Raw genomic sequence first — 70385 nt, 5'->3', positions numbered from 1 at the left:
CCAGCTCCTGGACCCTAGATTCTGGATCCCAACTCCTGGACCCCAGCTCCTGGGCCCTAGATCCTTAACCATAGATCCTGGATCCCAACTCCTGGACCCCAGCTCCTGGGCCATAGATCCTGGATCCCAGCTCCTGGACCCCAGATCCTGGATCCCAACTCCTGGATCCTAGCTCCTGAACTGTAGCTCCTGTCCCAGATTTTGATCCCAACTCCTGAATCCCAGCTCCTGGACCCTAGAACCTGGATCCCAGCTCCTGGACCCCAGTTCTAGGAACCCAGCTCCAGAATCCCAGCTCCTGTCCCAGATTCTGAATCCCAACTCCTAAATCCCAGCTCCTGGACTCCAGCTCCTGGACCCTAGACCCTAGATACTGGATCCCAGCTCCTGGATCCCAGCTCCTGGACCCCATCTTCTGGATCCAACTCCTGGATCCCAGCTCCTGGACCCCAGCTCTAGGAACCCAGCTCCAGAACCCCAGCTCCTGGATCCCAGCTCCTGGACCCTAGATGCTAGATCTCAGCTCCTGGACCCCATCTTCTGGATCCAACTCCTGTATCCCAGCTCCTGGACCCTAGATCCTGTATCCCAGCTCCTGGACCCTAGATGCTGGACCCCATCTTCTGGATCCAACTCCTGGATCCCAGCTCCTGAACCCCAGCTCCTGTCCCAGATCCTGAATCCCAACTCCTCAATCCCAGATCCTGGATCCCAGCTCCTGGACCCTAGATCCTGGATCTCAACTCCTGGATCCCAACTCCTGCATCCCAGCTCCTAAACCACAGCTCCTGTCCCAGATTCTAAATCCCAACTCCTAAATCCCAGATCCTGGACCCTAGATCCTGGAGCCCAGATCCTGGATCCCAGATCCCAGCCCCTAGGCCCTTGTCCCCAGCCCCCAGCCAGCTCCCAACCAGCCAGGCTTGACAGAGAGAGAGAGGGGGCAGGACACACAGCCACTCAGGGCTTCAGAGGACACCAGGCTCCAGTCCCAGAGTTCCCCACTCCAGAAACTTCCATCTTCATCTGGGAACCGGGCAGCGCTGGGTGAGTTCCAGGCCAGGAGATCTGGGCTGCCACCCAGGGCCTGGGAGCTTATGCTGCCCCACACTGACTTCTGCCCCTGGCCGTCTTTCATGCCCTCCCCTGGGCATCCACACTGTGGGAGTGAGGTCCAGCTGGATGGCTCAGCGCTGACGTTCAGGACATGCACAGCTGAGGCCAGGGCTCCATCCCCAGCACTGAGCAGTGTCTGGTCTCTCTCATCAAAAATAAAAATCCTGGGACTGGGCTGTGGTGCACCCAGTTAAGCGTACATGTCACCATGCACAAGGACCCAGGTTCAAGCCCCTGCTCCCCACCTGCAGGGGGGATACTTCATAGAGGGATAAAGTAGAGCTACAGGTATCTCTCTGTCTCTCTCCCTCTCTGTCTCTCCTCCTCCTCACAATAGCTCTCTGTCCTGTCAAAGAAAACAGAAAGGAAAAAAATGTGGTGGGTTTGTAGTGCCGACACCCAGCCCCAGCAATAACACTGGTGACACAAAAAAAAAAAAAGTAAAAATAAAAATCATGATAAGGGGGCTGGGTGGTAGCACAGTAGATTAAGCACATGGCGCAAAGCGCAAGGACCGGCATAAAGTTCCCAGTTCGAGCCCTGGCTTCCCACCTGCAGGGGAGTTGCTTCACAGGCAGTGGAGCAGGACTGCAAGTGTCTGTCTTTCCCTCCTCTCTCCATTTCTCTCTGTCCTATCCAACAACAACAGCTATAACAACTACAAGGGCAACAAAATGGGAATAAATGGCCTCCAGGAGCAGTGGATACATAGTGCAGGCACCGAGCCCCAGTGATAACCCTGGAGGCAAAAATAAATAATAAATAATAATAATAAAACTAGTGAAGTGCGTGGCTCAGAGCTGGGGGGCCCCTGCAGCCAAGTGAGTGCAGGACTAGCCAGCCTGAGGGAGGCTGTGGGCTTGACTCCCCTCTGGTGTCAGAGTGATGCTCTGGTTCCCTATAATCATCAAGTCAGCAGGCTGGTTTCAAACAAGTGGAGGGGGGTCCTGCAGGGGGAGGGGGCCCTGTGACTGTTCCCCAGCCCCCACCCACTCCCACCCAGCAGCCTGCCAGCCCCCCTCCCAATCCCCAAACAGCCTCCCTCCCAGCAGGCCCCAGGCATCCCCACCCCCACAGCCCCACCCTCACCCCTCAGGGCCACTCTGAGTCCTGGCATCTTCATTCCGTCCTGGGGCCCCACACAAGGAAAGCTCCTCCTATCTGTACCCATGGGCACTGCCTCCCGCCGCGAGCAGCCTGCCCGCTCGGGGCACCCACCCACTGGCCTGCAGAGCCCAGAACTCAGAGGGGCTGCCCGGGGCCAGGGCTCCAGCTGGGCAGTAACTCAGGGGTTCCCACAGGCCCATCTGTCTGTCTCTGCGGGAGGGTCAATGTCCTGGGCCCCAGCCCATGTGACAGGCCCCCAAAGGGAAGCTCTGTCCCCCACCCCGGGTGCCCCCACCCAGGCCTCACACCCTTCCTTCCTGAGCAGGAAAGGCCCTGGGCTGTGCCAGCTGGCCCCTGCAGCCTGACCTGGACACAACCCTGGTGCCCCGCCAGAGAACTATTGTCCTGCTGACTGCCGCAGGCCTGGACTCCTAGCTCCCTGAACCTGCCCCTGCACCCCAGCTGCATCCCAGAGGGGAAACCGAGGCACGGAGGCCCAGACACGGGATCTTACAGCCCAGCTTGTGTTCTCTCAGCCGGAGCAAGCCCTGTGTTCCCCACCCCCACCCCACCCCCAGGTTTCCGTGAGTTGCTCCTGCATGTGGCCAGTCGGGACCCCGGCACCCTGCCAGAGCCACGGGCAGATGTGGAAACCGAGGCAGGAGAAGAGGAGGCCGCCCCCCCAGGTCCCCAGCCCCCGGGAGAGCCGCTAGGCCAGGGCTGGGGCTGTAACCCCTCCCTGCCGCCGCCCCCCTCCCCGCCCAGAACAAAGCTGCCTTTATCCCACTGGCCCTGCATTCCTCAGTGACACTTGAGGACAAAGCGGGGGGCCACCGGCAGCGACAGGAACGCGGCTGCCCCAAACCAGTTTACAGCCTTCCCACGCCCCACCCCCACCCGGGGCCTCAGCCTGGGGGGCGCAGCACAGTGGGGAGGAGGCTCCCGCACCCCGTGCCAGTGGCTGTAGTGTGGAGGCAGGAGTCTGGGGGGACTGGGAACCCCCTCCCCAAAGACGTTTCCCTCTTCCCAGCCATTTCTGAAGACCTGGGCTCCCTTTGCTCAGTCCCCCCCCCCCTCCACCAGCGCTCTCTCCTCCAGGCAGGCCTCCTGGAGACCACCAGCACCCTCAGCACAGTGGAGAGCTGCCTTGGTGCTGGCTTGACCCGGGAGCCCCCATCTCAGCCCCCACACCACACGCTGGGCTGTCCCCACCCACCGGCCGCACACCCCCACCAGCCACCAGGCTCGAGGCCACTTAAGGGCAAACAACAGATGCTCTGCTCCCTGCTGACACCTCAAGCCTGGCAGAGACCAGGTGGGTGGGCAAGAGGAAGGAGGGAGGGAGGGAGGGAGGGACAGACTGATGAATGGATAGTCAGGGATGGGAATGGATGGGTGAATGGACAGGTGGATAGATGGATGAACAGGTTGGTTGGATGGAAAGATGAATGATTGGGGATGGATGGATGGAAGGAAGGATGGATGGATGATGGGTGGATGGAAGGATGGAAGGAAGGATGGATGGATAGATGGATGATGGGTGGATGGACGGAAGCATAGATGGATGGATGGATGGATGGATGGATGGAAGGAAGGATGGATGATGGGTAGATGGATAGATGGAAGGAAGAAGGATGGATGGATGGATGGATGGATGGATGGAAGAATGGATGATGGGTGGATGATGGGATGGATGGATGGATGAATGGATAGATGGAAGGAAGGGAGGAAGGAAGGAAGGATGGATGGATAATGGGTAGATGGATAGATGGAAGGAAGATGGATGGATGGATGGATGGATGATGGGAAGGAAGGATGGGTGGATGGATGATGGGAAGGAAGGATGGATGAATGGAAGAATGGATGATGGGTGGATGATGGGATGGATGGATGGAGATGGGGATAAATGGAAGGAAGGAAGGAAGGAAGGAAGGAAGGATAGATAGATGATGGGTGGATAGATGATGGATGGATGATGGATGGATGGATGGATTGGTTCAAGGCTGGGATTCAAGTCCATACTGTGGAAAGTTTAAAGCTGTGTCTGCTTGAGGGCCCAGGTGGTGGCGCACCTTGTTGAGCGCACACGTTACAGTGCTCAAGGACCCGGGTTCAAGCCCCCAGTCCCCACCTGCAGGGGGAAAGCTTCGCAAACGGTGATGCAGGACTGCAGGTGTCTCTCTTTCTCTCTCCCTCTCTACCTCTCCTACCCTCTCGATATCCGGCTGTCTCTATCCAGTAAATAAAGATAATAATAAAAAATTAAAATTAAAAAAAAGTTGTGTATGCCTGTTTGGGTTTTGCTTATACAACACTGCTCAGCTCTGGTAGTTGGTGATGCTGGGGCTGGAACCTGAGGCCTCTGCCACACAAGCCCTGTGCCCCCACCACTGCACTGTCTTCCGGCCCTAAGGGACAAGAGCAGCACGTGCCCCCTCTCAGGGAGACTGAGCTCCAGCAGCAGCTCAGGGTCGAGCATCAGCAGTCCGGAGGCACCTCCTCCAGGACGCCCAGCCCCTCACCAGCAGCACCCTGACACCCTCCTGCCTGGCCCGGCTTGTCTGTACAGCTGCAGAGAGGGTGGTGGCCTTTCAGCTGGACAGAAAGGCTGTGTCTAAAAACAAACAAACGACTTCCGGGGCAGAGGGCAGGGAAGTGGCTAGGGTTGCGCGTTGAGGCAGCGGGATGGACGGCCATTCAGCCAGAGCAGCCAGGCCTGGAAATCAATCAGGGCCGTGTGTGTTTGCAGAAGGCGTGTGGCTGTGACAGGGCGGGGGGCCCTGGGGAGGCCCCCTGGGGACACGTGGCCTGTGGCGGTGGAAGGGGGGGAGGTTGCTGGAATGCAGATTCCAGGCCCGGGTCTCAGCCCTGCAGCTTGCTGGCCAGAATGGGGGCCCCGGGCTCTGGGGTCTTTTTGTTTGTGTGTGGTGTATGCTTTTGTTTTTTTCTGAAGGCCTCAGACACCTCTGGTGGGCAGCCAAGCTTGGGAACCCCTTCCTGCACCCCAGTCCTGGTTAAGGCCCTGAGGGTGGGGAGGGAGATGGGGGTGAGGTGGGAAACACCCATGGGAAAAGCCTCAAGCATTTACCTACCTGCCAGTGTAGTGGGACTTCTAGAACTTTCTTTTTATTTTTTAATCTTTATTTATTTATTTTCCCTTTTGTTGCTCTTGTTGTAGCTATTATTGTTGTTGTTATTGATGTTGTCGTTGTTGGATAGGACAGAGAGAAATGGAGAGAGGAGGGGAAGACAGAGGGGGAGAGAAAGACAGACACCTGCAGACCTGCTTCACCACCTGTGAAGCGACTCCCCTGAAGGTGGAGAGCCAGGGGGCTCGAACCGGGATCCTTACGCCGGTCTTTGCGCTTGGCGCCACCTGCGTTTAACCTGCTGCACTGCTGCCTGTCTCCCTAGAACTTTCTATTCCAACCCAAATGGTCCTGCCAGGTAGGTTACTAGTTCAGCCATGGGACTACCATCCCCATCCCCTTTTCCTTTCTCTCTCTCTCTCTCTCTCCTACACACACACACCCCTCAGTCTGTCTGTCTGTCTGTCTCTCCCAGGAGAATACCCCCGCCCCCGCGGAATAAACTCTCTCCACTCATGAAGACCTGGGTTCGAGCCACCACATGAATGGCAGGCACCAAGGGGGCTCCCTGGGTGGGGCAGCAGTGCTGTGGAGACTCCTGTCTGCCTGTCTCTCCCTCCCTCCTCTCTCTTTCCTCCTTCTCCTTTCTCCAAGAAGCAGAAGATACAGACTCAGCTCACCTGTGTGAGGCCCTGGGTTCATCCCCTGACAGGGCAGAGGGAAAAAAGCTGAATCCTTAATCACCTGGCCTGGAAGGAGTCTTCTGTGATTCCAGTTCAGCCTGGCTCCGTTTAGTTAAGTCCCACCTGAACCCAGCTGCTCCCCAAGGGGAGGGCGGGCGGTGGGCAGGAGGATGGGGGCTCCCACACTTACCTGCAGGGAGCCTGCGGACTGCCCCAATGCAGTGCCCCAGGCACCACCCCCCTCACCCCACTCTCCCGTCATCTGGAATCAAGGAAAGGCAGCAGCCTGTCCCAGCACGGCAGGAAATTGGCTGACAGCTGCTCCCCAAGGCATTTTCAAGGTCTTGACTCTCTGTGCTTGTCCCTTCACACCCAGGCCTCCTCCCTGTTGCCCCTCTGCCGGGCAGGCTGAGAGGTGCCCGCTGTGGGAGGAGTCTGGGTGAGGGGACCACACCTGTGGTCCTGGCTGGCCAATCAGAGGCTGGCCCAGGTGTGACCTGTGTCAGGTTTGGAAGGAGGGGACTTCACACCAGAGGCCTTCTGGGAACTTCTCCAGGGGCCTGGGAGGGGGGGGGGGGAGTCTGTTCATGAGCTTCCTCTTCTCTCTCTGACTTCACTTCTGCACGAATCCTGCCTCCTAATTTAATAAAGGAAGGTTTGGGAATCACATAACTGTCACGTACGTTCCCCTGTGAGTCTCTCAAGAGAATTCGAGTTAGGGCGGGGTGCGCCCGGTTAAGCGCACATAGTTCTAAGAGCAAGGACTTGAGCAAGGATCCGGGTTTGAGCCCCCGGCTCCCTACCTGCAGAAGGGACACTTCACGAATGGTGAAGCAAGTCTGCAGGTGTCTCTCTTTTTTTTTTTCTCTCCCTCTCTCCAACCCACTCCCTTCTCAATCTCTCTCTGTTTTATCCAATAAAATGGAATATATATTAGGAGCAGTGAATTCATACTGCCAGCACCAAGCCCCAGTGATCACCCTGGAAGCAAAGATAGACAATAGAGAGATAGACAGATTGATAGACAGACAGACAGAATAGAACAGCTAGAAAGAATTCACCAGGCTCACAGGGAAGGAACCTGGGGGAAAGTTCCAGCTTCTGAATCAACCGCCCCTGCACTGCTACACGGAGAGACCCTCTTCCCCACAGGAGACTGGCTTTCCTCTCAATTCTGTTGACCCAGGACGCTCAGTAGTGCGTGAAAATCGTCTCTGGTGAGGCTATCTGTGTTGTGGTTATGCTCAGGGGGTTACTGAGTAGGTGGGATGAACCCCCACAGGGGACTTTCTGGGGTCTAACCCCAGAAAACATGTGTGTTGCCTTGGGGAACCCCCTGTGAGTGCTGCCCTTATATTTTATTAATTAATTAATTTATGTATTTATTGTTGGATAGGACAGAAAGAAACTGAGAGGGGAAGGGGAAGTAAAGGAGAGAGACAGATGCCTGCAGCCCTGCTTCACCACTCACAGAGCTTTCCCCCTGCAGGTGGGGACAAGAGGCTTGGACCCAGGTCCTTGCGCATTGTGACATGTGCCACCACCCAGCCCCTCTTTTTAAAAATTTATTTATTTATTATTTGTAAAATGGAAATATTGACAAGACTATAGGATAAGAGAAGTACATTTCCACACAATGCCCACCCCCAGAGCTCTGTATCCCATCCCCTCCCTTGATAGCTTTTTTTTTTTAAAGATTTTATTTATTGATGAGAAAGATAGGAGGAAAGAGAGAGAGAACCAGACATCACTCTGGCACATGTGCTGCCAGAGGCTGAACTCAGGACCTCATGCTTGAGAGTCTAATGCTTTATCCACTGTGCCACCTCCTGGACCTCTTGATAGCTTTTCTATTATTTATTATTATTATTATTATTATCTTTATTTATTTATTGGATAGAGATAGCCAGAAGTCGAGAGGAAGTGGGAGACAGAGAAGGAGAGAGACAGAGAGACACCTGCAGCCCTGCTTCACCACTTGCAAAGCTTTCCCCCTGCAGGTGGGGACCGGGGACTCAAGCCTGGTTCCTTGAGCGTTGTAACATGTGTGCTCGACCAGGTGCGCCACCACCCGGCCCCCATAGCTTTCCTGTTCTTTATCCCTCTGGGAACATGGACCCAGGATCATTGTGGGGTGCAGAAGGTGGAAGGTTCAGCTTCTGTAATTGCTTCCCTCTCTAAACAGGGGTGTTGGCAGGTGGATCCACACCCCCAGCCTGTCTCTCTCTTTCCCTAGTGGGGTAGGGCTCTGGGGAGGTGGGGTTCCAGGACACATTAGTGGGGTCGTCTGCCTAGGAAAGTCCGATTGGCATCATGGTAGCATCTATAACCTGGTAGCTGAAAAAAGAGTCAACATATAGAGCCAAACAAATTGTTGACTAGTCATGAACTTAAAGAATATCGTAGATGACCATTTGGGGTCTCTTGTTAAAAGCTAGTAGGTCTATTTTAGGTATATTCCAAGGGGCCCAAGACTTTACTAGTTTCTTTCTGCCTGAGCCTGATATCTAATATGCAGGTGAACCCAAGTTATTGTCTGAGGAGATGGTGTTATAGTTGGAAAAAGGACTAGAAAGCTGGATCAGGGAAGACATCAGCTCCCAAATATGGGAAAAGTGTATAAATATTGTTGACTATAAACCCATCGGTTTGATCCAGGGCCCATATTCAGCACAGGAGCCTGTGTGACCTCTGCATCCCTGAAGGTCTGAGCTCACATTTTGTGGTCACGACTGGGAACATTCCAGGCTGCACTCATTTCAGGACCCATCCTCCTTGGGCGGTAGGTAGAGTCCAGCCTCCCTTCAGAGAATGGAACATTCCTTACCACTGTTGGTCCACATTGAGGGCAAGGTCCTATGGGGGCCCACACTGTAATATGTGCGCTCAACCAGGTGCACCCCCACCTATTCCCCCTGCCCCTTTTTTTTAAGACAGACTTGGAGACGATCACAGTCCCATTCGGGGAGGCCTCATGGCTATGATGGACAGAGTCCGGCTGGAGTGACACCAGGGGACAAGAGGATTCCCAGTCGTCCCTGGCAGCTGGGAGTAGTCAGTGGGGAATTTCTGCTTGCCTCTGCAGGATGGGTGGCCCTGGGTACCTCCAGCCTCCAGCCACCAGGACTGGCCCCGCCCCTGCTGTGTGGACCAGGCCAGGCAGCGCTGGTACCCACCCCCTTCCGGTCTGTGGCAGGGAGCAAAGGCCAAGCTCCCGGGTGCCCCATGCACTTGACCCTCCATGCCGCCTGGCCCCAGGGTCACGTGTGGAAGCAGGCTGACTCAGCAGATGTATCCTGGGCCATGCCAGCGTTCACCACGCCGGTTTGCAATGATTTACACCCAGACTTCCTGGGGTGGAGGGGGACCCTGCCAGGAGCCTCCCTCGCATATCAGAGAGGAAATCCTGGAGACATCTCCATAAACGCCGCAGGAGGGGGCCGCTGCCACAGCCAGAGCCCCACGTGGAGTCAGATGGGCCATCTGCTCAGCTCCCCAGCCAGATGGGCCCTGGAGGGGCTCCCCGCCCCCTCACTCCCCAGACTGGGGGGCGCACCCTGGCACCCCTCCCAACCTCTTCCTTGGGGAGGGTGTCCGGCCGGAGAGCACGGCCAGTGTTCTCAAGCCTTGGCCACACCACAGCCCTGCACCCCACGCCTCCTCAGAGCCCCAGCTGCCCAGGCTGCACAGTGAGGGAGCCCCCTGATTCACAGAGCGAGCTTCCTTCCTTCCTTCCTTCCTTCCTTCCTTCCTTCCTTCCTTCCTTCCTTTTTTATATTTTATTTATTTTTATTTTAATGAAAGATATTCACAGAGCAAGAGAGCCTGCACATGGTAACCCCAACCCCCACCTGGTTGCAAGTCCCAGAAGCCCAACCCCTGGGAGCTCAGGACAAAAAAAAAAAAAAAAAAAAAAAAAGCCAAAGCTGCCGTGATTTCTGTGATTTCTCTTCCCATGAGACTGAAAAGCGGCCCTAGCAGCAGCTTCAGGCACAGCTGGTCCAGGGTCTCACCTCGCAACAAGTGTCTTTGACTCAGCTCCTCTCTCTCTTGCCTCTCCCCTTCGGCAGCTCAGCAAACCAGAGAGGCCTGGCCGGCAGGTCCGGAACAGCTGTGATGATAGACGTCCAGGCTCCTGGAGCAGGACTGTCCTGCCAGAAGACAGTCCTCCACCCCCATTTCATCTCCCAGATCCCCTCACAGCCCAGGAACGGCCTCTAGTTAGCCTCCTGCACCGTCTGCCAGAGACTATTCTTTTCTCTTTTTAAAAATTTTTTAGTTATCTTTATTTATTTGGGTAGAGACAGCCAGAAATCGAGAGGGAAGGGGTGATAGATAGATAGAGAGATCTGCTTCACCACTTGTGAAGCTTTCCCCCTGCAGGTGGGGGCCGGAGGTTCAAACCTGGGTCCTTGTGCGTTGTAACATGTGCGCTCAACCAGGTGCGCCACCACAGGCCCCAAGTCTATTCTTTTTTTTTTAATATCTCATTTATTTATTTGATTTTTGTTGATGGGACAGGAATTGAGGATATATATATATATATATATATATATATATATATATATATGGTGGGGATAAATAAATATATATATATATATATAAAGAGAGAGAGAGGAGAGAGAGAGAGAGAGAGAGGTGCTATAGGCAAGGGCTGGGGACTTGAACCCAGGTACTTGAGCACTGTAACTTGTGTACTCAACCAGGTACCCCCAACCCCCCAGGCCCAGCTGCCAGATTCTAAATCGAGAGGCATGGACTTTCAGACTCTAGTGACTTCAGACAGACTCTGGGAACCCCAGAGTCACAGGCCGGACTCTCAAGCCGCCCCTCCTGATGCTGGGCAGGGTCCCTGCCACCTCCTGGAACAGCAGCCGGATGGGGACCAGATCCCATAGTGGAAGTTTCCCACCCCCAACCTCTACCCTCAGAGCTCCCACCCACAGCTGGGGCCCAGCCTGAGCTGACCTGGGTGCCCAGAGTGTCTCCACCAGCCTGGAGACCCCACCGCACACCCCTGCCTGTGGATGGCACCTGCCATTCAAATACCGCTTCCTCCATGATGTCCTTCTAGGTTGCCCCAAGTAAGAGTTTTGCTTTGCTCTCTTGGCAAGTCTCCTCGCATCCCTGAGAGAATCTCTGCTGACAGGCTCCACGGCCCAGGGTGGGGTGGCTGCCCCTTCCCTTCCTGAGAGGTCATTTCAGGCAGGACTCAGAACACACCTGGGACATGGGGGCTTGGCCCCAGGTGGACTGGAACACAGCACCCAGAGGTGCTGAGAGGGGTACTCAGGTCGGGGGTCTCAGAGAGCCTGAGACCGATGGCAGCTGCTTGATTCACCCTTCCTTCCTTCTTTGTATTTTATTTATTTTATTTTAATGAAAGATATACACAGAGGAACCAGAGTCCTGCTCAGCTCTAGCTGATGGTGATGCTTGGGACTGAACCTGGGACCTCAGAGCCTCAGGCAGGAGTTCATCTACCCAGCAGAGTGCACAGTAGAACATGCGTGAGGACCTGGGTTCGAGCCCCTGACACCATGTGGGAGCAGCCTGCACTGCTGCAGGGGAGCCAGGGAGTGGTGAAGTAAGTGTCTCTTTCTGTCTCTCCGTCTCTCTTCATCAGGAGTGAAAAAGGGGGGACAGTCTGCGCTGGCAGTGGAATCACACCGCGTGGGGTTCCAGTCTGCGTCTAGAAAACATCAGATCAAACCCCAGTCCTGTGGCCCAAAGGGGAGGGGGGAGGCAAGCCAGCATCTGGTGTCCGCGGGAGGGGGAGAGACCCCTCCCCAGAGAGAGCTCCCCCCTGCAGAGCAAGGGAATTGCATGTGTTTGCTCCGGCAGACTCTGGGGGGGGGGTAGGGCTGAGGGCCTGGAGCTGAGCCCTGGGGCATCAAGGGACTTTTTTCCACCTGGGGGTGGGGCAGGGAAGCAAATGACTGACATCTCCTTCCACCTCCTGGGTCTGTCAGAGCTGGGAGGGTGAGGGGAGAGCTGACCCAGCCCCAACCCCCAGGGCTGCCAGTCCCTCAGAAGGGACACCTCTCCCGGGCTCCCAGGATGGGCTTGAAGGCAGCAGCTCCATCCCAGCCCAGTCTGGGCAAGATTAGGGGGAACACTCCCCCCACCACTGCTGCAGTCTCCCTGGAGGGGGGGCCTGGCCTAGGGGAATACCCCCATCCGCACCAGCCCCATGGTCACAGATGACAGACTAGAGGGCTTGGTGCTTCCTGTATGTGACCAGCAGAAAAGCTGCCCAGAGGTGCCCCACCCCCTCAGCTTCTCACTGAGCCTGGGGAGACCCAAGCCCCCTCCAAGGCCCTGGGCACACCACGTGCGGCTGCCCTGGCCAGCGGGCCCTCCCAGAGCCCCGATACACCCCACCCAGTATGCCCAGCCTCTCTCCACATTAGCATGACCAGCTGCAGGAGCGTCCCCAGAATGACCACACGCTGGCCGAGGGGGGAGGAGGGCAGGACTTGGGTAAGGAGGGTGGGATTTGGGGCCAGGAGAGAGCTCCCCCCCCATCATGCAGAAGGACCCAGGTTTGAGTTTGTTTTTTTTTTAATTTTCTTTCTTTTTTTTCTTTTTTTTAACATTTATTTTATTTATTCCCTTTTGTTGCCCTTGTTGTTTTATTGTTATAGTTATTATTGTTGTTGTTGTTGTTGGATAGGACAGAGAGAAATGGAGAGAGGAGGGGAAGACAGAGAGGAGGAGAGAAAGATAGACACCTGCAGACCTGCTTCACCGCCTGTGAAGCGACTCCCCTGCAGGTGGGGAGCCGGGGTTCGAACCGGGATCCTTATGCTGGTCCTTGTGCTTTGCGCCACCTGCGCTTAACCCGCTGTGCTACAGCCCGACTCCCCCAGGTTTGAGTTCTAAGCACTTGGGAGTACCGTGAACGGTGGCGTGGTGCTGTGATCTCTTTCTCTCTCTCTCTCTCTCTCTCTCTGTCTTCTCTCCATGTTAAAAGGAAAATGTGTGGAGGCATCACACTCCCAGATCTCAAATTGTATTATAGGGCCATTGTCATCAAAAGTGCTGGTACCGGAACATGAATAGACACACTGACCAGTGGAATAGAATTGAGAGCCCAGAAATGAGGCCCCCACACCTATGGACATCTAATCTTTGACAAAGGTGCCCAGACTATTAAATGGGAAAAGCAGAGTCTCTTCAACAAATGGTGTTGGAAACAATGGGTTGAAACATGCAGAAGAATGAAACTGAACCACTGTATTTCACCAAATACAAAAGTAAATTCCAAGTGGATCAAGGTCTTGGATGTTAGACCAGAAACTATCAGATACTTAGAGGAAAATATTGGCATAACTCTTTTCTGCATAAATTTTAAAGACATTTTCAATGAAACGAATCCCATTACAAAGAAGACTAAGGCAAGCATAAACCTATGGGATTACATAAAATTAAAAAGCTTCTGCACAGCTAAAGAAACCACTACCCAAACCAAGAGACCCCTCACAGAATGGGAGAAGATCTTTACATGCCATACATCAGACAAGAGTTTAATAACCAACATATATAAAGAGCTTGACAAACTCAACAACAAGACAACAAATAACCCCATCCAAAAATGGGGGGAGGACATGGACAGAATATTCACCACAGAAGAGATCCAAAAGGCTGAGAAACACATGAAAAAATGCTCCAAGTCTTTGACTGTCAGAGAAATTCAAATAAAGACAACAATAAGATACCACTTTACTCCTGTGAGAATGTCAGACATCAGAAAAGGTAACAGCAGCAAATGCTGGAAAGGGTGTGGGGTCAAAGGAACCTCCTGCACTGCTGGTGGGAATGTCAATTGGTCCAACCTCTGTGGAGAACAGTCTGGAGAACTCTCAGAAGGCTAGAAATGGACCTACCCTATGACCCTGCAATTCCTCTCCTGGGGATAGATCCTAAGGAACCCATCACACCCATCCAAAAAGATCTGTGTACACATATGTTCTTGGCAGCACAATTTGTAATAGCCAAAAGCTGGAAGCAACCCAGGTGTCCAACAACAGATGAGTGGCTGAGCAAGCTGTGGTCTATATACACGATGGAATACTACTCAGCTGTAAAAAATGGTGACTTCACCGTTTTCAGCCAATCTTGGGTGGACCTGAAAAATACATGTTAAGTGAAATAAGTCAGAAACAGAAGGATGAATATGGGATGATCTCACTCTCAGGCAGAAGTTGAAAAACAAGATCAGGAGGGAAAACACAAGTAGACCCTGAACTGGAGTTGGCGCATTGCACCAAAGTAAAAGACTCTGGGGCGAGTGGGGGGGGGGGTGGGAGAATACAGGTCCAAGAAGGATGACAGAGGACCTCGTGGGGGTTGTATTGTTAAATGGGAAACTGGGGAATGTTATGCATGTACAAACTATTGTATTTACTGTCGAATGTAAAACATTAATTCCCCAATAAAGAAATTTAAAAATAAATACAAGGAAAATGTGTCCACTAGAAGCAGTGTAAATGCTCAGGTGGACACAGGCGTGAGGCCACAGGCAGGTGGAAGAGAGAGAGAACAGCAAAAAGGTTCTTTCCAGACCAAGAAATGCTCCTGGAATGCTCTAAGCCTGTGAGCCCTTCCCTTCTGCCAGCTGGAAGCTGGTGGTGGGAGCAAGCCAGACAGGTCTATAGTGAAAGGAGTGGCCTAGCAGGATGGATGCAGAACATTCTGGACAGGGGACCAGCCATGGTCCACCTGGTTGTGCACTGGAACATGAGTTCGAGCCCCTGGTCCCCACGGGCAGGGGTAAAACTTCACAAGTGGTGAAGCAGGGCTGCAGGTGTCTCTCTGTCTCTCTCCTTCTATCTCCCCCTCCCTCTCCATTTCTCTCTGTCTCTATCCAATAATAAAGAAATAAATAATTAGGGGGTGGCTGGTTGCTCTGGGCCTGGGAAGTCAGTCGAGGAAGTTTGTTCCTAGGGCTGTTTAAGAATCTGGGGTGAGGGAGCCAGGCGGTAGCACAGCAGGTTAAGCGCACATGGAGCAAAGCACAAGGACCAGAGTAAGGATCCTGGTTCAAGCCTCCACCTGCAGAGGGGTCGCTTCACAGGTGGTGAAGCAGGTCTGCAGGTGTCTGTCTTTCTCTCCCCCTCTCTGTCTTCCCCTCCTCTCTCCAGTTCTCTCTGTCCTGTCCAACAACGATGACATCAATAATTACAACAATAAAACAACAAAGGCAACAAAAGAGAATGAATAAATAAATAAATAAATAAATAAATAAATAAGAATCTGGGGTGCAGGGTGTCGGGCAGTAGTGCAGTGGGTTAAGCGCAAGTGGCACAAAGCGCAAGGACCAGCATAAGGATCCCGGTTGGAGCCCCCGGCTCCCCACCTGCAGGGAAGTCGCTTCCCAGGCGGTGAAGCAGGTCTGCAGGTGTCTGTCTTTCTCTCCCCCTCTCTGTCTTCCCCGCCTCTCTCCATTTCTCTCTGTCCTGTCCATCAATAACAACAATAAAAACTACAACAACAATAAAACAACAGGGGCAACAAAAGGGAAAATAAATTTTAAAAATTTAAATAAATAAAATTTTAAAAAGAAAAGAAAAGGACAAAGGTGACCAGAGGCAAAGGTGACCAGAGGCAAAGGTGACCAGAGGCTTTGCCTAAGCATGTCTTTTATTCCGGCTCTGAGGGGTCCAGTTCAGCTCTGTGGAGCAGAATGCTCACCCCCTCATAGCCTTGTAAGCATCCGTGAGCAATTTTCAGGCACCCAAATTTCACGCCAGGCCCAGGATCTGTAAGGCGGGGTGGGGTGGGGGTAGGGGGCCTGTGGTCCCGGGTCCCCAGCACGTGGGCTCCTGCAGGTCTGTGTTCAGCTGTGAGTGGGACCACCAGCCCCAGGACAGCACCCCCACCCCAGCCAGAGAATGGGAGAAGCCCTCGGGTGTGGGGGCCCTCCACCCCCCTGGAAGGAAGGAAGGAAGGAAGGAAGGAAGGAAGGAAGGAAGGAAGACAGGCAGGCAGGCAGGCAGGCAGTGGGGGGCGGGGGTCTGGCTGGCCCTTCTGTCTGCCGAACCAGGAGCAGGTGACAGCCGTGACGGGCAGGTGACAAGACTTTGTTCCTCCTCCTGCTGTCCCAGGAGGCCGGGGGGAGGGGTGGCGAGGCCAAGGGCACCCAGGACACGTGGAAATCAAAAGGAGGAGGGGAGGCTGAGCATATTAACCTCCTTAATCTTTCATTTCTGACACAGATTGTTGTCCTTCATTTCAGAGAATTTCAAGCTAATGTCTGCAGGGTAGAAAAATCTATTTCCCAATACGTGGCTGAAGCTTTTTCCCCGATCGACTGCCCTTCCTGGTACAATCAGCAGAGCATTGATTTTTTTTTCTTTTTTTTTTTCTTTCCATCTCTCTCTAATGCTAGAGCATCACCCAGAAACCTCTCAATACACACAGTGTCTCTGGAGAAGACACTAGAAGCCCCCCCCCCCCACCAAGTAGCTTCATAATTAACCTCCACGTGGCTGACCTGAGGTGAGGGCCCGCTTCTGAGAGCCCCCACCCTGGGACACCCTGGGGTCCCTTACAGACAGGCATTCTCCTGGGCTGCTCAGAGGTTGGCCTTGTCTCTGTCCCCATGCTAGAACCCTCGAGAAAGGGGGTCCCTCCGCAAGGGCTTGTTTCAATGCAGATTAACTTCTGCCTGGAGACATTAAAAATGTTCTCTCAAAACACAAGTAGAACCTGAACTGGAATTGGCGTATTGCACCAAAGTAAAAGACTCTGGGGAGGGTGGGTGGGGGTTAGAATACAGGTCCAAGAAGGATGACAGAGGACCTAGTGGGGGTTGTATTGTCATATGGGAAACTGGGAAATGTTATGCATGTACAAACTACTGTATTTACTGCCGAACGTAAAACATTAATCCCCCAATAAAGAAATTTTAAAAGAAATGTTTTCTCAGCTAAGAAGCCACCTCGCCAGGGCTGGTGAGGAAACTCCTCCATCCACAAAGCGAGCTCTGCTCAGAGCAAGGCCTGGCACACCTGTCCCCTACAGAAGCGGTTGTTTGCATGTGACAGGGACCCTGCCCTCAGCTCCTGCCTCTGTCAACCACCAGCAGCCTTAGACAGTCGGATAGCACACGGGCACAGCTGTGTGTCAATAATACTTACGTGCACAGGCAGGCAGTGGGACAGATGTGACCATGGGGGCCTGGGGCTGGCTGACCGCCACCTGGGGGTGTCTTCTGGGGACTTCTAAGGCCCAGCGGGACAGAGGTACTTAGAGCACTTGTAAAAGGTTACTCACACATATTACCGAGAGCAAGGTCCTGGGTTCGTGGCCCCCCTGCTCCCCAACTGCAGGGAGGACGTTTCATGAGTGGTAAAGCAGGTTTGCATTCTCCCCTCTCTCTCTCTCTCTCTCTCTCTCTCTCTCTCCCCCCTCCTCCTCTCTCAATTTCTTTCTGTCCTATCTAGTTAAAATTTGGGAGGCTGGGAGTCGAGCGGTAGTGCAGCAGGCTAAGCGCATGTGGCACAAAGCGCAAGGACCAGCAGAAGGATCCAGGTTCGAGCCCCCGGCTCCCCACCTGCAGGGGAGTCGCCTCACAGGCAGTGAAGCAGGTCTGCAGGTGTCTGTCTTTCTCTCCCCCTCTCTGTCTTCCCCTCCTCTCTCCATTTCTCTCTGTCCTATCCAGCAACAATAATAACTACAATAAAAACAACAAGGGCAACAAAAGGAAATAAATAAATATGGAAAAAATTAGTAAAAATAAAATTAGGGAGGGAAACAAAGGGAAAAAAACAATAGTGTCAAAAAGGTCACAACTGTGTGTTTCTTTTAGGAGTGTGAGGAGGTGACCTCAGGCAGGACCCAGTACGGAGCCCCTGGAGAGAGGCGTGGGGGGCCTGGGCAGGTGGGTGAGGGTACAGGGGCTGAGCACACTCGATCCCGGCCCCCCACTTTCACTCATCCCCCAAGTCTGGCATGTTGTTAGGCTTTTGTGTAAGGGTGCACTGGAAGGAAAGTTCAGCTCCTCCTCCTCTCTCTCTCTCTCTCTCTCTCTCTCTCAATATTGTGTTTTTTTAAATTTACTAGTGGGGAGTCGGGCGGTAGCGCAGCGGGTTAAGCGCGCAGGTGGCACAAAGCACAAGGACCAGCATAAGGACCCCAGTTCAAGCCCCCGGCTCCCCACCTATGTAGGGGAGTCACTTCACAGGAAGCAGGTCTGCAGGTGTCTGTCTTTCTCTCCCCCTCTCTGTCTTCCCCTCCTCTCTCCATGTCTCTCTGTCCTATCCAACAACGAACAGCATCAACAACAACAATAATATAACCACAACAAGGTTACAACAACAAGGGCAACAAAAGGAAAAAAAAAAATGGCCTCCAGGAGCAGTGGATTCATGGTGCAGGCCCTGAGCCCCAGCAATAACCCTGGAGGCAAAAAAAAAATACATTAGTGTTTTAATATTGATTTACAAACTTATAAGATACCAGGGGAATAATTCCACACCGTCCCCACCACCATAGCTCTGTGTCCCTACTCCCTCCACTGGACACAGCAGTGGTTCTCCCAGGGTCACAGAAGTGGGCTGGCTATCATTTCTACAACTGTCTTTCTCTATGGTCCTGCCTTCTCTTCCTTTCTAAGTTACACCTACCACTTCTGAGTGTTCTGCCTCACCCCCCACCCCCATCCCTCTCTCCAGGTCCTAATGAAATTGGAGTTCAGAACCCTTGGCCACCTTCCCCTAACAATTACCGCCACCACCCCACCCCATCCTGGGAGAATGGAACAAAATTCTTTATGAGGCGCAGAAGAAGTCTATTGTACTTTTTTTTAATGTTTTATTTATTTATTTATTTATTTATTTATTTATTTATTTTCCTTTTTGTTGCCCCTGTTGTTTTTATTGTTGTTGTTGTTGTTGCTGGATAGGACAGAGAGAAATGGAGAGAGGAGGGGAAGACAGAGAGGGGGAGAGAAAGACAGACACCTGCAGACCTGCTTCACCGCCTGTGAAGTGACTCCCCTGCAGATGAGGAGCTGGGGGCTCGAACCGGCATCCTTATGCTGGTCCTCGAGTTTCATGCCACATGTGCTTAACCCGCTGCACTACCACCCGACCCCCTATTGTACTTATTTTTAAAAAAATATTTTATTTTTCTTTTGAGAGAGATTCAGAGAGAGAGACACACACAGAGAGAGAAACACCTGGGCACTGTTCAGCTCAACAACCTGGGACTTAGAAACCTCAGGCATGAGAGTCTGTTTGCATAACCATTATGCTGTCTCCCCCGCCCCTATTATACTTATTTTTAATGAAATAGACATGAGAGAGGGAGAGGGAGAGGGAGAGGGAGAGGGAGAGGGAGAGGGAGAGGGAGAGGGAGAGGGAGTGGCAGAGGGAGACCAGAGCCCTGCTCAGCTCTGCTGATGACGGTGCTGGGGACTGAACCAGGGACCTCGGAACCTCAGGCAGGAAATTCTCTAGCAGAAACCCTGTGCTGTCCTCCCAGCCCCACCTTCTCTTCCAGCCAGACCCCCCCCCCCACCAGCGCTGAGGGGAGGTCTGCAAACAGCCTCTCAGGAGGCCAGTCCCAGCTGCAGCTGTGTGGCTCTGGGGCTAGCTAGCATCAGCCCTCTCTGAGCCTCGCACAGCCCTCCCCCACCCCCAGTAAAAGGAGGTGGGTGACTGGGTGCAGGTGGCAGGTAACTCTGAGAATGAAGTGATTTCATGGTGGAGGGATTCTTGAGGCAGCATCAGAAGCCTCTTCTAGTGACTGTGGGGTCTGTCTCCAGTCGCCCCCTCACCGTTCTGGCCCGGGACGTGACAATCATCCTTCCTCCCTGTCCCTGTCCCACCCACCAGGCCAACTGGCCAGCTCTCTCCTGTGGGCCACCACTGTCCCATGTCTCAAGGAAGAGTCAGGACTGAGAGGACCCTGTCCCAGACCCGAGCCCGGTTGCCTTCAGCCAAGACACCCTCCCCCTGCCCCTCCACCCCATGGAGGACACACACACGGGTGGTCTGAGCCTCTGCTCCCATGGTCACCTGCCCCTCCTCCATCCTGCTGACTCCCTGCCCCTGAGTGACTTCTTGCAGTCACTCACTTGATAGCTATTTACAGCACCTGTGCTGGGCCAGTCTAGGCCCCAGAGGCCACAGACGAGAGAACAGTAGTCCCCTCTCCCAGGAGGTCACCTTGACTCGACCCACCAGCCAAGCCCCTTTCATCTGGAGAACAGCTCAAAGTAAAGAGCAGGGTGGATGGAGAGCCAGTGTAGTCAGGGAAGGCTTCCTAGAGAAGGTGACAATCACACCCATGGGGTAGAGGGAGCCAGGCACACACAGGTTCAGGTGAGGGCTGCTCCAGGCAGACAGAAAGCCACACTCAGCACCCAGCACCCGGCACCGCTTTGCTACCCACCTGGGTGAGCTCTCCCTTTATCCAGAAATGCGGACTTGGGACTCAGGCACAGGGGTCTGGGTTCAAATCCTGCTTCCACCCCCTCCCAGCAGAAAGATGTCAGCCAAGGCGCCCCCAGGCCTCCCTGTCCCTGTGGGAAAGGTTTGAGATGGCATCCCGCCCGGGGCCAGGATTCAGAGGACAGCCAGTGTGAGCCAGGGCAGAAAGCCGCCCCTGACGTAGGCCAGGCTAACTATAGACGCCCAGAGGTCGCTCTGGGACTTGGGACCTGGGACCTGGGACGAGAACCAAGGCCAGTGGCGTTCCCAAGGTCACAGGGCCTCCAGCTGGCCAGGGCACCCTGTCCCACTGCGCCCTCTCAGCCACTGGTGGCAGCACCGGGCAGCAGATGGGGTGAGAGCTGCATGAGCAGTGGCAGGCCTGTGCTTCAGTTTCCCTGTCTGCTATGCTGTGTGTGTGTGTGTGTGTGTGTGTGTGTGTGTGTGTGTGTGTATGGAGGGGGGGGCACAGGTGACTTCAGGCACAGCCCCACACCCAAGGGAGCTCTGTGAGACAGACTTTCCTCGGAGGCTCTCTTTGCTCTGCATATGCATTTGTGAGACAGAGAGACAGAGAGAGAGAGACAGAGACGTTGGGTGGTGGTGCACCTGGTTGAGCACACACATTACAGGGCACAAAGACCTGGGTTCGAGCCCCCGGTCCCCACCTGCAGGGGGAAAGCTTCACGAGTGGTGAGGCAGGGCTGCAGGTGTCTCTCTGTCTCTCTCCCTCTCTGTCTCCCCCTCCCCCTCGATTTCTGGCTGTCTCTATCCAGTAAATAGAGAGAGAATGAACAGAGCATCGGTCCAGCAGAGGCCATATAAGGGCTCGAACCCAGGACCTCACATGTGCAAGTCCTGTCTGACTCGAACCCAGGCCTTAAGCCCAGCAGACGGTGCAGGCCCCTGGGTGTTATCTCTGGACCCAGCTATTTTCTCTCATTCCACAGGCAGGTCTGTGCCGAGCACCTCAGTGTGCGTGGCTGTGTCCGGTGCCCACCAGCGCCCCCGGCAGCCACCCAAGGGAGCAGTTGGGGCAATTGCCCGGCTTGCAGGACACAGCTAGAGGCTCCAACAAAGAAAGGCCAGGTGTTTCACATGCTACCAGTGCATTTACTGAACCTGTCAGGAGCACGGAGCTCTGTCTCCTGGGCGGCTTCCGGCAGGATCAGCCCCTATCCCTTTCAGGTGGATACGAGAGTCCTGGCCAAGTTGAGGCAATCCCTAAGGAGGGCCATTCCCATTTCCACATCCTGGAGTTGTTGCTGGACTCAAGACAGCATGCAGGACTACATTTCCCAGCAGCCCTTGCATTGAGGGGGAGGTCATGTGACTATCTCTGGCCAATAGGCTGTGAGATGAAGTTTATGGCTGCCCTCAGGGCTGATGCGATTGACAGGTCTCCTTGCCCTGCAGAAGGGCTGTTCCGGCTTGAGTATAAGCTGGTGGAGCCACAAGGTGGAGGGAGTCCGGGTGCTGAGACGGCCAGGAAGCAGCTGCAGGCTCCATCTTTGCATTAAACCACTCCAGTGACTATTTTCTCTGTCTACAGAGAATGGAGGAGAGAATGGAGGAAGAGGAGGAGGAGGGAGGGGAAGAAGAGGAAGAGGAGGGAGAGGAGGAGGAGGAGGATCACGCACACTTAAACTTTCCTGTGCCCAGCTGTGTGCACACAAGCTCAGGTTCCTCTGATAATCAGCAGCCTTCATACCAAAAGTGCAAGTTTCCAATATGGTTTGGGCATTTACTCTGTGCAAAGTTCTCTCTCTCTCTTTCTCTCTCCCTCTCTCTCTCTCTCTCTCCCCCCCCCTTCTCCCTCTCTCTCTCTCTCTCTCTCTCTCTCACTGAGCAACCTCCCTGGCCTGGTATGTTTTACACAGAAAGCGGAGAGACACCCCAGCCCCACTCCACCATCCACGGACCTCCCGCGTCTCAGCAGGGAGGGTGTGCACTCCACCCTCTGCATGTAGGTAGCCCGCTGTGGGTGCGGGGTTGTTCTCCCATGACAGCTAGGGAACCTGCCAGGAGCGTCTGCCAGACCTCACACGACGCACAGCACAGCACCCAGGGCGGACGGTGTCGCATGGCACAAACAGGTCCCCCAGGCCCCCATCTCTGCTGCTGCCCTGCAGCTCTTCTCACAACCAACACCCCCCCCCAGCCCCTTAAGTCTCCTGCCTGCCCTCCCGGCAGGGACCACCACCCCTCCTTTCCTGAGCCTCTCTGGATAAATGTGCAGTGGCCCAATGAGTGAGGGGGCTTTTCAGAGAGAGCCGAGCATCTCCGGGAAGGGGCACGGCGCCCCACTGCCAACAGCCTGCTAAGTGGTCCTGGGGGCCTTTGAAGGGAGCCCGGCAGGCTGCTGCACATTTGCATGTGGACAAAGGGGTTGGCTCTCCTAAGTGGATTACCCTGCCCCCTGCTCTGCAAGCCAGGCTTCCTGACCTCAGAGCCTCACACAAAGCCACCCCAAAGGGGGTCCCCCCACTACTGATGGCCCCCCAGGAGGAGGCTGACTCTGCCACCAGCTTCCCCTGTACTCTCTGGGGGGTCTCTCCAGGCACTGGGGGGTCCCTCCCCCCACTCCCATCTTTGTGGAGGCTTTTTGCCTTTTGGAAAAGCAAAAGCTTCTGTTTCCAGACCCCCCCCCCAAGACCACCCACCGGAGCCCCTGCCCAGCTCCTCTGTTCACCCCCCCAGCAACCCCGTCCTGGCCCAGAGTAGGGGCCCAGCACACCACTGTCTCTGTTCTGAGTGTCAACATGGGGACTCCCAGAGGTGCCCCCACACCCCCTGACCTCTCAGCTGGTCCGCAGCTGGACTCTCAGGCTCCTGTGACATCCTGAGAGGTTTCTTAGATGTTTCTGGAAGGAGAGAGAGAAAGAGAGAGAGAGCGCCTAGGGGCTGGTGCCCTGCCCACTCGCAGACCCCCAACCGCGCCTGCCAGCACCAGCGGGGCTTTGGGTTCTGCGTTCGGGCTCAGAAAGTGGAGTCTCGTCCTGTAGTGTGGCTGCACACTGACCTGGGGCAACAGGGTGGGCTGGAGGAACAGACCCACGGACATGGACGTGGCTGAGCTCCCACATGGCATGGCCTGCAGGTGATGGGGGTGCTATCGCCCCTGCCCCAGCCCCCCCACCAACCGCAAAGCTCTCTCCTCCCCAGCACAGCCTCACCCACAGCTCTGGCCGGCAACACGCCTGGTTCTCCTCTAGACTCACCGCCAGGGACACCCCCTTTCCTGGTCCTGCTGGCTGGTGCTGCATCTCCCCTTCTCCTCCTCCTCCTCCTCCTCCTCCTCCTCCTCCTCCAGGCACCCTCATTCCCCACCTTGTAGGCAGTCCAATCCGTCCAGCCTGGAGCTCAGTGGGTCCAAAGAAACAGTTGTCAAAGCCCCAGCCTGCGCCGGGGACAGCACTCACTTCCCGCCAGCACCTCCTCATCAGTGAGTCCCAGCCAGGGACAGCAGGAGGATTCTGGAAAGTTCTGGAATGATCCCATGGATCTTGAGCCACTGTCGAAGTGCCGACTGGGCTCTAGCCTGTGGAGTCGCATGTCCTTCCATGTGCCAACCTCCCCTGCACCCCAACCTCGCCAAGATCCGGGAGCTCCACTGGCCTCCACCCGCCGGGCCAAGCACCTCCTGTCCCCCTTGGTGCACAGTGAAAATGCTCCAGTGGCCCTTCCAGTCCTCTGGGGACCCCTCCCCTGGGTCTCTCAGCACTGGCCTCACAGTCCCCAGCCCCTACTGACAGTACTTGGGAGCCACACACCCCCACCAGCACCTGAGCCTCAGTTTCCCCAGATGGAGAATGGGAGCACGTCACCACTTGGACTGGTATCATGTTGGTGTGAGGATGGAGATGGAGTGGGGGGGACAGAAGGTTCCGGGGCTGGAGAAGTGGCCAGTCCCCACCCAGGGAGAGTGAGGACACCTGTGTGTCCGCCCCCAGGAGAAGGGGGACCGTGGGGCCTCCTCTTCAACCCCCCCTCCCGTCCTCCTCCTGAGTCTGCACGTAAGCCCTGGATGTAAGCCCAGGGCCCAGTAGAGAACACAGCACACACTTGGGACCATGGGCCTGGGTGGGTGGGGGGCTGCCTGGAAGAGGAGGCACCTGAGTCAAGAGCTGAGGGCAGAACAGTTGTCTCTGTGCAGAGGCCCGGGGTGAGAAGTATGTTTGGGATAGAGCCAGAGAAGGCTCTGCCCAGCCCCTGCCATAGGGGGCAGGGGATGGTCAAGGTAACCCCCACTGCGTCCTTTGACCCTCAGGTGTCCTGGTGAGCCTGATGGTCTGAGTGGCAAGTCCCCATCCCCCAGTGTGCCCGAGGCTGGAGGAGAGGAAGCAGAGGCCTAGAGAGAACAATGTCGCTCAAGGTCAGGCAGCCAGGGTTCCCCTCAGGCAGTCCGGGGAGGGGGCTCTGCCCGAGGCCCATATATAAGCCCGCCAGCGCCAGCCCGGCAGGAATAAATGGGACCCGGGGGCTCATAAATCCTGCAGCTGCCAATGTCCCCGTGGCCAGCTCTCTCTCCATCCATGCACTAGTACCTTTTACAACCCATTAATTAGTCCCTCTAATAAAGTTTGACAAAATGATAACTTGCCCATGAAAAGTGTTGTAATAAATACATTTTCCCCGAACTTTCGGTCACTGGAGCATGGCGGGCTCATAAACCCACCATGGTTCACTGCCCACTCAGTCCCTGTCGCCCGGGGACCCAGCGACTCCACACAGGCCTGGGCCTGACTCCCAGAGCACAGCACCCCGGGGTGGGGGTTGGGAGGCTTCCGCAGGGTCCCTCTCCTGCTCATGAACCTGCCAGGGTTCCCACCTCCCCGAGGCAACGGCTCCCAGGCCCAGGCCCTGCCTTCCCCCTGGGAGTCCAGCCGGGACGTGAAGGGACAGTGGCAGCAGGGCTGGGGGTTCCCTCAAGGTGACCCACTCAGACACCTTGGATCTTTCAGGAAAGCTAATATCATCACAGGAAAATGGAAAAGCAGCTTAGCAGCAGGTGCTGAAGAAGAGACGGCCAGAAAAGGAGATGAAAGAAAGCAGGGGGGGCCGGGTGGTGGCGCACCTGACTGAGCACACCTCTTACAGTGCGCAAGGACCCGGGTTCAAGCCCCCAGCCCCCACCTGCAGAGGGAAAGCTTCACAAGTGGTGAAGCAGGGCTGCAGGTGTCTCTCTGTCTCTCTCCCTCTCTGTCTCCCCCTTCCCTCTCAATTTTTGACTGTCTTTATCAAATAAAGATAATTTTTTGTTTTTTTAAGTATTTATTTAATCATTCCCTTTTGTTGCCCTTGTTGTATTTTATTGTTGTTGTAGTTATTATTGTCGTTGTTGTTGGATAGGACTGAGAGAAGTGGAGAGAGGAGGGGAAGACAGAGAGGGGGAGAGAAAGACAGACACCTGCAGACCTGCTTCACCGCCTGTGAAGCGACTCCCCTACATAGGTGGGGAGCCGGGGGCTCAAACTGGGATCCTTACACCGGTCCTTGTGCTTTGTGCCACGTGCGCTTAACCCACTGCGCTACGGCCCGACTCCCAAAATAAAGATAATTAAAAAAAAAAAAAAAAAAGAAAGCAGGATAGGGAGATTGCATGGCAGTGAGGCACCAGACTTGCATGCCTGAGGCTGCAGGTTCAATCCCTGGAACCACCTTATACCACAGCTAAGCAATGCTCTGCTCTCTCTCTCGTGAAAATAAATAAATCTTTCTTTCTTTCTTTCTTTCTTTCTTTCTTTCTTTCTTTCTTTCTTTCTTTCTTTCTTTTTGCCTCCAGGGTTATTGCTGGGGCTCAGTGCCTGCACCATGAATCCACCGCTCCTGGAGGCCATTTCTCCCCCCGTTTGTTGCCCTTGTTGTTGTAGCCTCGTTGTGGTTCCTATTGTTGTTGTTATTGATGTCATTCATTGTTGGATAGGACAGAGAGAGAAATGGAGAGAGGAGGGGAAGACAGAGAGGGTGAGAGAAAGACAGACACCTGCAGACCTGCTTCACCGCCTGTGAAGCGACTCCCCTGCAGGTGGGGAGCCAGGGGCTCGAACTGGGATCCTTCCACCAGTCCCTGCGCTTTGCGCCACATGCGCTTAACCCGCTGAGCTACCGCCCGGCCCCTTATAAATCTTTCTTTTGAGGGGAGTGAAAGGGGCTGGGCAGTGTTGTATCCAGTCAAGTGCACGTGTTTTATATATATAACGCACAAGGATCTGGGTCCCAGCCCCCATCCCCACCTGCAGGGGAGTCGCTCCACAAGCTGTGAAGCAGGTCTGCAGGTGTCTCTCTTCCTCTGTCTCCCCTTCCCTTCTTAGTGTTTCTGTGTCCTATCAAGTTAGATAAATATTTTTAAAAAAAAGTAGAAATGGAAAGTGAAGAAAGTGAACAGGTGCAAAAGTCCGAGGATGTGTGGGGATGGGGTGGGGCCTGGGGTGTGTTTTCAGGGTGGGTGGGTGGGTGGGTGCTAGGGTGGGGGCCTGCTGGGGGGTTGAGTCTCTGCAGGGCCTGGGGGCTGTTTCTTGGCAGAGTGGACCAAGCCTTTTCGAAGGAGCAGGAACCTTGGGGACCTCAAGCTGTGGACAGGACCCGGGGAGCTGAGGCCAGGTGGGCTTTGTCTCAGAAGAAGTTTGGGGAACCCAGGGCCTGGGGGCGGGAGACTTGGGGGCCTTGGACACCCCATCTCCTGGGTCCAGCTCCTGGCTTCTGCCGCCCCCCGCCCATGGCCGCTGGGATCCAGGCTGCCACTGGGTTTGGAGAGTTTGGACTGAACAACACCCGTTCCCACCAGAGGCTGCTGTGGTGGCAGAGAGCTCCCTCCCGCCCGGCAGAAGCCCTGTGACCCACCCCTGGCTCCCTGGTGTTTGGCCCGGTCCCCACCCAAAGGCACAAGGAATGGGCTGAGCAGAGCGGGAGTTCCGGACTGGACCCAAGACAGGCGCCCACAGCAGCCTCCTCCTTCTGCAGCCAAGAAACACTTCTAACGTCGTCTGCTGTTGGGGCAGCATCTGGGGCTTTGCAGGGGTGCAGGGCCCTCAGCTCTGCCAGGCCACTGTCCTTGCTACCGCTCTGGCCAGGTCACCCCCTGTCCCTGAAGCTCCCAACAAGGGGCCTCTGGGGACAGTGTCTTGGAGCTATGAGCAAGCTGGGTGACTCACCCAGCCCTCCTCCTCCGGGCTGTGCCAGCGACGTCAGCGGCGTCCTCTCCCGGCCCTGCTACCACCCAGCCCCTGCTACCACCATATCCAGGCTGCCGAGCTTCTCCTGCCACGGTGGCTTTGACAGAGACACGTCTTCGTTGTAGAAAAAAAAAAAAAAAGAGAGAAGGGTTTAAAAATAGCGGCCTTCCAGGAGGAGAGAGACGCCCCAGCCACCCCCAGGAGCTGTGCAGTCACCCAGCCTCACAGAGCTCCCAGCCCCTCCCCCGCCCCCACCCAGGGGCTGACTCACGGCCCTTTGCAGGGAGTGGGGAGGTGCGGGGTCACCTCCAGTGGCCTGTGAACCTTCCAGCCTCTGGGGCTCAGCCCTCACGACCGGGTGGGCACAGGGAAACCCCCAGGTGCGGTTTCCAGTCCAGCTCTGGACCAGGGTTCGAATCCTCTTCCTCTCTTTTCTCTGCCAGGTGATTTGACCTCTCTGAACCTCAGTTTAAACACCTGCAAAGTGGGGCAGGCCTGCCGGACGCTCCCCAGCAGATGTTGCCGTGGGGACGACTGACACCTTCCGGCTGAGTCACCCACTGTGACGGGGTGGACGACGGGCCTCAAGTGGGCCTTCCGCAGTACAGGCTCAGAGGCGTGCTGGGAGGCCTGTGCCACGCCTCCCCCGGTGCTGGGGACACCTGGCGGGGGGACAGGTGGTGACAAGGGCGGCGGTGAGAGCCCTCAGTCCAGATGTGCAGCAGCAAGGCACAGCCGGCTAGACCTCAAAGAGCCTCCCCGAGTCTGATCTGCAGGACCCTCAGACACATGCTGACCTGCTGGAGGCCGGGTGCCCCAGGGTGACTAAGCCCGGCAGGCACGGCTGCAATTTGAGGGCCCAGCTCTGCTGCTTCCCGGCCTCATGCCCAGTAACCACTCCAGCCTCTGCCTTCTCCTCACCTGCAGATGGAAAGAACTGCTACCCTCCCAACCCCCCCCCCCCCCAAGCTCTGCCGGCCCTTTGCACTGGGAGGGGTCCTGCCCTGTCTGCTCCGACACTCCGCCATCTGCAGAACTGGGATCTGCAGCCCTGCTTCACCACTTGCTAAGCTTTCCCCCTGCAGGTGAGGACCAGGAGCTCCAACTCGGGTCCTTGCACGTTGTAACATGTGCGCTCAGCCAGGTGCGTCGATACCTGGACCCCCCCCCCCCCGCCTTGCCTCTAGGGTTATCACTGGGGCTCGGTGCCTGCACTACAAATCCACTGCTCCTGGAGGCCATTTTTTCCCTCTGTATTATCGGACAGAGAGAAATTGAGAGAGGAGGGGGAGATAGAGAGAGCAGACCTGCTTCACTGCTTATGAATACACCCCTCCCCCTGCAGGTGAGGAGCTAGGCTCGAACCTAGATCCTTGCACAGTTCTTTGCACTTAGTACTATGCTTTTTTTTTTAATTATTATTCCCTTTTGTTGCCATTGTAGTTATTGATGTCATTGTTGTTGGATAGGACAGAAGGAAATGGAGAGAGGAGGGGGAGACAGAGAGGGGGAGAGAAAGACAGACACCTGCAGACCTGCTTCACCGCCTGTGAAGCGACTCCCCTGCAGGTGGGGAGCCGGGGGCTCGAACCGGGATCTTTACGCCGGTCCTTGTGCTTTGCGCCACGTGCGCTTATCCCGCTGCGCCACCGCCCGGCCCCACTAGTCCTGTGCCCTTACCTAGGTGTGCCACCAGGCAGGTCCCAGTGTCTCTCTCTCTTCCCCTCTATCTTTCCCTTCCCTTTCTATTTCTTTCTGTCTTTATCCAGTAAATAAATATGAATTACAGGGGGGGAAAGTTGAGCAATTATTTAAAAAAAAAAATAGTAAGATTCATTCGTCAAGGAGCAAAAGAACCAGACAGGTGGTGCTGGGGCCCGAACTCGGGGCCTCACAACTGCAAGTCCTGTGCTTCAGCTGCTGCTCTCTGGCCTGGCCAGCTCCCTTCTTCTACACAGAGCCTCCACAGCTGGGGAGGGGGTGCAGGGAGGGGGTGCGGGGCTCCCCTCTGCAGAGGAGCAGTTGGCGTCACCCAGCCTGAGACAGGAGTCCCCCGGGGACGTGACTGAGTGGCCTGCCCCGGGCTGGGATCTGTCCAGCGTCCCCGTGGGAAGCATCTGTGAAGGAGAGGCAGACGGCCAGGAAAGGAGGCTGGGCAGGCCGCTGTGACCGCTCCGTTATGTGGGCTGCTGGCGTTCCAGATGCCCTTGACGGTCAGCGAGGTCAGGAGGCCTGAGGGCACAGCACAGGGAAGATGTCTCTGCCCGCAGTCCCCCTCCAGCCTGGCTGGCTGCCTGCTCCTTGGCCCCTGTCCGTGGCGCCCGCCCAGCGTCTGCCCGCCCTCAAATGACACCGGATCCAGGTGGAGTAGCCCAGTTCCTCTGGGGGCAGCGCTGCTGGCCAGGGTTTGGCTCAGGGTGGGGGGAAGATGGCAGGAGGGTGCTCCTCCTTCCCTCGGGACGGGGCACAGCCAGCGATGCCCGGCATGTGGCTCTGATCCTCAGAGTCCAAACCCAAAAGGTCAGGGGCTGGGGAGACAGTGTAGTGACTGAGCGCCAGACTTCACTGCCGTAAGCTCCAAGCTCCCAGGTTCGATCCTGGCACCACTGTGAGCTGGAGCTTAGTGTCAGCAAGGCGGAGGCTGGAGGCTGGAGGCCAGAGTCCCACCTGCGATAGGACACAGAGAAATGGAGAGAGGAGGGAGTCGGGCAGTAGCGCAGTGGGTTAAGTGCACGTGGTGCAAAGCTCAAGGACCGGCATAAGGATCCTGGTTCGAGCCCCCGGCTGCCCACCTGCAGGGGAGTCGCTTCACAAGCAGGTCTGCAGGTGTCTGTCTTTCTCTCCCTCTCTCTGTCTTCCCCTCCTCTCTCCATTTCTCTCTGTCCTATCCAACAACAATGGCATTAATAACAACAACAATAATAACCACAACAATGAAAAGGGCAACAAAAATGAATAAATAATATTAAAAAATTTAAAAAAAAAAGAAATGGAGAGAGGAGGGGAAGACAGAGAGGGGGAGAGAAAGACAGACACCTGCAGACCTGCTTCACCGCCTGTGAAGCGACTCCCCTGCGGGTGGGGATCCAGGGGCTCGAACCGGGATCCTTGTGCTTTGCGCCACCTGCGCTTAACCCACTGTGCTACTGCCCAACTCCCAAGACCCAACTTCTAAGCCAAACTCAAGTCCAGTCCAGCCATCCCCAACCTCATCCTGGATTCAGTTTCCCCATCTCTGAGGGAACAGGGGCAGCTCCCAAGCCTGTGGCTTAGACCACCCACAGGCCCTGCATCCACAAGGGCCTGTCTGTCTGCTGTTTCTCTGACACCCTCTAATATTCTTAGTTTGTAAATGGGGTCCCAGGAGACGTCTCTGTTGTGTGTGGGTGGGGGGCAGACAGCACTCTGTCTCGCTTCTCCCTTCCTAAAGTTTCCTTTGACAAAAACATTTCTGCTCAAGGTCTCGGGTTCGAGCCTCTGCTCTCCACCTGCAGGGGGCCACTTCAGGAGTGGTGAAGCAGGTCTGCAGGTGTCTCTCTGTCTCTCTCCCTATCTCTCTCTCCCTTCTCAATCTTTCTCTGTCATATTGAATAAAGAAAAAAGGGGGGAATGGCTGTTAGGAGCAGTGGATTCATAGTGCAGGTATCGAACGCCAGAGATAACTCTGGCAATGTAACTAATATATAATTATATATTTCTTTTTATTTTTTTTAATTTATTATTTATTTATTTATTACCTTTTGTTGCCCTTGTTGTTTTATTGTTGTAGTTATTATTGTTGTTGTTGTTGTTGGATAGGACAGAGAGAAATGGAGAGAGGAGGGGAAGACAGAGAGGGGGAGAGAAAGACAGACACCTGCAGACCTGCTTCACCGCTTGTGAAGCGACTCCCCTGCAAGTGGGGAGCCGGGGCTTGAACCGGGATCCTTACACCGGTCCTTGTGCTTTGTGCCATGTGCACTTAACCCACTGCGCTACCGCCCGACTCCCTATTTTTATTTTTTAAATTATCTTTATTAATTGGATAGAAACAGCCAGAAATTGAGAGGGAAGGGGGTGATAGAGAGACAGAGAGACACCTGCAGCCCTGCCTCACCACTTGTGAAGCTTTCCCCCTGCAGGTGGGGACCGGGGGCTTGAACCTGGGTCCTTACACACTGTAACATGTGCGCTCATCCAGGTGCGCCACCACCTAACCCCTCTATTTCTTTTTTAAAGGGACTTGATATTTTTTTGGTATTTTATTTATTTATTTGACAAATATAGACAGAAATTGAGGAAGGAGAGATAGAGAGGGAGAGAGACATCTGCAGCCCTGCTTCACCACTCATGAAGTTACACCACCACAAATATGGGGGACGGGGGCTTGAACTTGGGCCCTTGCATATTGTTGTGTTGTGTTGTGTTTTGCTAGGACTTGATGCTGACACCATGAAGCCATAGCTCCTAGCCTTTTTTTTTTCTTTCATTTTACTGGATAGAACAGAGAGGAACTGAGAGAGGGGGAGATAGGGAAAGAAAGAGACACCTGCAGACCTGCTTCACTGCTCGTGAAGTGTCCCTGCTCTAGATGGGGACCCAGAGCTTGAACCTGGTTCCTTGTGCAGGTTCTTGAGCTCGGTACTATGTGCAATTAACTGGATGTGTCACCACCCAGCCCCTGGTCCTTGCACATTGTAATATGTGTGTTTAACCAGGTAAGCCACCACCCAGCCCCTAAAAACACTATTTTCTTTCTTTCTTTCTTTCTTTCTTTCTTTCTTTCTTTCTTTCTTTCTTTCTTTTTTTTTTTGCTTCCAGGGTTATTGCTGGGGCTCAGTGCCTGCACCATGAATCCACTGCTTCTGGAGACCATTTTTTCCCATTTTGTTGCCCTTGTTGTAGTTGTTATTGTTGTCATAGCTATTGTTGTTGTTGGATAGGACAGAGAGAAATGGAGAGAGGAGGGGAAGACAGAGAGGGGGAGAGAAAGACAGACACCTGCAAACCTGCTTCACCACTTGTGAAGCGACCTCCCTGCAAATGGGGAGCCAGGGGCTCGAACTGGGATCCTTAGGCCAATCCCTGCACTTTGTGCCACGTGCGCTTAAGCCGCTGTGCTACCGCCCAGCCCCCAAAACACTTTCTTAATGAGTGAGAGAGCAAGAGAGAGAGAGAACTGGGACATCACACTGTCACAGGTGGACCCAGTGTGGAAGTCACACTTTGTGGTGCTGGGCCCGTACTCCAGAGCTGCACAGAAGCCCAGGACTCCAACAGGGGTGAGCCGGGGTGCCCCACTGTACCCCCAAACCCACTGTGAGTGCAGAGACAGGGGGCAGGCACTGGTGGTCCCCATTCAGCTGACAGCCTGAGAAGGACCGCAGGGACATCTCCAGTGAGAGACATTCACTTTCACAGGAGCTGAGGGAGGGAGTGGAGGGGAGTGCTGATGGGTTTCCAGCCCCGCGGGAGATCGGACAGGCCCAGGGGAATCCCAGGGGAACTCTGCTGGGCTCCTTGGGCTCCTGCAGGGGTGTCCCCATCTGAGTGGCAGGGCTGGGCTCCCATGCTCCTGGCCACCACGGTCCTGTCCCTGGGGCCAGTCTGCCCGCCCACGGTGTGGCAGCCGCGTCCCTGCGCCCAGGCTCCTGGGGCTCTGAGCCCAGAGTTTTCCCATCTCACACCCACGGAGGCCCCAGAGCTGTAGCCAGTACAGCAATCCAGACCCCCCCCCCCACCTCCCCTGCTGATCCCCAGCACATCACAAGCAGGAGACCTTGAAAGGCTAAGGAGAGCTTTAAGACCCTCCAAATTAAAGTGACGAAGGCCTCGTTCCTCACACCTTACTTCCCCACAGCTGGGCTGCCACAGACTTGAAGGGAACTTTCAGACGGCAATGGAGCACGTCAGCAAAACTGCCAGCTTGGTGTCTATCTGCAGGCCACGGCAAATGAGGTGAAGTCCCGTTCACCCCTCAAAGCCCCACTTGGTGGGCCAGCAAGGTAGCCGGGGGAGGACCCTGCTTTCCCATATATGTCCCAGAACACCCTTTCCTTTTTTATTTAAATTTTATTGACTTATTATTATTTTTTATCACCAAAGCACTGCTCAGCTCTGGCTTATGGTGGTGCAGGGGGTTGAACTTGGGGATTTGGAGTCTCAGGCATGAGAGTCTCTTTGCATAACCATTATGCTATCTACCCCAGCCCTAAAATTTTTTAAGCACTCAGCTCCTTGATTTAGAAGAAAGCCAATTGATAGCTTCCACTTTATTCTTATTTTTATTTATTCATGAGAAAGATAGGACAAAGAGAGAAAGAACCAGACATCACTCTGGCACATGTGCTGCCGGGGATCGAACTCAGGACCTCACGCTTGAGAGTCCAGTGCCTTACCACTGCACCACCTCCCGGACCACCACCTATTGTTTAAAAATAATTTTTTATCATCTTTATTTACGCATTGGATAGAGACAGCCAGAAGTTGAGAGAGGAGGAAGAGACAGAGAGGGAGAGAGACAGAGAGACACCTGCAGCCCTGCTTCACCACTTGCAAAGCTTTCCCTCTGCAGGTGGGGACTGGGGGCTCAAACCCGGGTCCTTGAGCACTGTAACATGTGCACTCAACCAGGTGCTCCACCACCAGGCCCCCTCTTCTTCATTTTAAGATTTTACTCATGAGAAAGACAGGATGAGAGAGAGAGAACCAGACATCACTCTGGTACCTGTGTCGCCAGGGACTGAACTCGGGACCTCATGCTTGAGAGTCTAACACCTTATCCACTGCGCCACCTCCCAGGCCACTCCTCTTCTTTTTCTAGCTGAGGTCAGCTCAGAGCAGTGAAACCCCACCACCAACAAATATATATATATATGATAGGACAGAGAAACTGAGAGAGAGAGACCTACAGGTCTGCTCCACCGATCATGAAGCTTCCCTCCTTCAGGTGAGGACCAAGGAGGGCTTGAACTGGCGTCCTTGCACACAATGTATCCACTCAACCAGGTGCACAACCACCCAGCCCATGATTATTATTATTTATATTTACTTTCAAAGCCCCACTGGGTCCCCCAGGGGAAGCCTTCTCCCAAGCTCCCACATGGAGCCTTGAATCCTGGAGACCACCCTCCACCCCCAAACACGGCTCCCAGGGACCAGGGCATCTCCCCAGCATGGCACTGTGACGTCTGAGAGCGTGCTCAGGACCACAGGCCGACCGAGTCCCATGGTGACCCCTGAGCAATCTCCCAGGCCACTCAAATATGGTTTTTTCTTTTTTAATTATCTTAATTTATTTATTGGATAAACACAGGCAGAAATTGAGAGGGCTGGGGATGATAGAGAGGTAGAGAGACACCTGCAGCCCTGCTTCACCACTTGTGAAGCTTCCCCCCTGCAGGTGGGGACCGGGGGCTTGAACCTGGGTCCTTGTGCCCTATAGCAGGGATGCTCACCAAATGCACCACCACCCTGCCTTTTCCTCTCCCCCTTTTTAAAAAAAAAAACTTTTTTTTAAAGACTTTAAGGCCCAAGTATTGGCTCACCAGGTTAACACATCCAAGGACCCGGGTTCGAGCCCCCAGTTCCCACCTAAGGTGAGGGGGGGAGGACTAGGGGTTGTCATGAGCATTAGGCTGTGCTGCAGGTGTGTATCTCTCCCTCTTTGTCTTTCACTCACTCACTCTCTCTCTCTTTTTTTTTTTTTTTACCAGAGCCCTGCTCAGCTCTGACTGATGCTGGTACAGGGGATTGAACCTGGGACTTCAGAGCCTCAGGCATGAGAGTCTCTCTGCTGAACCACTGTGCTATCTACCCCCATCTTCCATTCTCTATATTGAAAAATAGAGAACCCTTTGTTGAGGCAAGGACCTTGGGTCTTGGAGCAGGGAACCCAGAGCTTGGGGCAGCCCCTGTATTGGGGGGAGGGGGCTCTGACTGCAGACAGGCCTCAAGATCGCCTGCATGACGCCCCCTACACACACAGACACACGGACACACACGGACACACGGACACACGGACACAGGGAGCCTCCAGCTCTCACCCGGGTCCCCGGTAGAGCTTGAAGCCACGTGGGCAGGAAGCAGCGCGGGCCCTCCCCACACACCCAGGTCACCGTTAATGTTATATTTATTGTCATCTCACCGCTCAGGAAACATATACAGGTATATACACTATGCAGGAGTACAGAAGACTGCACTTTACATATTTTTTTTTAAAAAAAAGAAAGACAAAATAACACTCAGTCCCATGAGCTATGTCACAGTCTTCCAACCAAGCGTTTCAGAAATGAAGCTCTTTGTTTCAAGAGTCAGAAAAGATTACAGGATTGCCTAACACACAGCAGAGCGAAGTCTTAGTATTTTACATGTGCAATGACGTTCTCGTCCTTCCCCGAGGCCGCCAGGCAGCGCAGCTCACCGGTGTCCAGAGTGGGGGTGTGGGGAGCGGTGGTTTGAGAGGTGGGGAGGGGGGGATGGGAGGGGTGGGGGTTTCTCATTTGCTTCCTTGGTCTTTCCAGTAAACCAAAAACCTAATGACGTCACATCCCCTCACTTAACACGACTGGTAAATCAGTCCCACCCTGGGGTCTCGGGAGGCAGAGAGGGTTCCCCGAGTGGCTGGGTGCCGGGGCGTGGGGTGGGTGGACTCAAGGACTTCTGATTTCCTGCTCTCCAGCCTTAAGCCATGCAGAGGGGACATCACTCCTGGCGGCACTCTGAAAGAGGGGACATCACTCCTGGCGGCACTCTGAACAGCTGAGCATGGCAGAGTCGGCGTGGTCGGTGGCGGGGCTCACGGGGTCCTGACGGCGCCTCCCCAAACCAGAGACTGCTGGTGGGACAGACTCATCTGGCCTCTCCTCTCCCTTTGGTGGTAGAGCAAGGGGTGGGACCCTGTCCCCGTGCCCCAGCACCGCCGTGTCCTCTGAGGTCCCCAGACTCAGGTCTGAAACAAGGGGCAGGGGACTGGGGGACAGGGCTCTGGCCAGACTTCTGGCTACAGAGGTCACCGCAGACAGCCACGTGGGAGCTGTGTGCTGGGCCCAAGGCCTCCAGGACACTCAGTAAAAGTTAAAAGAGAAAAAAAAACAATAACTGAGCCTGCAGATTCTGGGGAGGGGGGTGTGACCTGGACAAGCTTGAGTCACTGCTTCCTGTCTGACCTGCCCCACCCGTGAGGTCCTTGGAGGAAGCATAGCACCGAGGGTGAGGGTGCCCTCTCTGCCAATGCTGGGGCACCCGGGAGGTGTGGGTGGCTGACCCAGGAGCCCCCAGCCCACCCCACTATCTCTGCTCTTTCTGGGGACATAGCTGGGGCTCTGGTCCCATACAGAGGGGTGGACTCAGTCAGGAGTGGGTTCCAAACAGATCAGCACCCTGCCCAGGGAGGGGCTTGGCCGGCTTCACTGGGGGGGGGTCCTTCACTGGAGAACACCCCCCAGCCCCCCGCAGAGTGCTGGGGAGCGGGGCCCAGAAAGCAGGTGAGGCTGGGACTTGGCCAGCGGGGAGGGCAGCTTCCGGGAGGGGGCAGAGCCAGCCAAGTCTTGGCCCAGGGCCTGGGGGGCTGGCCTGCCCGGGGACAACTGGGGGTCAGCAGAAGCGACTGTGGTGACCCTGTGACTGCCACCTCCACCTCCAGGATTTCCATCTTAACAAACCCCCCCCAAATATATATATATATATATATATATATATATTTGAAAGGAAAAGGGAGGAGAAAAAAAAGAGGAGGGGAAGGTAGCAGAGAGAGTAAACCCGGGACAGCACCCAGGGAGAGACAGCACTGGACACACAGCAGCATGAGAAGAAGGGGCCAGCAGAGGACAGGGCGACGGGGACAAGGGTGGCAGGGGAGGGACGGGACGGGTGGCAGGGGACACAGGCGTGCACTATGGCAGGCCAACTGCTTTAACAAAAACAAAACAAAAAAACAAATTTTGAGGGGTTTTTTTTTCCCTTTTAAATTAACCCTTTTCAGTCCCTGTGCCAACCTAGAAAACATGCCAGCCCCCTGCGGATTAGCTGGGGGTGGGGGGCAGAGTGGGAGGCACGGGGGGCACGGGAGGGGGGCACGGGGGGGAAGGGGGAGTCCTCGTCAAGTGAGGGCGGCCACGAAGGTCCCGAATCGGTTGGAGATGTCAGAGTGCAGGGAGCGCCAGGCAGGCACGGAGGAGCGGGCCTTGCCCTCACCCACGTCGTCAGTGCAGTGGACGGACAGGCACTGCAGGTGGCCGCCGGGCTGGGCCGCGGGTGCCTTGCTGGGCGGGAGCTCGAGGGCTGCGGGAGAGAAGAGAGAGAGAGAGAGAGAGGAAGTCAGCAGGGCAGGGTGGCATGGGAAGCCAGGACGGCCAGACTCGGGGTCCTCCACCTCCACCCAGGGTCACCAGGGAGTTGGGGGGGGGTTCCCGGGTGTGGGGAACCTGTGGGGGGTGGTGGATGTAAGAATCATTGAGGAGGAAGAGTGCCCAGTCAAGAGCACAGTCCACTCACAGGTCGCCCTCAATAAGGATCTCATTTTCTTTTCTTTTTTATTTCGTAAATATTTTATATTTATTTATTTTCCCTTTTGTTGCCCTTATTGTTTTATTGTTGTAGTTATTATTGTTGTTCTTGATGTAACTGTTGTTGGACAAGACAGAGAGACATGGAGAAAGGAGGGGAGACAGAGAGGGGAGAGAAAGACAGACACCTGCAGACCTGCTTCACCGCCTGTGAAGCGACTCCCCTGCAGGTGGGGAGCCGGGGGCTCGAACCAGGATCCTTCCACCGGTCCTTGCGCTTTGTGCCACGTGCACTTAACCTGCTGCGCTACTGCCCGACTCCCCCATAAATATTTTTTAAAATATTTTATTTATTTTAATGAGAGACAGAGAGAAAAATACAGAGAGCCCAGAGCCCTGCTCAGCTCTGGCTGATGGTGGTGCTGGGGATTGAACTTGGGACCTCAGAGCCTCAGGCAGGAGTGTTTTTGCAGAACCACTATGCTGTCTATTGCAAGCCCTATTGTTACTGTTATTACCGTTATTATCATTTTTCCTCAGAGCCCTGCTCCACTCTGGCTGATGGTGGTGCTGGGGATTGAACCTGGGATCTCAGAGCCTCAGACATGAAAGTCTTTTTACAGAACCATGATGCTGTCTCCTCAGCCTCAAGATGAATGGAACCTTTCTATTATTATTATTATTATTGCTGTTGTTGCTTTTAAAATATAGCTGGAGCTCTGTGTTGGCACCACCATTCCTGGTAGCTACTTTTTTCATTTTTTTTTTCCTTCTGTTTTATTTGACAGGAAAGAGAAATTGAGAGGGGAGGGGAAGACAGACATCTGCAGACCTGCCTCACTGCTCGTGAAGTATCCCGTATCCCCCTGCAGGTGGGGAGCGGGGACTCGAACCCGGCTCCTCACACATGCGCTTAACCAGGTGCGCTGCACCATTCAGCCCTCCAAAGATGGACATTTTCCAAAGGCCCAGTTGGGGTTGAGAACTTCTGAACACAGAGTGGAAGTGTTCAGAGTAGGAAAGCAGAGCGTGGGGCGGCCCCAGCAGTCACAACTCCTCCGGGAAGAAGTGTGGATAGAAAGCCCTCCTTCCCACACCCCCAGTGACAATGGCACACAGCCGCGACAGAGCTCCAGGAACGCCAGGTCCACGGCAGCCAGGGCAGGGGCTGGGGAGGCACGGGGCCTGACAACCATTCATAGTCGTGGCTCCGTGTCCCAACCACTGCCCCTTTCCGGAGGCTGGCGGCTCAGAAAGGACAAAGGACCCTCTGGTCACACAGCCAGGAAGTGTCCCACAGGAGGACAGGCTACTATTTTTCTATTTTTTTTAAAGACTTTCTTTTTCTTTTATTTATTTTCCCTTTTGTTGCCCTTGTCTTTTTTTTTTTTTTTAAGATTTTATTTATTTTATTAGTGAGAAAGATAGGAGGAGAGAGAGAAAGGGCCAGACATCACTCTGGTACATGTGCTGCCGGGGATTGAACTCAGGCCCTCATGCTTGAGAGTCTAGTTCCTTAACCACTGCGCCACCTCCCGGACCACTATTTTTCTATTTTTTACATGAGACATCACAGAACCCAGGGCCTTACACACACACACAACTGCTCCCTGGGTCAATTTTTAGTGGTGAAGCAGGTCTGCAGGTGGCTCTCTGTCTCTCCTCCAAGCTATTTCCACCTCTCCTCATTTCTCTCTGTCTCTATTCAAAATAAATAAAGATTTAAAAATGTATTTTTTTATTATCGTATTTGCAATTAAAGAGAGAGACAGCAGAGTCCTGCTCAGCTCTGGCTGATGGTGGTGATGCTGGAGACTGAACCTGGGACCTTAGAGGCTCAGGCACAGAACCAAGATGCTGTCTCCCCAGCCCACAGGGTCAACTTTTCATTATTTCAGAGAGAGAGAGAGAGAGACAGGAGAGATCCCCACAGCACAGTGCCACCACCCATGCTGCTCCCATGTGGCCCCAGGGCTCAAGCCCAGGGCTTCCCAGGAGGTGGGCATCCCATCAGGGGACCCCACGCAGAAATTCCCGACTCAGAAGCCCAGATGCCCAAGGCCGTGGCTTCCGGGCCCCTCCCGGGGTCTTTTGTTGTTGTCGTTGTTGTGTGTCGGGGCTCCCAGGGGTTGAGCCACAGTGGAGACGGGGTGGCAGGCTAGAACTGACTAACCGGGTTTGGGGTCTCTACCTGGAGCCCCAGAGGACCCCCCCAACACACACACAGACTCGGGGCCCTGCACCCCATCAGACACTGGGGTCCCCATCCCCAAGGAATCAGGTCCCTCAGGGAACCCGAGACAGTGTCACATATTGAGGTCATGGATGGAGGAGGGCTGCTCAGAGTTACAAGAGGACCACGGCAGCCCCCACTCCCATCCAGTGATCTTGTGGCAAATATTACAAGATCTGAAGCCAGACTGGGGGGAGGGGTCCTCTCCAGGTACCCCTTTCTGTCTTTACCCCAGGCTGCATCCCCAAGGTGACACCAGCCTGGAAACAGGAGTCTGGGGAGCTGGGCAGATGCCACTTTTTGGGGGGGGCATCTTAGCATTGACTGTGGGAGGGGGGTCGCAGGTCCAGACACGCCACAATCCCCCACTGTACGGCTGGGGTGAATCCCACTCGCTCTCTGAGCCTGGCTCCTCCCTGGCCCAGTCAGAGTGTTTCCATCCCCCTGGGGACGGGACGCAGAGGGGTCTCTGAGGGGAACCCTGTAGAGAACCCCAAGGTCCCCATCCCCACCCCAGCACCTGGCCAGATGGACCACGGTCCTGCCCTGAAAACCAAGGTCCTTCCCCCACTTCACGGAAGGGGAAACTGAGGTTCCGAGCCCAACCTTTGCTTTCAAAGCCAGTTAGGGAAGGTGGTGTGGGGTGCTCTTAGCGCCAGGAGACACCGCAGGGAGCTAGAGACATCAGACAGGGGGTCCCCCCGCTGGGCTGGCCCTGGATTCCGGCAATGGGGTGACCCCTCCTCACAATTCTGCTCCTGAGACAGACCTGCCTTGCTCCCAGAGACTCCCCATAACTGGGACACCCCAGAAGAAACGGTCCCAAACACTACGAGGCCTTGCAGGGGCTGTGTGGGGGTACCCATCCTGTGGACAGAGCCCCAGAAACGCCAGCCTGGCTATGTGTCTGGGCCCCTGTGTGGAGAAGGGGGCTGGCACTTCCGAGGTAGGACCCCGAAGCTGCCTCATTGTCAGGGGCCTAAGAGCATCCTGGGGCCACTGCAGAGGGGGCACCCCCAGCTTAGAGAGGGATGCACGGCCTGGTGTGGGAGCTGGGACTTGCCCCCTCCACATGGGACCCCCGGGAGGTGTCTTTCAGGAAGAAATGACCCTTCAGTCCCCGACAAGCTGAGCGTGACCCAACTCATCCTGCTGCCAGCTTCATTCCAGCCAGGGAGATCCCCCACAACCCGCCAGCCCTCCGAGGCCAGGCCACCGTCCATCAATCAGACCCGTGATGCCCCTCAAGTCGGGGCCTGCCAGACCAGGAGACAGCCTGGGCCCCCCTCCCACGCCAGCCCCCAGCTCCCAGCCATTCCCTGCTCCCTTCCTGCCTGCTCTCAGGGTGCCCAGCAGGTGTTGGGGGGCTGGGTACTGACTGGGAGTAACACACAGGGTCACCAAGGGCCAGGAGGGTGCCAGCCCTCTCCTTTGTGGGTTTTTTTTTTTTAAAGACTTTTAAAAAAAATTTTATATTTATTTTTCCCTTTTTGTTGTCTTTTTTTGTTGTTGTTGTAGCTATTATTGATGTCCTCATTGTTGGATAGGACAGAGAGAAATGGAGAGAGGAGGGGGAAGACAGAGAGGAGGAGAGAAAGAGAGACACCTGCAGACCTGCTTCACCGCCTGTGAAGCGACTCCCGTGCAGGTGGGGAGCCGGGGGCTCGAACCGGGATCCTTATGCGGGTCCTTTTGTTTTGCGCCACCTGCGCTTAACCCGCTGCGCTACCGCCCGACTCCCCTCTTCATGGTTTTAAAGACTTATTTATTGGGAGTCGGGCGGTAGCGCAGCGGGTTAAGCGCAGGAGGCGCAAACTGCAAGGACTGGCGTAAAAATCCCGGTTCGAGCCCCCGGCTCCCCACCTGCAGGGGATAGGACAGAGAGAAATGGAGAGAGGAGGAGAAGACAGAGATGGGGAGAGAAAGACAGACACCTGCAGACCTGCTTCACCGCCTATGACACACCCCCTCCCCCCGCAGGTGGAGAGCCGGGGGTTCAAACCGGGATCCTGATGCCGGTCCATGGACTTTGCACCACCTGCGCTTAACCAGCTGCACTACCGCCTGGCCCCCTTGCCCAAGTTATTTTTAACAAAGGTTTACAAATAAATAAATACAAATAAATAAAGGCTACATACAGAAGAGCCTCATGGGCCCAGGACACAGCACACCCGACTCCCCAAAGGGGGAGCATTGGGGTTCTCCCCTACTACACGGCACCTGAGGGGGGGATGGATCCTGGGTGAGGGCTGGGGGTCCCCAGGCTGGAGTCCAGCAGCCCCCCACACCCATCCTCCACCCCCACCCCCCCACCACCGCAGGCTCTCCAAGCAAGGCTGAACCACTGCCGTCAGTCCAGGCTCGGAGGCCAGGCAAAGAGAACCCCTCCAACTCCACCCACTCCCCCAGTGGCTGCCACAGCCCCTCCTGCTCTCTGCCCCCTGAGGACCTCTCCCTGGATTCCCAGAGAGCAGGCGACTCTCCTGTTTAAACCTCCCATGGCTCCCCAGTGCCCCGGACACCAAGGGCCCCGCAGCCTCCATCCCTCCTAGAGACCCAGCTTCCCACCCACTGCCCCAGCTCCTGAGCTGAGGAGAAGCAGGAAGCGGAAGATGGTTGCTGTGCAGACAACAGGCATAAAAATAATAATAAAAATCGAGATGGAGGGGGAGATGGCGGGGGAGATGGCTCAGGGACAGGGAGGAATGTGAGAGGTTCAGGGGTGTGAGAGACAGACATTCTCCCCCCCTCCCCAGCATGGGGAGGGGACTCGTTACAGCAATAAAAAAAAAATCTCTCTCAGAAATAAACAAATAAGGGCCAGGCGGTGGCACACCAGTGAGCTCCCAAGGCACCATGCATGAGGACTCGGGTTCAAGCCCCATGGTCTCCACCTGCAGATGAAGCTTCTCAAGCAGGGCTGATGGTGTCTCTCTCCCTCTCTTTCTCTCATCTCTTTATTTCTCTGTCTCTACCCAATAAACAAATAGAGTGGTTTCAGAAAATTAAAAAAAAAAAAAAGGAGAGGAGAAGAAAATAAATAAAAAGAAAAGAATGTACAGACAAGAAAAATAAAACAATAAGCCAGGTCAGGACATGGCCTGAGAAGTTAAGAGGAGCAAGGGAGACAGAGAAGGGGGGGGCAGGCAGTGCTGCACAATGACCAGGCACAAGGACCTGGGTTTGAGTCCCCGCTTCCCACCTGCAGGGGGGACACTATGCCAGCAGTGAATCAGGTCTTCAGGTGTCTCTCTCTCTGTCTCTCTATCTCCCCCTCCTCTCTCAATTTATCCAATAAAAATTAAATTAGGGGAAGTCGGGTGGTAGTGCAGCAGGTTAAGCGCAGGGGATGCAAAGCGCAAGGACAGGCGTAAGGATCCAGGTTCGAGCCCCCGGCTCCCCACCTGCAGGGGAGTCACTTCACAGGTGGTGAAGCAGGTCTGCAGGTGTCTGTCTTTCTCTCCCCCTCTCTGTCTTCCCCTCCTCTCTCCATTTCTCTCTGTCCTATCCAACAACGACGACATCAGTAACAACAATAACTACAACAACAATAAAAAACAACAAGGGCAACAAAAGGGAAAATAAATAAAATATATTTTTAAAAAAGAAAAAAATAAATAAATAAAAAAGGAAAAAGTGACCTGCAAATAGTGGTGGGCACAGAACCCTAGCAATCAACCTGGTGGCCATAAAAAGACAAACAAACAAAAAATGAAATGCATAAGAGAGAAAGAGAGAGTGAGAGAGAGACACCCACACAGCCCTGCTTCATAGCTCATGAAGCTTCCCCCTTGCAGGTCAGGACTGGGGGCTTGAACTCGGGTCCTTGTGTACTCAACCAGGTGTGTTGTCGGGAAATTGTGAGGATGTGGTAGAGCCCGGCAGGGCCTGACCAGAGGAGTGAATCTATCCTGTCAGTCTTTCTCTCTACTGAGAGGCAGACCAAGGAAAGACAGGAGTAACCCCAAAGGTTTGCCCCAGCTTATCAGACTCCCTGCCTCACAAAGCACCTGCATTCCTGATACTATGGCCATTAGATAAAAAGAAAGGGGGAAATGTCGGAAAATTGTGAGGATGTGGTTGAGCTCGGCAAGGCTCACAAAGTACCCTGTATTCCTGATACTATGGCCTATCTACATAATCATTGTTTTGCCTGAAAGATCCCCACCCACTCCATTCCTTTGATCTATCTTCTTTCTACCCTCAAGACCCTCCCTGCCTGCAGGGTAGTGTTAATCCTACCAGTTAAAACCCTCGCAACAGTTGCTAAGGAAGTTCCTACCTTCCCAGCCCCCTTTTGCCTTTCTCCGCCCCTTTCCTAGCCATTTCCGTTTCCAACTTGCCACTTCCGGGGCTGCCCTTTAAACGCCTGGGCTCTCTGATCAATAGAGATTTGCATTGTCTTACCACCACGTGTCTGTTGCTGAGTCATCTCCCTCGAGCCGCTGAGTGAGTAGCAACCCAGGCTGGCTCCGGTCACGTTCTCTCCAACCCAGAGAGCACGCGCCCAGGAAGAGGCACCCCCCACGCTAGCCCGGCAGTGTGTCACCGCCCGACCCACTCACACACACCCTTTATCACTTAGACTTTTAAAAACTGGGCTGGGGACTTGGCTCAGTGGACAGAACACAGGGCTGTCTGCTTGAGGCCCCGGGTTCGACACCAGACCCCAGCAGAGCTCCCGTCTCACTCCCTCTCATAACCAAACAGATGCCAAGAGGAAACACTACAGCCCACTTAAACGAGGCCCAGCCATGGGGCGGGGGCTTCCCTAGGACCCTGGGAAGCTTCTTGGTCCCTGCTGGGCCAGCTACTACAAGGGAACAGCCCCTCTGGGCTGTCGAGGGAGCCCCCTGGCCCTGAAGGCCAGTCCCCAGTCGCAGGGCACACTCCCCACTGCCCCTGCCAGGCCTCATCAGGGATGTCTCCCCCAAAGTAGAAGCAACCCCCCATGCTTGACACTGAAACTGTACCCCAGTCAGGCCTCCCCCCATGGGAGAGAGGACCATTAGTCCAATGCTCCCCCATGGAAGAAAGTGACCCCCTCAAGGTCAGGACAAGAACCTCATCCCAGCACCAGCCTGCCTCCTCCCACTCTCCACAGCCCCCCATGAAGTTGAGGGGGGGTAGGCTGGCAGTCCCCAGGGCAGAGGCTTGGATGGCGAGGGAGGAAGCTGCCATGCCCATTATGGTGCCTACTCACTGACCACCAGCCCGGCCTTCAAGCCCACGGCCACCCTAGCAGCAACACCAGCAACCCCTCTTCCAAGGACGAGTGTGGGAGGGGCTCCAGGGAGACCCCAGGGCCACGGAGGACACAGACACAGAAGTGCTGGTCACAGTCCAGCAGGACTCGGGCCCTGGCCCCTCCACCCCAACACCCCAAGACTGGACGCAGGCCCACCTTCCTTAGTCACCAGGCCACTGCAATGCAGGTTTGGAGACCATCCAGAGGAGGGAGAGGAAACTGTCTCACACACTTCACCCCCACCCGAAGACACCAGAAGATAGCTGGGCCGGGAGGGAGTGACCTCAGCCGGGGACTCAGTGGGGTGGGTGGGGCCAGAGCTGTCACCCATCCTCCCCTGCTTGTCCCTAGCCCTGTGACCCTGAACAAGGAACTTCTCTGGACTCTGTCCCCCCACCACCGAGCCCTTCTCTGTAGAGAAAACTTGCCCAAGAGTAACAGTAAGGAATATTTAATAGTCTCAGGGATAATTATAGGAAATTAATTCAGCTTCTACCTGGAAAAAATGTTTCTATCCGCCTTTGGGGGAGCCGAAAGAGGGAATGAGAAAGAGAGCTGGGGGAGGGGAGGGGTGTCAGGCAGTGATGGGCCTGACAAGACTGCGGGGAGGGATGGGGGGTGGGCAAAGTCGCAGGGTGAAGTGACCCAGTCAATACCCAGCCAGCACTCGGTGAGCCCCAGACACTAACTGGAGCAGAGTGTACATGGCGGCCCCTCCCTCCGCACACTCCCGCTGGGGGTCAGCTGAGACAGCCCCCACCCCACGGATGCAGTGAGAGCAGAAGCCCTGACAGCACGGCCTCAACAGGCCGGCTCAGAATCCCAAGATGGGGGACGTGGGCTAAGGAACCAGAAAGTGTCCCTGAGGCTTTGAACCATCACAAGATGAAGCAGACAGATGCTCGGCCTACTGTTTGGTGCTGTCACGTCTCCAATGTCATTGTCACCACTTTCATCAAACCACTATCAATACACCATCATCATCATCATCATGACCACCATCGTGATCATCATCACCATCACCACCACCATCACCACCACCAGCAGCACCACCACCATCACCACCATCACAATCACCACCATCACCATCACCACCATCACCACCGTAATCATCACCACCACCACCACCATCATCACTACCACCACCATCACCACGACCATCACCATCACCACCACCATCACCATCACCACCACCATCACCACCACCATCATCACCACCATCACCATCACCATCACCACCACCACAATCACCACCACCACCACAATCACCACCACCATCACCATCACCACCACCACCACCACCATCACCTAGACAGGGGCCCCTGCCTCTGCAGAGCCCACTTGGAAGCTGGAGACACAAGGGGGGACCCAGGGAAGAATCTTGGGGAGACCCAGCCTCCCAAGGAGGCCACTACACACCCCCCCTCCCGCCCAACAGGCCCCTCTCCCACAGACTCCAGCTCCAGCCTGGCCCTCTCGAGCCCCTGGTGGGGAGCCAAGAAGAAAAGGGGGCCCTGGCAGCCAGCCTGAGGGGTCTGGGGCTGCTGGGGAGGCCGGCAGAGGGCCATTCAGCCGTGTGGGGCTGAGTTCATTGTACCCCATCAGAATATTAAGCAGTTCCTCCAGCAGAGCTGGCAGGACAGGGGAGGCCCCGGGAGGGGGGACTCAAAGACCCTCCCAGGCTAGCTCAGGAGAGGTTGTCACGGAGACCAAGGCCTGAGCACGTGGCCCTGCGTGGGAGGGGACCCCTCGAGCCCCCCTCAGGGAAGAGGAAACTGAGGTAGTGGAGGCCACAGACCATGAGTGTCACCTCTGCCAAGTGTAGGGGAACCCCCCCCTACTCTGACCAATCAGGGGCCCTGGGCAGACCCTGTGCCACGTGCAAACCCCATCCAGGTGGGGGGTTCCTGGAACCTGCACCCCAGTTTCCCCATTCCAGATGTGGAAACTCAGGCCCAGCCAGAGGAGGGCTGGAGGGATGAGCCTGACTGACCCCTTCCCCTGCAGACTCATGTCCACATTCAGCCACGCCGACAGGGCACTCATTTCCCTGGCACCAAAGCACAGAGAGGGGAGTGGATGAACCCAGAGACGCACAGCCGGGGTGACAGGACTACCCAGGCAGAGCTGCCCCCACTCCCAGGGAGCCCTCAGGCCCTGCCCCTGCTCAGAGCTGCTGGGTCCCCCTTGGGAGAGGACCATTAGCCCACAGGGCCATCCGTCACTCCCACAGGGCTGTCTGTCTGAGGGGTGCAGTCCTGGTAGAACCCAGGTGGCCGAGGATGGGCAGGTGGGAACAGGACAGGTGCAGCTGGCCCCCTCTCAACGTGTAAAGTGGGTCCCCGGAACGAGCTGCCTCAGGAGCTGTGAATAAGCCAGACCCCCATGCCTGCCCCCACAGAGAGAAGCCCAAATCCAGTCCCGGAGCCAGCCCTCTCCTCCCAGCGGGCCCCCAGGGGTGCTCTGGAAGGCAGGGGACAGGCAGGGCTGGAAAAGCACTTCACCCAGGAGTCTCAGTTTACGCATCTGCGAGTCTGGATATCACCGGGGAGGCAGCCGGTGGGAGGGTCGGCCTGAGCGTCTGACCCCACATCCAAGTGACCCAGGGGTTGCAGGGTGTTAGCTGCCGCAAAGCACAAGGACTGGCGTAAGGATCCCAGTTCGAGCCCCCGGCTCCCCACCTGCAGGGGAGTCGCTTCCCAGGCGGTGAAGCAAGTCTGCAGGTGTCTGTCTTTCTCCCCCTCTCTGTCTTCCCCTCCTCTCTCCATTTCTCTCTGTCCTGTCCAACAACAATGACAACAATAATAACTACAATAATAAAATAACTAGGGCAACAAAAGGGAATAAATCAATAAATAAAGATAAAGATAAAAGACCCCAAGCCATAGGCCTAGCCAGGCAGCAAGGGGTTAAGCTGGTTAGAGTCCCCCCACCCCACCCTGCTCCTTGACCCCTGGCATTTAAAAAAGGGAAGCAAAAAAAAAAAAAAACATCCCCACAAACAGGCTGGGTGGAGGGGCATGGAAGAAAGAGAGCTGCAGGCTTCCTTTTGCAGAGTTCAGCCCACTCCCCCAAAATAAAAAAGATAACAATATTTTTTTTCGTTGTTGTTTTAAAGAAAGACCCAGAAGGGAGGAGAATAAAGAGGTGGCAGACACGTTCTCGGGACTCACTGCTGCCTTGTTGATTCATTAACCCTGGCAGGGCCTGGCTCCCAGCCGAGCGAGGTGGGGGGGCAGCAGAGAAGGGGGGGGTTTCTCTGGGGAGCTTGGCTCAGAGTTTGGGGGTGGGGGGACTGAGATCCCTGGAGGAGAAACACTGCAGTCAGAGCTCAGGAAGGTAAAGAATTCGGCCAGAGACTTGGGCCAAAGACAGGGAACCTCACAAGGCCCCAGGGCTGGCCTTGAACCCAGAGCCTAAGGTCCTTCTCACATGCTCGCTCTGCCTCCCTCTCTTGAAACTGCTGGTCTGACTCCCTGATTCCAGAGACCCCAGTGCCAGCCCCTGTCCCCCTTGAGGCTGGCATCTCAGAATATAAATTGGAAGTGCATGCACACGTACACACACACACACACACACACACACACACACACCACATACCAGACAAAGTGGCTGCAGGCTGGGTCACCCGGGGTTAAGAACGGTTTCTGTTTGGGGCAGAGGGACTGGCCAGGATGACTGTTCCAGCAATTAAGGGGAGACAGGAGAGAGGGCTCACACCTGGGGAACCACAGCTGGAGATGTTTTCCTGAAGCGTTCTGGCGGACTCAGGAGGGGTCACACCCAGATGGAGGCCCGCACAGCCTGGGGGAGCTCCAGGGATAGTGGGCGGTGTTGTGGTGTCACTCTCTCTGTCTCTTCTCTGTCTCTGTCTCACAAGAAGGAAGAGTTGGGAACTAAGAGGCCAGGAGGTGCTGCACCCAGTACTAAGCACAGGGACCAAGGTTCGAGCACCCAGCTCCCCACCCGCGAGGGTGGGGGGGGGACACTGCACGAGCGGTGAAACAGGTCTCTGTCTCTCTCCCTCTCTGTATCCCCCTCCTCTCTCAATTTCTCTTTCTCCTATCCAGTAAAATGGGGGAAATGGCCGCCAGGAGCAGTGGATTCGTAATGCCGGCACCGAGCCCCAGCGATAATCCTGGAGGAAGGAAAAGAAAAAGAAAAAAAAAAACTGAAAGCTGAACCGATCTCCTGAAATGATCGTTCACACGACACGTTACAGAACCAACCTACATGTCCACTGAGCAACGACTGGGTGATGAGACCTTGGGGCAGATAGTCCAGGGACTACTACTCAGCCATTAAGAAGGCAGCACTCGGGAGTCCGGCGGTGGCGCAGCGGGTTAAGCGCACGTGGCGCAAAGCGCAGGGACCGGCGTAAGGATCCTGGTCCGAGCCCCCGGCTCCCCACCTGCAGGGGAGTCGCTTCCCAGGCGGTGAAGCAGGTCTGCAGGTGTCTGTCTTTCTCTCCCCCTCTCTGTCTTCCCCTCCTCTCTCCATTTCTCTCTGTCCTATCCAACAACAACAACAGCAATAACAACAACAACAATGATAAACAACAAAGGCAACAAAAGGGAAAAATTAAAAATAAAAATATTTAAAAAATAAATTAAAAACAAAGTTGGGCCACTCAGAGGTGAGGTCAGAAGAGGCTGCAGGGGCCCGCTCCCCACACGCCCTCTTCCCGGCTGGGCTGAGCCAGCGCCACGGCACAAGTGGGAGCTGTCACTCAGAGCCCGCGGCCAGGAGGGCGTCCAGCCACACGCACCACAGGAGGGCATGGGGAGCTCGGGATGGAAGGGCCCCAACCCCAGTGGAGGCAGGACCACCCAGCCCGGGTTCCGGGAAATGCACTATTTTACCCTAAGATTCCCGCTCTCGCCTTGGAGGGACAGAAAGGGAAAGTGAGGCCGAGGTGCTGGGGGACGCAGAGAGGGGGCAGTGGGGCAGGACACGGCATGCCAACGTCCAGGCCTGTGTCCCCTCCCTCGGTCTCAGGGGGGTGAGGGGCCTGAGAGCAGACCGAGATAGCCCCCTGCCCTGACCAAGCACCGCTCTTCCCGGTAGCGGAGTGCCTGCTACCACTGGTGGAGGGGCCTCTGGGAAGCAGAAGCCTGCACCCTGCACCCCCGCACCCCTGCACCCTACACCCCCGCACCCTGCACCCCCGCACCCCCGCACCCCCGCACCTCGCACCCCTGCACCCCCGCACCCTGCACCCCCGCACCCCTGCACCCCCACCCTGGTATGGGGCTCTGAGTCACTCCAGCTGGGCAGCCTGAGCCAACCACCCCCACCCCAGCCTTGGGGACTGGGGCTGCTGTCACCCTCAGGGAAGGCGACTCCAGGCCACAGCCCCTTCCTGTCCCAGTGGCCTCCTCCAACAGAACAATGGCTGGGAAAGACAGTAAGCACAGGCCTCCAGGCTGGGACAGACATCCCACCCCCAGCACACACCATACACACACCACACACACACACAGAGACACACACACACACAGACACCACACACATACACACCACACAGACACCACACACACAGACACACACATACTCACACCACACAGACACCACACACACAGGCACACACATACTCACACCACACAGACACCACACACACAGACACACACATACTCACACCACACAGACACACACACACACCACAGACACACACACCAGACACACACACACCACAGACACACACACCAGACACACACAGACACACACACCACACACATACACCACACACACCACTCACTCACACACCACATACACACAGAGACACACACACCACACACACACACACACCACACATACCACACACACACAGACACACACTCACTCACACACACACCACATACACAGAGACACACACACCACACACACACCACACATACCACACACACACAGACACACACTCACTCACTCACACACCACACACACCACACACACAGACACACACACACCACACACACACACACAGAGACACACACTCACTCACACACACACACACCAGACACACACAGACACATACCACACAAATACACCACACAGACACACACACACACTCACACACACTGTCCTGCGGCGGGGGACAGCCCTGCCTGGACCCACAGCCGGGCACTGCTCAGCCACCTCTGGTAACTTCTCTGTCCCTGGGGCTCTGCCAGGGTGTCCCTCCCCATGTCTCTGGGGTCACATCACTGGGAGGAGTGTGACTCTGTCCGGCTTGCAGCTGAGGCCCAGGAGGACAACAGGAGCCTGGGGCCCCGGCCCTTCCTCCAGCGAGGAGATGCGAGGAGATGCCGGTGTAGGGGCCCCGGCCACGTCCCCCCACCGCCCCAGTCTCGCCGCCCAGAGCCACCTCTCAGGCTGGCTGGTCCCCGGCCCGTTTCAGAACGTCCTTCCGGAGTCAGGAAAGGGGGTTGCAGCAGGGGGCTCAGGGCCGCAAGGCCGTTTCCCACACCCCTGAGCTGAGGCGGAATCCCCCCACCCCCAGCCGGCTCCTTCTCCCCCTCCCCCTTCAGTGAAGGGGCCTCCTGCCGGCCCCCACACGGGAAGCTGTGAAGGCCTTTGTCTCTGGGTGCACACAGGGTGTTTGATGAGCAACTACTGTGTCTGCGGAATGAGTAAGTGCGCCAGGAGTCCTCCAATCAGACCCTGCGACGGGTCACCTATATTATTATTATTATTATTGATAAATATTTATTCCCTTTTGTTGCCCCTGTTGTTATATTGTTGGACTTATTATTACTGTCATTGTTGTTGGATAGGACAGAGAGAAATGGAGAGAGGAGGGGAAGACAGAGAGGGGGGAGAGAAAGACAGACACCTGCAGACCTGCTTCACCGCCTGTGAAGCGACTCCCCTGCAGGTGGGGACCCGGGGGCTCAAACTAGGATCCTTATGCTGGTCCTTGTGCTTTGCACCACGTGCGCTTAACCCGCTGCACTACCGCCGGACTCATTATTATTATTATTATTATTATTATTATTATTATTATTATTATCAACTCACTGATCTAACGAGAGAAGAGAAAGGAGAACACAAGCGTCACTCTGGAGTCTGTGATCCTGGAAGCCAAGCCGTGGGGCGGGGGGGGGGCGGCACACGAGTGCAAGTCCTGCGCTCCACCACCGTGCTACGTCCTGGGCCAGCCCCTCTTGCTGGGGTGTGGGTGGCCCAGAGCACCTGAGCAGCACCCCTGGCCCCTGAGGCGCTGAGAGCCCGCCCTGGGTTCCCCTGCTCTGAGACTGTGCGTCTATCACAGGGCCTTGACAGCCCAAGTCACATAGGAGCTCCCGAGGGCGGGACAGGCAGTGGCGGCGAGGCCCCACAGGAAACAGCTGCACACAGTTGGTGATCGGCAGAAGCACAACATCCCCAGGTGAGGTGTGTGCCCTGCCCCAGGGATGACATAGGCTGGAGCCCCAGCACCACCTGGGAGTACCACAACTGCACTGGGGAAGCTCTGGGGCTATGGTGTTGCTCCCGTAACCTCTGTCTCTGTCCTTGTCTAGGTGTGTGTCTCTCTCTCTTAAAGGGAAATTTTTTTTTTTTAAAGAGGAGTCCAGGAATGTAAAAAAAAGCAATCCATAAGCAAACAGAGGAATCAAAGCTCATCAGGGAACACGGTGCTCCCTCTGCCTTAGACTGTTCTGTGAGCATCAGTGCATCTCTGTCCCCAAAAACTCACTGCTCCTCCAGCCCAGTGGGGCAGGAAGCACGGTGAACCCTCTCACCAGCGAGGAGGGAGAGGCAGAGAGGAGCAGTGAGCAGGGCTGCACAGCCAGGAAGCGGGCTATGGAGAAAAAGCTTGGGCCGTCCAGCTCCGGAGACATCCATCTCACCCCTGCCATCCCATCTCGTACCCACCTGGTCTCTCTCAACACGAGGTGAGAGCCCTGCTGCTGGGGGTGTGCCAGGGGGCAGGAAGGGGCAGTGAGGGAAAGGCCCTGGGGTCCTGCCAGGCCCCATCCTCCCTGGGTGGCTGGGCTGTGACCTGGGCTGAGTCCCCCACCCTTCCTGAGCCTTGGCTCTCCCAGCTGGAGAAATATTCCAAATTAGGGGCACAAAAACCAAAGTGGGTTCCCGCTAGAACACTTGAACGGTCGCCAGAGCGGGTAAGCTGTCCCCCTGCCTGCAGAAACCCCAACAGCCATCTGTCCAGACATCCCAGGTGCCCTGTGTCCACTCACAGACACGCCGGCGGGAAGAGGCGTCAGCCAGAGTCCTCAAAGAGCTTCCATGGCCCGCGGCCGACAGTGGGCGGCGTGAGGCCAGCTCCCAGGAGTTCCAAATGCCGGCTCCTCCCCACACGGCTGCCTGGATCCTGGTGGGGGCAGCCTGGGGTCTGTAAGCATCCTATTCTACAGCTGGCATCAAACAGGGAGGCAGCAGGAGGCCAGGGCAGCAGAGGTGCAATGGCAAGTGCATGATGGGAAATTCCCCTGGACAAGTGATGGGGACCCTCTTCCCAGTTCGGGCCCGGGCCATGTTCAAACAGCTGGGTCTCAGGACCCACTAGGCGACTTGCTGAAGCCACCCAGAGCCACCCACCCACCCCCAAAGCCCAGCCAGGAAGGAAGCTGAACTCGGGTGGCCCCATCAGCCTTAGCGTGGAGCTGGGTCTCACTGAAGTCATAGACACTTAACCTCCTCTCCACTCCCAGAGCAGAGAGTACTCCTAGCACTTCAGGAGCCGTGACCACAGAGCAGGGAGAACCCCCACCTCCAGCACCACCACCAACACACACACACACACACACACACTCACACACACACTCACACTCCCCCACCCCCAAAAAAAACAGGGACGGAGGACTTTGCAGGTTCCAAAATAGATCCATTTTCGTCTAAAGTTTCAAAATGAAACATGCTCCTATTTGGGAGAAGAACTTCATTAGGGGAAATATAATATAAAAATACCCATTTAGAAAGAATGTGCTATTAATTCCTAGCACTCTGTGCAGAGGGGAAAATTGCATTTTTATCTAAATGGTTTTTCTGCATAAGCCATTTACAATGTTCTTTGCCTCTCTGTAATAGGCCCAGCTGCCGTTAGTACTGGTGTGGCCGGGCCGGGCCTCAAGTTCCCCCCCCCCACGCTAAATACGCAATGCCCCCCCATCCAGATCTATTCCAACGGGGAACTCAGCAAACAGCCCCCAGATTCCTTTTACTTCTTAAGGAAGAAATGAATATTGTTGGCGTGGGGAGGGGGGGTATGGGAATGGCGGGTTGACAGGGAGGAAGGGAAGATGGTGTCAGTTAAAAGCAAATGCAGCGCCCTTCAGCCAGCTGTAAAATTGCAGCCCAGCCTTGGCTGTGAGATTGCGACCATCTGACTGCGTGTGATGGGGGTGGGGGTGGGGTGGGGGGGCCGGTCTCTCTCTCTCTCACACACACACACACACACACACACACACACGTACGTTTCCATGAATCAAGCAAACAAGGAAAGGATGCTATTCAGGATGTGAAAACAGACTATTTTTAAACACTGAAGCAAACACGCAGAGCCCATCACACTGCCATTTCCCCCACTGAACCAAGTTTCTCTCACGTGAAAGAATCATCTAAAGAAAACTTCCAAGCACAGCGGCCCCCACACCCTCTCTAGGGAGAGCTCTCCCCTGCAGGGGAGGGGGGGGGCTGCCAGGCCTCATCCGCCATGTCCACGGGCCTGTCCCCCACCCACGCCATGGTGCCCAGCCGGCCGGCTCAGACAGCGTCAAAATGCATCACTTTTCTTTTTCTTTTTTTTTTTAAAGTTTTTCTTTCTTTTTTAAGTCTTTTAACTCGCTCTCCCTCTCTCCCTTGGATTCCCAAAATAACCACTTACTTAATACCAAATGTCGGGGAGCTGAATGAATCCATTAAGGAGATGCAGGGGCTGTGACAGGCACAGAGCTCGGGGCTCCTGGGAGCCCACTGCCGATGGCAGGGACCCTCATGCTGCCGGCGTCCACCCCGGCTGGCCCCCTGAGTGGCCCGCGCAGACCAAGCGCCAAAAAAATGTCCCCAAGATCGTTGGTACAGATACCCGACAGGTGTGCTCTCTTGGCGCCCCTCTCACAACCCCCCACCCCCGCGCCACCTCCCAGACAACCTTCTGGAAGATTCATCACTCCGGCAATTACCGAAAACGACTTGGGTTTTAAAGGTTAGATAAAGACCCTCTTCAAGCTGAAGGCCGGACCCCAATGCCCATTAGACTTTAACGGGCCCACATAAAAAAGAAATTGTATCCTCATCTCTGCTGGTAGGTATCTTTTTCCTCAGCACCTCAAGTGCGTGGCCCGCTGGCTGGGAGCCTGAAGTGCTGGACTGGGCAGGGTGAGGACGCAGAGGGGGGCCGATGGGTGAGGAATTCAGCAAATGGGGGGGGGCCCAAGGGACCCCTGGAACTATTTATTCTAAAACCGTTAGTCTCCGAACCTGTCTTAAAAAAAAAAAAAATCTAACTAAGAGTGGAATTTTAAACCAGCATCTGGAAGCAGAGATGGGAGGGCTGAGAGGGAGGCCAGGGAGTGCGTGTGGGGAGGGCACGGGGACCCCTCCTGGATTCTGGACTCAAGACTCAGCTGGAAGAGACCAAGCCGAGACGAAAGCACACTTTGCCTTCCTTCTTTGGAAATGAAGCCATGCCTTTCTCTAAAAGTTACACACACACACACACACACACACACACACACACACATACACACAGACACACACCATTTGTCAAGGAACAGAAGAGAAGGAACTCCAAAAAGGTTTAAGAGTCGTAAAGAGTTGCAGCTCTTCTCCAAGTCGGACCTCAGCTCTGGGCCCCTGGACAGTCAGGAACGGATCTGGAAGAATTTCTAGAGGCCCCGGGGGACCAAGGGGAGCCACGGAGCCAAGTCCCTTTGCCATCGCCAGCATCCAGGGAGGCTGCCTTTGCTTTTTGGTCCCTCCTCCTTGACAAGTGATGGTTCCAGCGGCCAAGGGACCCCTATTCTTGTCCCAGGCATGAGGTGGGAATGGTGGAGAGGAGAACATATTCACACTCACACACAGAGTGTTAATCCCAGCCTCAAAACTGCTCCGCACACCCTGGGCACCAAATTTATTTGTGAAACGCACAAATAAATTAATCCTGCCTCCCCCGCAGACCCAACAGGATCACAAATTTGGGCTTATAAATAAATAAATAAAAACAAAAAACTGGTTGCACAAAGTTCCCTAAACTACTTAGCACTGAGCGGAGCCAAAACTTTGTGTGAGCCTCTTCTTGAGTGGAGAAACAAACACACACACACACACACACACACACACACACACACACACACACACACACACACGGGCTTTTCGTATTTCTCCTTAAGATGGCTTGGGCATGCATGTGTGTGTGTGTGTGTGTGTGTGTCTCTGTGTGTGTCCGTGTGTCTGTTTGTGTGTATGTGTCCGTGTGTCTGTGTTTGTGTCTGTGTGTCTGTCTGTGTGTGTGTACTTGCACACACAGGGAACATGGCACTTGGCACCAGAGCTCTGTGCCCAGGCAATTCAAAAACAGTCACCACATAAGGATCATGAAATTGTTCCCGTTAACACACACACACACCAGAGTTGGGTCTGAGCCCCTCTGCCTCCCACATCAAACCACCACAGGGAGCCACAGTGCAGGGAGTGGAGACAGTCTGGGGGCGGGTGGAGGGGGCAGTGGAGGCCCCTGCTTTGAAGACATAAAGGGCTTCTCACGGCTGAGGGGGTCCCCCCAAAAAGGGGAGGAGAAGGAGAAGCTATGGGTCCTCCAGCCCCTTTTCACACTGTCTATCTCGACCGGGGGGTGGGGGGGGCACTCTTTCCTCGGGCCAAGACTGTCACTCCCTCTCATTCCTGTTCTGCCAATCATTTCTTCTTCTTCTTCTTCTTTTAAATGAGAAAGATAGGTAGATCCCTGCCTACCATACAGAAAGAAAAAGAAAAGAAACAAACAAAAGGGAAAATATAGAGACCATGCCGGACGCCTGCCTACCAGCTCTCTGGAGTGACCAAGGGAGAGGCAGCGGCAGAGCACAGGGCAGGCTGCCCGCTGACCCTAGGCCACACGCCAGAGCTGACAGCCCCTGCCTGTCCCCTCCCCCCTCTCCCTCATAGAAAGAAAGAAATACAATTTTAAACATAACAAGATTCTCCCTGAAGCCGCTCAGTGGGGCAACCACTTGATAGGGTCACGGGGGATGCGGAGGTCAGTCCTCCCTCCCTCTGACCCCCGCCGTCCCTCCTGGAGCATCTACTAGGCTCCATGCCAGTGCCGTGGCTGGCAGGAGTCTGGCCACAGGCTCCTCAGCGGTACCCGCCCTCCCAGCACCCGTCCACACCTCAGCAGCAGCCCCCCCATGCCCGCCTCAGCCACTAACCAAACAGAGACAATGATTGCTCCCAGGCCATAGTGGAGCCTAGGTGCCACTTTCTACCCCCACGCGTGGTCCTGTGGAAGGCCCGGGCAGAGCACGCAGCTGGGGCTCGAACCCCGTTCATCCCAGTACTGGACACAGGCCCCATCGACACTGCCCCCCAGCCCACTCGCAGATGCCCTCTGCTCCCAGGCCTCAAGCGTCTGGACTCACATGCTTACTCCCTCTGCTTTCCAGCTGAGAAGAGAGGAGGGTGTGGGAACCAGGCTGGGGGGTGGGGGCCAGGGCCCTCACCTCCTCAAGGACTTTGCAAAGCAGGGTCTCTGGGGGACGGGGGTGGGGGGCTGACTTCCCAGGGCACTTCCAAGCAGCCTGGCCTTCCCTGCAGGCTCAGCCGGGATTTCAAAGCCAACCGGGTCGCCCGCCCCTCCCTGGTCAGAGGGGGCCCCTCAGAAGCATTCTCTGGCTGGTGGTCGATGCCAATCACTCCACAATGCTTGTGTCCCAAGAGGCAGGCCAGGGGCCTCCCGGCTGCAGCAAAGAGACCCGTCTTTGTGACATGTCAGCCCGTTGTGGGTGCTGGCTGAGCAGGGACTTGGGCCCGAGTGTGTACGTCCACCTCTGTCACCAAGCCCCCGCAGGAGGCCACTGGGCGGGCCACAGCCCTTCCCGCGGGCAGCCGGGTCACCAAGGCCCGAGACCAAGTGGCTCCAGTTAACGTGTTTGAAAGCCAAGATTTGTTAGTTTTATATTTTTTTTATAGGAGCCCTACTCAGCTCTGGTTGACGGTGGTGTGGAGGGTTGAACCTGAGACCTCGGACCTCAGGCAGGAGAGTCTCTGCAAAACCGTGATGCCTTCTCCTCCAACATGTTTTAACCCAACTTTAAAACCACTGCCCAAACTCTCTCTAGACTTCGACACGTCTCAGAAAAAAAAAAAAAAAACGCTCCGAAACACTCAGAATGAACCGCGCCCACGGACACAGGGCTGCTGGAAGCGGGGCCAGAGGAGAAGTGAGTCCCCTAGTCACCTGTCATCCCTACGCATGACAACAGCTGCCTGTTGTCAGGGGCCACACGGGGTGGGGGGAGTCAAGACCTAGACCTGGATTCCTCCCAGGCATCTTCAAAACCCTCAATTTCCCCTCAGCCATCCTCAGAAGAGACCCAGAATTCACCTCTGAATTCACCTCAGACACACAGACGTGTGTCCCCGCACGCCATCAGCACAGCCGTCACAGGTGAGGTGGCCGGAGTATCCAGGAAGCAGAAGCTCACGGTGGCACGTTCCAGAAGTGACCCACAGCTTCCCCGCAGAGGCCAGCCCTGCGAGTGGTGGGGGCACAGGGTGCCCTGGACGCCACCCATAAAAACCGACTCCTCGGGACAGTGCCGGCTCACACTGGGATGCCGACTGAGGAGTCTCCACTCCACCCCCCTTTCTGAAGGAGGCAAGTCTACTCTGCCTGGAAGGTCCGCCTTCTGGGACACTTGGAGTCCAGCGTGTTCCCCAGAAAGCACTAAGAGCTGCGAACGGCTTGATTCAATTGTATTTATGTTTAAAAGGCTTTGGGGCCCTGGCAGGGCCTTCTAAATCATCCAAGATACGCACTCGGGCAGCTATAAAGTTTCTCTCTCTCTGTCTCTCTCTCTCTCTCTCTCACAGATTCCGAGATCCCACTTCAAGGGGAGGCACCAGTGATGAAAGCCCACCCATTCTCCCAGCCAAGAGGGGACGCTGACGTCCAGGGAACCCTCCACCCCACCCAGGGGACAAGTCTGAGAGCTGTCAGGAGCTCAAGGTACCCCTGCCTCCTTGGGCCCCAAATCCCCAGCCCCCTCCCCCCGCAAAAGACCGTCCCTGGCAATGACCATGTGGGGCAGACCGGCCGCTGGCTCCCCAAGTCCCAGAGGCCTCTGATTAGGATGCAGGTCAGCAAACCTCTGGGCCTATTGTCATCACGCCCCACGCAAGGACAGTGAGACTTGACTCTGCCTTTGGAGCAGCGAGTTGCCACGGCCAGAAGGGGTGTTTCTCACATACAACCCAGTGTCAGCAGCGGCCCAGGGGAGGCTGCGTGTGTCCGCGGCATTTGTCATCAGCGGACAGCAGAGAGTGACGAGGGCCACCTCTACCCCGAACTGCCCGCCCGCCCAGCAGGACGTGTCCGGCTCCCAGGCCCCTCTCTTCCTCCCAGGCCCGGATCCTGGGTTTCTCGCGCTTCCTGGGGGCCCCAGTGGCACTGAGCTGGGGGCTGCCGGCTGAGCTGTTGTGTGTCAGGACAGAGAGGGTCCCTCAAGGCCAAGACTGTGACTAATTCGCAAGCCCGGCATAGTCTCGGCCACGACGGGCAGCACGAGATGACAATGAAGGAGTTTCCAAAAACGAAAAGCAGCCCGCTTCCCACCGCCAGGAGGGGTGTGTGGGGGGGGAAGGGGGTGGGCACGGGGAGAGCTAGGGGGGCGATGGGCACAGCCTCAAGGATTCCTGATTTCCCTCCTGCCTAGAGGGTGGCAGGAGCAGAGCTGGGCCCAGAGGACACCTCCACACATGGACCCCGGCTCAGGGCATCGTGGGCCCGCTCCCGCGAGACTCAGGCCGCCCAGGGGGCCTAGAAAGACGTTCCCAACCCCCCATGCTCTATTTTTAGGGCCCTGCGCCTTCAGCCCATGACAGGAGCAGAAGCTGTCAGCTAAGGCCACTGAGATGGGAGGTTTAGTGTCTTCCAGACTCGAAAGCAGATTAAAAGTCAAGAGCAAGCCCAGTGGGCCAGGCGGGCAGAAGCACACAGCACTGTGCCTATGCAGATCTGTTCAGGCGGCAGGGAACTGGGTCCTGTCTGGGGGTCCTGCTCTCATCCCCTGGGGTCCCCCAGACCACATGCCCATGACAGCCCCACACTTTCAAACCACTGGCACTCAGATGGCCTCCTTGGGGTGCAGCGTGTTGGAGAAGGCTAGGAGACTCGAGCAGGTCCCCCCCCACGCTTCTCAATCACACACTCGTGTGTGTATCAACATCTCTGCCACGAGCCATCAAAACCCACATTCAGATCTGTCCACCCCGAGATGCACCTAAAAATAGACACGGTCTCCCCCCACCCCCAAACCAACACGTCGCTCAGCAAGTCAGAATCCTGACTGGAATCCGAATGGAGAGGCCAGGCCCGTCCACCCTGCAGACAGCAGGCTTCCAGGGAGGGATGAGGGGTGCGCCCAACGGCGGGGAGGGGGTGAAGGGAGAGATGGCACAGGCCTGAGCACCCTCCCCCCCACACACACACACTCCTGCTGGCATCAGGGCTGGCATTTTGCTGCTACAGTGAAAGCCGCCTGCTCTCACACGCTCCGACACCTGATCCTGTTACAACCTTTCTAACCTCTGAAATTAGCCAAACAGAGGTAAATACAGTATTCCTTTCTCAGAGCATTCATCTCCTCAACACATTCAGCCAAAGAATGCAACCTGGTGTTCTTGTCACTCACGTGGAGGAGGAAAAAAAAAAAGGGTCACCGGCAAGTCTGTGAGGGCTCCCAGGGCAGTGGGGAGTCCCTGAGAGCCCCGGAGTAGGGGTGCAGGGGGCACGGAGTCTGCTCCCTCTACAGTGAAAGGATGTGGCCTCCTCCAATTTCACCTGGTCCTCCCTCCTGGGGCTGTTTATTAAAGATGTCTATTTCACATCAGCAGAGGGTGTCAAGTGACTTTCTGGCGGGGGCAGCCGTATGTTCAGGACCTATTAAGAACCTCGGTGGAAATTTAAATTCCTCTGTCAGGCAAGCCGAATCATATCGGGAACCGGAGAATCTCATTGCTAGAAAGAGCAATCAGATTAACCAAGCCTCGCTCCTTTCCTAGAAACTTCAAGAAAATAGGAGTACATTTGCACGGCCCCTTACTTCCGGGTCTGCAGGGGCCTCGCAAGAAACGAGAGATGAATCCGCACCACAGGAAAGCTCTCCTGGAGGACACACAGCCCTCGGACATGGAGAACTTGTATCTATCTGCCCATCTCAGAATGCTGGAGTAGGGGGTCACATACTCACAGGCCCCTGGAGCCAGCAAGAGAAGCCAGGGCAAGTCCAGCAAGGGGAGCTCCAGCCCCTTCGAGACTCCCCACCCTTTATATTAATACTGAGTAGAAACAGATAATTGCAGATGTGTGTGAAGTGGGGGCTTTATGTCGGGAGGCGGGCCGGGCAGACAGGTTTACGACCGCCATGAAATATTAAACAAGCTCCGGGAACAGTAGTGGGGGGGGGGGCAGGGAGCAGGCAGGCTGCACAAGGGGGCTGCTATCTGTTTACATGACTCCTGACCAGCACCTGCGAAGTTTTGGGTTACATCTCCCGGAGCCTAGCCGAGGCCTACGAAGGCCTTTGGCTAGGTGGCCCCACAGGGTGGCAGGAACGCAGGGCTCCCGCCTCCCCCCAAATAAGTTTATGAGTGAGTCTTAAAAAAGTTTTCTTCCCTCTCTACACATTATGGGGAGCAGGGGAAATGACTCAGAAAAACAGGGCCAGGAGCCCCCTCCCTGGCCCCCTGCCCCGGCTCACCCCAGTCCGTCTTTCTCAGCACTGCCGAGCCCGTTCCGACTGCAAGTCTGTGAGAAGCAGGAATTCCAAAGATTTCTCTCCTGCATCACTGTAAAAACAGCAGACTCCCAAACAGGACAGGGGAGGGGGCACCCGACACCATGTGTGCGGAACCTTTTCCTAGGCCACTCTGCTCCCTGGTTCGAGGCAGAGAGCTGCCCGGGGAAGAGAAGTTTGCTCCCCCCCGCCATAGACTGACTCCAGGGCACCGCAGGGCATCCAGCTCTGAACAGTGTGAAGGGACACCTCCTCTCCCGACCCCCTAGTGCTGACAGGTGCTGGTTATCGCTGCTTTTCCCTCTGTCCACAAAAATCCCTCCACAACCTTATACCTACTGCAGAGACAGGTGCGCACCTCTGCAAACTTGTTTTTAAGTTCTGGAATCCTCACTCATTTCAGAGGCCCAAACTCAAGCCTGTTCCTCTCTCTCTCTCTCTCTCTCTCTCTCACACACACACACACACACACACTTTGTACTATCTCCCCTTCCCCACTTGAGAGTGAGCTGCAGAATTTTAATACTTAAAAGTTGCTTGGTAAGGTGATGAGGCAGTTAGGGGTAGCATAATTTGGAGGGATTTGCTTTCTCGGTTAGAAAAAAGAAGAAGAAAAAAGAATCCCACGATGACATGTGTCTCTGGCCTACACCCCATGAGAAGCTCAGCCGGCCAGCTTGTCCTCTCCCCTGCGGGGCTTCTGGAAAAACCCGTAAGACAATCCCGGCACGTCCCGTGGCCACACAGCCCCCACAGCTCCCAGGCCACCCTCCTGCTCGCCAGTCCAAGCACGGATCACCCTGTTAAATACCGACGAGTATTTTGTCATTGGAGCGGAGAATTTCAGAAACGGCGTTAATATTTAATCACATTAGTACTGGCGTGTTTTACGGCGTGACAAAATAAAATATCATTACAAAAATGGGCTTTGCCTGAGAGGGGGTGGGGGGAACAAGGACTCTCGGGGGCTGGAATCTGCAGCGGGGAGCATTCAGAGGCACTGGGCTGGACACCTCGGCTTCAGGGCCAGTGAGACAAGCAAGGGCTGGGTGTTCAGGGAATGGCAAGAGGTCTCACTTAAAAAAAAAAAAATTTTTTTTTCCTATTCTATTTGAAAGTGGTACATTTCACTCTGAGCTGAGTGAGGGCAGGCAGGGACCTATGGAAGGGTCTATGTCCCGACGTCTGGGCCCGGGGCGGCAGATAGGGCTACGGGGTCTTGTCAGGATGAAAAGTTTAATCAGCCTGAGTTACTATTACACAGAAGTGCAGGTGCCTCCCAGGGCCTTAACTAGCCGTCGGAGGCGGCCAGGCTGCACGTGACCTCAGCTTGGGGCTTTATCCAGAGAGCTGGCCTTCCCACAGTCAGAGCAGAGAAACAAAGAGGTCAAGTGGGTCCCAATGTGACCAGAGCGGACCTCACGGAGGTCCAGGTCCTCCGGCTTGGCTGGGGTGGGCTGCAGCTCAACCCAAAATGGGTGAACACGTATCCCCCCAAAAAAAAAAAAAAAAAAAACACTTCGCTTCTGTGATCCTGAAGCAAAGCAAAACCAAGCATCTCTTTCAGGATATGTCAGCATTCACACCCCACGTCTTTTTTTGTTTGTTTGTTCTGTCTTTCCTCTTTGTGAAGGAAGATGAGTTGGACAGGGAAAAGGGATGTGATACCGTAAAAAAAAAAAAAATTTAAATACATAAAAAAAAAAAACCTCATTAAGTCTTCTTCTGCCTCTCCACTCAGCCAGGAGGATCCTTCTAAAAGACCCACACACCATTCCTAGCTCCTGGGTTTTCTTCATGAGTCCTCTACATGGGGTCTTTCTTTGTAACGGTCCTCACCCTACTTGGGCCAATGTGTTCTTAATTACTGAGGGATGGGCCTGGGGTGAGAGGCCAGCAGGCGGGGGAGGCCCAGGTAGGAGTGACGGGGGCTGGGGGCTGGCATGTGCACTAACCAGCTATTATTGATCCATGCTGGGCCCGTGATGTCATGCACAAGGAACTAAAAGAGAAGGGGGGTGTTCGTGCGGGAGGCCGGGCCCCCGTCCATTTTCAGAAGCTGGGGAGCCAAGTGGGGGAGGAGGGTAGGGCAAGAGCACAGGAGAATCAGAGGGTCCCACACTAACCAATTTACGGCCGTGCAGGAGAGCCCCGGAGAAGGCTGCAGCGGCCTGGCCCGGCTCGGCATCTGCCATGCATGCTTAAACACCAGCTTCAACTGAGAGCAGGGCCGGCCGGGAACAAAGACAGAGCTGCCGGGGCTGCAGTCGTGAATGGGAAGCCCCAGCTCAGGCGCCAAAGCGGGGCGCTGGATAGCCCCCACCCCCATTCCTGCCACACTTCCCCTCCCCCTCCTGAAACCCTCGGGCACCTTCTGTCCCGGGTGGAGAGACGGTATGGACAGGGGGATGGACGAGGGCTGGGCTGGGAAAAGCAGGCCAGGGTAAGGAAGCAGCTCTGGCCGGGAGCAAATATTCACCCAGCACTGTGTGTGCCAGACAGGCTTCCTACACCCCAGAATCTTTTAGCCCGGTCACAACTGAGGGTGGGTTGCAAGTCGGGATTTTAAGAAAAAGGAGAGGATGGGCATTTTAAAATGTCTCCCTGTGCTGTGGAATGGGGAGAGGCCCCACTCCAGGGAGATTTGACTGTAGCCCAGTCCACTGTGGGTGCGAGAAACTTGGTACCTTGATGGATGCTTAACAACTACGGCCCAGCCCCCCTCCAAGACCTCGGGGCCGTGGGGAGAGGGTGTTTCAAATGCAGAGCTGGGACCCCAAATCTGTCACCAAATCCAGGGGAGACACAGACATGGCGGGTCCTTTGTGCCTTAGGATCACGCACCTATGCCCCCAGACAGAGCAGTGCCCAGGCAGACCCACCCACGCCCCCAAATGGCAAGGAGATGCCCCCTGTCCCCTCCAAGCAGGCTCTAGTTTTTTTTTTCAATGAAACCCTAATTGCTACAGAGAAACAAAACAACTCTTCATCAGGAACAAATGTCAAATCAGATAGGGAGCTCAGGGTGCTGCCCCCATCTCCCCCCCCCACCCCCCGCCCGCCCCCAGATGCTCACAGGCACATGGAGGAGGCCTGACTGGGAAAAGGTGGCCCGGCCAGTAGGGATGGGCACACAGCTGCTGCAAAGTAGACCCAGCTTGGATGGATGGGGGCGTGGGGTGGGGGTGCTTGGTGTGAGGGGAGCCGGATTCAGAGCTAAAACTTGAGGAAGAGGAGGACCACAGAGAGGACTCTGTCGTGACCTTAAGTCGTTTGTGGGGGTGGGGGTGAGGGGACCAGAACCACTCAACACCTAGCACCCACACCCCCACCCCCAAGCCTCGGTGCAGGCAAGGGCCGGATATGGGTCCTGCAAGGTGCTGACCCTCCCCCCCTCCCCAAAGGCTCTCCGCTTCCCTGCAGTGGAGGGAGGGGTGCTGCGGCCTGCCAGGGTGGGTGGCAAAGGTGGCAAGGGCGCGGGGGCACATATACCTTCCTTGCTGGTGGGGTTCTGGGGCTTGGCCTTCTCCCAGGGTGCCAGCGTCTTGTCGTCGTCCGAGCCGTCCACCAAGGCCTTGTCGGCCGGCATGTACCAGGTGGCGCTGTGCTCGGCCATCAGCGAGTCCAGGTCAATGGTGCTCATGGCGCTCTTGACGGCCTCCGAGCAGCAGCTGCCCAGCTCACTGTCTCCGTTCTGCGCCCCCGAGGCGCTCACGCCGCACTCGCCGCCGCCCTTCTTGCCCCCTTTGAGCCCCAGGGGCTGGTCCTCGGAGATGCTGAACTGCTGGCGCTGCAGCTGGATCTGAGCCTGGAGGATCTCCAGCGGGTGGATGTCGTCGGGTGGGGGCGCGCCGCCGCTGCCGGTGGGCGTGCGCACCTGCTCCAGGCCCGGCGTGCCCGGGTGGCCCCCGCTGTAGCTGTCGGGGGCGGAGGTAGAGGTAGACAAGAGGCCCAGGCCCAGCGCGGGCGCCTTGGGCCCGTGCTCCCCGGCACCCAGCCCGCGGGGGGCCAGCTTGGGCGAGCCGGTCACCAGGGGGCTGCGGCCGGCTTTGGCCAGGGCCGGCGGGTTGTCGGAGCTGGACGACACCTCGTCCTCGTTGGCGTAGCTCGTGCTCACCTCGTCCGAGGCGAACTCACCCACGTGCGGGGAGCTACCGTCCGACTTGGCCGCTCCGTCCAGGGACGCCATGAGGTCCGGCTGGTCCCCCAGGAGCAGCTCGGCCCCCTTGCCCCACGAGGGCGACGTGAGCGCTTTGTCGTGGGGCGTGGGTGCCCCCCGCGCGTCCCCGGCTGAGCTGCCCCCGACGGCGGCCCCCAGCGCCTGTGGCTGCCCTGGGCTCACCCCGGGCGCGCCCCCGCTGTCCGGCGCGGCAGGGAACTTGTCGAAGAAGGTCCCCGGGCTCACGTGGCCGCTGTCCCTTTTTCTGCGGCCCCGGCCCCGGCCGCCGCCCCCAGGGACCGGCTTGCCGTCGTTGCCCGACGTGGACTCCAGGGTGTAGTTGGGGGAGAGGCTGGTGCCGTCCCCCGGAGCGGGCGGGTTGGGGGGCCCTGGGGCCTTGGCGCCGCTGCCGCTGGCGGCCCCCTGCGGGCCTGCGGGCCCGGGCGCCCCCGGGGCGCCCCCACCGGGGAAGTAATCCGAGCCCGGGTTGCCCGGGCCGGCCGCGCCGCCCTCGCCCTCGGCCTGGCTCAGCTTCCTCTTGCCCTCGGGCGGGTTCTTCTTGTTGAAGGTCACGTTGAGGTTGGGGGCCCCCAGGCTGGCGATCATGTTCTGGCAGGCGGTGGACAGCGCGGCCAGGCAGCTCTGGCCGAACAGATTGTCCTTGGAGCTGGGCTTGCTGAAGGAGCCCAGCGAGAGCGCGCCCAGCTTGCTGGCCGAGGCGCGCGGGCCGGGCGGGAAGTCGGGCTGCGCGGGGAAGGCGCCCCCGCCGCCGCCGCCGCCGCCCCCGCCCCCCGCACCGGGCGGCGAGCTCACGCTGTGCGGCGTGGCCTGCCGGGCCGCCGCGCCGAACGGGAAGCCGGGCTGCCCCCCCAGCGCCGCGGGCGCCGCGAAGTCGGGCGGCGGGGGGCGGCGCTCCGAGGGCGCGCTGGGCAGCCCCACCCCGGCCCCCGGCGACTGCAGCTGCCCCAGGCCGCCCAGGCCGCCCCCGAACTGCAGGCCGGGCGAGGGCAGCGCGGGCGCGTGGCCCTCCCCGGACATCCGCAGCGGCTCTTGCAGGGGCCCCCGGAACAGCACCCCGGAGCCCCCGGGCGCGGGGGGCGGCGCCAGCCCCGGGTCGTGCGGGCCGCAGTCGGCCGGCAGCGCCGAGCCGCCCAGGCGGCGCGGCAGCAGGTCTCCGGGCGGCGGGTGCGGGCCCGGGAACCACGCGCTCTCCTGCACCAGGTGCGGGGCCGGCGGCGGCGGCGGCGGGGGGGGCGGCTGCTCGAAGCCCCCCAGGCGCCCCGCGCCCGCGCCCCCGCCCCCGTCGCGCTCGAAGCCGGGCTGGCTCAGGCCGCCGCCCGCGCCCCCGTGCACCAGGCCGCCGGCGCCCACGTCCCCGGGGTGGCCGAGCTGGGCCAGGCTGGGCTGCCGCAGCCGCTGCTGCTGCTGCTGCTGCTGCTGCTGCTGCTGCTGCTGCTGCTGGTTCCGCGACGCCATGTGTTTGATCATCAGGGCGGCGTTCTGGCGTTGCTGCTGCTGCTGCTGCTGCTGCTGCTGCTGCAGGGCCTGGGGGTCGGCGGGGTGCTGCAGGGCGGGCCCCGCGGGGAAGCTGTCGGGCACCGGCGGCGTGAACTCGCCCGGCAGGCCCGCGTAGGCCGAGGGCGAGAGGTGGTTGTCCAGGGCGCCGCTCCACGAGGCGCAGCGGTCCACCCCCGCGCCGCCCGGGAAGTCGAAGCGCTGCCGCTTGGCCACGTTCATGTAGGGGGGCGCGTCGAAGTGCTGCAGCCGCTGGTTGGACGCCTGCTGCGGCGGGGGGGGCTGCATGCCGAACACGGGCTCGGGGTAGGCGTGCAAGCTCCGGTTCTCCAGCCGGTGGATGGGGTACTCGAACTGCGCGTGCTGGCTGGGTAGCATGGGGCCCCCGTCCTGCAGGCCGCCGCTGGGCGTGCCCCCCTCGCCCGGCTGGGGTCGCGGCAGCGCGGGGGGGCACGAGTTCTGTCGGACCAGCAGCCCGGGCGGCGGGGGCTGCGGCTGCTGCTGCGGGGGCGGCGGCTGCTGCGGGGGCGGCGGGGCCTGCGGCGGCGGCGGCTGCATGAGCGCGTGTCTGGAGCCCACCCCCGGCTCCAGCCCCACCGGGATCTTCCGGGGGGGGCCGAACCTCTCAAAGAACACTCCGTGCTGCGGCGGCGGCGGCGGCTGGGGCTGAGGCTGGGGCTGGCCGTGCATTTTGGACAAGCCGGCCAGGCCTGCAGCCCTGGGCATGGCCGAGGCGCTGGGGAAAGAGGCCCCCCCGGGCGCCTGGCGACCCTGCGCGTAGTGGGACAGCTGCCCCTCGGAATCCGAGGGCGAAAACAGGTCGAAATGTCCCGAGGGCGCCTCGCCCGGGTAATTGTATTCCAGCGAGTCGACGGCCCCGGGGTTCGACACCCTGCGGGGCTCCAGGCCGTGGGAGTCGGAGCCGCCGCTGGAGGCGGACAGGCCGTGGAAGGAGGCGGCCCGGTTGGGGCTCTGGTCCAGCGGCAGGCAGGGGGCCGGCACCGCGTGGCCCGAGGCGCCCGAGCTGTGGAAGTCCGGCAGGTTCCCGGGTCGCTGCGGCCCGAAGTCCTCGGGGCCCTGGCTCTCCGCCATGTGGTCGTAGCCCTCGGCGAAGGGCGGCTGGCTGCCCAGGCCGCCCGCCGCGCCCCCGTAGCCCAGCAGACGTCCCCCGTGCAGGCAGGAGGCCCCGGGGTCCGGGCCGCCGAAGTTGCCCCCGAAGTGGGGGTGGTGCTGGTGGGGGTGGTGACCTCCCGGGTGGCCGTGGTGCGGCTGCTGGCCGCCGAAGAAGCCGTGCACCGGCTGCGCCTGCAGCGCCCCCGGGTGCAGCTCGGCGTGGCCGCGCGTGTGGAAGCCGTAGGGCCCCATGTTCATGCCCAGCAGCGGGGACTCGCCCAGCGCGCTCATGCCCGGGTCCACGGGCGCGGCGGGCCCCCCGGCGTGGAAAGCCGGGGCCTTAAAGTGGGCGTTCATGCTGAGTCCGGCCTCGTTGAAGTTCCTGTCGCCCTGGCCAGCGTCCCTGCTGCCGATCTGGGCCTCGAATTGGTCCAGCCCGAACATGCTTCGCGGGGGCGGAATCAGCAGGGCATGACAGCCCGCCCGCGCCTGGCCAGCCGCTCCCCCGGCCCTGGGCGCCCCGGGACCGGGCACCGCCGCCGCGTCGCGCCGCCCGCCGGGAGGCTGGGGCTCCGCGCTCCCTTCCGAAGCTCTGGCCGCGCCCGCCGCGGGCCTCTCACATCTTGGGGCGCCGCGGGGCCTCCGGGATCCGTGTCGGGGGGCCCATGCCCCGGGCGCTGGGCGGCTCGGCGGGAAAGTTCAGCGGGGCGCGGGCGGCAGCTCCTCGAGTCCGGCCGGGCCAGGCGGGGAGCCCCGGGACGCCGCCCCGAACCGGGCCGGGGGAGCCTGCGAGCGCAGCGGCCCCTCCCTCGCTCCCTCCCGCCCGAGTCCCCGGCTGGGCCGCCGCGCGGGCCGCCCCGGCGGCTTCGTCAGCGGGGCGCGGGGCTGCGGGCAGCTCTGGGCATCGCGGGCGGCGGGCACCGGGTGGACGGCGCCCGGCCGGGCTTCCCGCCTCCGCGCCGCGGTGCTGGGCTGGGCGTCCCCGGCGGGCGGCTCCGGCTGCGGCTGCGGCTGCGGCTGCGGCTCCGGGGGGTCGGCGCGCCCCTGGG

At 56.8% G+C, this 70385-nt stretch overlaps 1 protein-coding gene across 1 annotated transcript; it reads right to left on the bottom strand.

The window, feature by feature from the left end:
* Positions 1–37464: 37464 nt before the first annotated feature.
* MN1 (MN1 proto-oncogene, transcriptional regulator) lies at positions 37465–70102 on the bottom strand. Its single transcript, XM_060192926.1, has 2 exons — positions 66042–70102; positions 37465–37871 (listed from the first exon to the last, which is right to left on the bottom strand). The coding sequence occupies exons 1-2, from the start codon at positions 69778–69780 to the stop codon at positions 37690–37692; spliced, it is 3921 nt and encodes a 1306-aa protein (XP_060048909.1). The 5' UTR covers positions 69781–70102; the 3' UTR covers positions 37465–37689.
* Between the last annotated feature and the right edge of the window lie 283 nt (positions 70103–70385).

This window comes from Erinaceus europaeus, chromosome 6 (assembly GCF_950295315.1).
Source record: "Erinaceus europaeus chromosome 6, mEriEur2.1, whole genome shotgun sequence".
Taxonomy (NCBI): Eukaryota; Metazoa; Chordata; class Mammalia; order Eulipotyphla; family Erinaceidae; genus Erinaceus; species Erinaceus europaeus.
This window is presented reverse-complemented; position numbering and strand designations above follow the sequence as displayed.

Coding starts and splice junctions, on each gene's coding strand:
- MN1 (XM_060192926.1), bottom strand. CDS start 69,780: ATGTTCGGGCTGGACCAATTCGAGGCCCAGATCGGCAGCAGGGACGCT. Junction 37,872..66,041: donor GAACCCCACCAGCAAGGAAG/GTATATGTGCCC, acceptor TCTCTCCCGCAG/CCCTCGAGCTCCCGCCCAGC.